Source organism: Tasmannia lanceolata, unplaced genomic scaffold (genome assembly GCF_043159265.1).
Source record: "Tasmannia lanceolata isolate RefF3 unplaced genomic scaffold, GAP_Taslan_0.1 ptg000018l, whole genome shotgun sequence".
Classification (NCBI taxonomy): domain Eukaryota; kingdom Viridiplantae; phylum Streptophyta; class Magnoliopsida; order Canellales; family Winteraceae; genus Tasmannia; species Tasmannia lanceolata.
The window spans coordinates 60,130,422-60,202,510 of NW_027518695.1; the positions used below are offsets into that span (position 1 = coordinate 60,130,422).

A 72,089-nucleotide genomic window follows, 5' to 3' on the forward strand; every position below is an offset into this window, starting at 1 on the left:
ATAGAACAATCAATGGACACGATACCTTGGGCCCTGTACCTAAAAAATAACTAAATACCACCTAGGGGAATATGGGGCCTATTTGCTGGGACTCAGATCCCTCTCCTTTTGAATGATGACTTAGCTCTCTCTTTCCTTCCATCTGTTTTTTTCAACTCTTTTGGTAGGATGAACTGCATCACATAGTGGTCCTCTTTCTCCATTTTGCTTAAAATCGGGCTAAATCTTTAAGTTGAATGGTGGAAAAAGTTAGGAGTGCAAATTTAAATGAAAGTTCCGTCATCAATATGTCAGGAGGAAGGATTATAATGAGGCGGAAGTGCTTGCACTCAAGAAAAGCATCCTTCTCATTGACTCTAATGCCCTGGACTCTCTAGTGGTTGAGGGTGACCCCCTTATGTTATTCGTTGCATCAAGCATGGAAATGGCTTTCTTGGTGATTAGCTACATTATCTTGAGGATTCTGATCACTTTGTGTGTGTGTCTGTTTTTTTTTTTTTTTTTTGGGGGGGGGGGGGGGGGGTGCAAGTTCTTTTCCGTACGCGCATTGGACTGCCAATTCGAGGGTGGATTCTCTTGATAGAAGTGGTGTCTCTTTGGATACTTTTGTTGTTAGTCCCCACTATCCTCTTGCAATTCTGAGTTAAGCGAGTTGTTGTTTCTTCTTTCTGGCTGATCATCTTAGTTAGAGGCCTTTATGTTCATTCGATATTTACTTTTTTGTCCTTTATTTTTGTGTAAACTATATGGGGCAATTTATCTAATCTGGCTAATGTTAATGATATAAAGGATATGGGAAAAATCGTGAGACCTGACTTCAATTCCTCCTTCCTTAAATTTTTTTGTTAGGCTTGCCTTAGGGTGTTCTAGTGTTCTTCATTATTATCTTTTCTATTTTTATTGAATCTAATCATCAAAAATAAATTTGACAAGATCTTGAAGACGTTATGATGAAGGATGATTAGAGTAAGGACTAACATTGGCTCTAATGCCAAATTTGATGCAGGATTTAAATTGGAAAAATATTTCTACTAGATTTATGGTAGGTTTCGAGGAGCGCAGCGCAGGCGTATATTGGGAAGTTGTAGACGTATGCTAGGAGGGTGTAAAATTCGTTTTGGGACAAAATAACAAGGGCGTATGAATGGATTTGAATGATGTTTCGAAGGTAGGGAATTTTTTTTATATTGGGCATTTTACGGTTTTTGTATATGGGGGTTGTTGTGGTTTATTTTCGCACTTCCGCTGTATCGGATTGCATTACCTCCTCTTTACTTAATGACAGAAACCCATTTCTCCATGAATGGATTTGAATGATGTTTCGAAGGTAGGGAATTTTTTTTATATTGGGCATTTTAGGGTTTTTGTATATGGGGGTTATTCTTGTGGTTTATTTTCGCACTTCCGCTGTATCGGATTGCATTACCTCCTCTTTACTTAATTTTTTTACTGTCGTGGATTAATATTAATTGGCGACAGGCTACATTGCCGTTACTAGTGTTATGTTATAGCGAAGGATAATTGGTGATGGATAAAATTTCGTTGCCATAGGCCGTTTTCCTTGTGCTGGATCCTTCCTGATAGGTGCAAGGACCATCAGTTCCTGCTATTTTGCTAACCCAATTTGAGCATAAAATTTCAGAAATTAAACACAAAGACCATCCAGAATCATTCCTATCACAAATAACACTTCCACACTATCAAGCAGCCTAAAGACACTACATCCCACCTGACTTCAGCTTCCAAATTGCATGCACTGAAACAGTATTGGATGCAAACTAAATTTAATGCCCACAATTATTAGAAACCAAGACGGCAGGAAAAAATGAAGAAAAGAAATGACACATTTCATCATAGCTTTAGGGTCAGGTCGATGCCCTTTTTGTCTGGCTCACCTTCGTGAGCAACATTTTTGCCTGGCTGATTCCCTGGCAACGTTCTCATCTCTCTCCCCTTCCTCGGCAACATCCTCCACTAGCCTAATTTCCCTTGGAACATTCTCCACTGGTGGGCGTCCCATATCCGAACCCTCTCCGACCTCTCTCTGAGGATTTTGGTCTTCAGTCCCTAGTCAGGGATCCCCAACAAGAAGTTTTTGATAGTCGACACATTGGGTCTGGCTAGTACCATCTCCAAAGCTAGGTGTAATGATACGTCCAAAGGGCGTCTTCACGAGCCTTACATCATTGGTTCTTAGAGGTGGTTGTTGCTCTAGTCGTGAAGTTCGGGTTCTTGGCTCTTCAGAATCGGGTCTTGACATTTCAAAGTGTCTTAGCCCTTCAAAACAAGTTGGACTAACTAGGAGTGGGACTTTGCCTTAAGGAGAGATGGTATTTAAAATCTCTCTTCAGATAGATGCTAGAGAGCCATTTCATTTGTATTTAAGGTGAAGCATGCAAGACTTTGAATGGAAGGTTCTATAATTAGTTTCCTTCCGAAAGAATAGTATAATACAGATACACAAAATATTGTTTGTTGAATACAATATATGAATACAATCCAGGAGATATGTTTAAATTAAATGTTCTAGATTGAAATCTTAACTTTTTTGGTTGGAATGGGCTCACTGCTTTAGGTTTCCTCTTTGGATTGGTTTCTATATACATATGATAGAGGAATATTTTTGCCATTGTTTCTGCTAATAATTACGCTACAAGTTAGAATGGCTAGCTCGTCTAGTAGATCCAATATTAGCAAGAACAGTCATGAGGAGTCTCTCGATTGATGCGCATTAGTCAAGTTCTGCATGTGGTCATAAGAAATCTTGCTCAACTGATTAATGCCAGGGTGTCAATGGACGTCCATTTGAATCCAAACTAAAAAACGGTTAGGGTCTAGAAACATTACTAGGATCCATGGTCACATTTTGGATCCCTGTCATAAGATCTGAGAGGATTTCTAATAAGATCTAGACATTAATACGAACATGTGGGATGGTCTTAAATCCAATTTTTTTTATACTATTTTATGAACAAATACTTTACAATTTTTTATAACTAAGTTTTATTTAAGGAGTATTTTAGTAATAACAAAAGGTACAACGGTAAGGTTGCTGGTTGTCATGGGTTCGAGTCATGGAAACAGCCTCCCTGCAATGAAGGGTAAGGCTGCGTACATCTAGCCCTCCCAAGACCCTGCAATGGTGGGGGCCACGTGCATTGGGCCGCCTTTTTGTTTTTTATTAATAACAAGCCGGAAGCATTTTTTTTTTTTAATCTCTCTTATTTTCAGTATTTTGTTATTCACCTCTCTCAAGTCTCAGACTCTCTTTATGTCCTTTCCCAATCATTGCCCCGATGTCCCTATCCCACTGTGCCACTGGCTCGCAGTGGTCGTTGTTGCTCGCCCTTGCCCACTTGAACTGTGTACAATGTAAGACCCACTAGGAGATTCTGATGGACGGTCCCATGTGAAATTGATCGTGACCGAGACACGGGAAGTAGGATATGACAAACACATTGGATCTGAAAAACACATTGGATCCAATCCGATCCGATCGATAAGGGATTTGATTGGATTGTGATTAGGACATATGTGGTTCCAAGGGGGAATTAGAATGGATCGTGATTAGGACAGATGTGGTTCCAAGGGAATTTGTATAGATCGTGATTAGGACATATGTGGATCCGATCCAGAGTGGGTCTTTTGGCAACCGTAGTCAACTTGTGATAGTAAGTTCCACCCGTGGTCTTAAGACAAAATGCGCAAGACAAAGTAGTTGATCCAATGATCTGAACCACCCAATTGATAATCCTTGTTTTGGCTCTCATATTGTGAAAATCATGCCATTTAACCAAGCCTAGCGGGGAGTAATTGTTACTGTAAGATGGGATTGCGTAATTGGTGTAATTTTTATCCAAATCAATTCCTATAAAATGAATGGTTCAGATCAATCCAAGGTGGTTCATTCTCTGCTCTATTGGGCATGTCTTGAAAAAAGAAGCTTGACTTGCACTCACATTATGTCTCTATCCACATCCTTTATCAAATAAATAAAACTTTCTGTTCATGGTGCCGGCTGATAAAATGAATTGTTTAGATTACATCACTAGGCTGATAAAATGAATGAAAGGTTTGACGACATCTCTAGGTTGATAAAAAGAATGGCTAGGATCGTCTAATGCCATGTGGGTTGGTACAAATATATTATGCTTCTCATGTTCTCTTCTTAAGGCTTCTAATGGAATATGAATTCAGGCATTTCCCAACTACTCCTCGTTCTTCCTCCAAAAAAGTTTGGAAGAGCTAAACCCTAACCCTAACTAGGGATACTTTAATTGAAATTCAGTACTTTTGGATGGGTGCTTGGGATTACATAATCAGATTCAGTTGTTTTGACTTCTAACTGAAGCAGAAACATGGTGAGGTTGGTTGGATTTGAACTGCATATCTAGTTTAGTTCATCCACTCTTTTTTCTACAATACTTTTGCTTATTAGTGTTTGAGAATTTCTGTATCCAGGGAGATAGGGTTCCTAAGATTTTGGTAGTCTAGCTAGAAGGATTTGATATCTCCACCCCCTTGTTTTTGCAACTGTCCAATTACTCCCATTATTTAGAAGCTCTCATCATCTAAGGAATGTAAACAGATGTTGAAGGTACCAAAACACAGAGGTTGATGAGAAATTGAGAGGCAAGAGTGGTAGTAGTTATATGCAAACTACGAAGAAGTGAGAGTAGTAATAGGAGAAGAAATACTTGTGCATTAAAAATGGGCAATAATATCCCCATTACCTTGTTTTCATATGGCAATCCTTTTATCTTTAGATAGAAAATACATGTTTAAGATCTACACATCCTATTCCAACTAAGCCATCCAAATATAAATCAAGAGAAGGCTGTGATTGAAAACATTGACAACTGCATCTCAAAAGGAATCCCCGGGAAACCTGATATAAGTCACACAGTAATCTATATTAGAGAGTCAATCCATTTATAGATGGATGTGGCGAGAGTGTTGTTGTAATGCATCATGTTCTTCATTTTTTTACACTAGAGAGGAAGCAACTTAAGGTTTCGTTGGCAAATTCAGAGAAAGTAGGCTACTTAAATTGGCGAAGTTCTTTTGTATATCTTCTTGGAAGAGGTTGATGCCCTTTTCCATATAATTCTGCTGCAGAAGTCTGGGTATAATGGAAGAACATTATAATTCTATTTCTGGGTATAATTTCGCAGCAGTAGTCTATGCAATCACTACAACTTATTGTTTTGATCTATTGGAATATATGAAAAATGACCATAATGGAAGAACATCTGGGCTTCATTTGGGTGTGTGGATTGGAGTGAAAAACTTAAAACAAAAAGGAGTCAGAGATTAGAGTAGAACTAAAGAAGTTAAAGAAAACGAAAATGGGGCAGGAGTAAAGACAGGTAATATAGGAGGAGATCAAATGCATACTGTGAATCAATTCGTAGCACAAAGGAGCCTGCATATCTATGTGTAGTAGACACCCCATTTTGTCAAGACAAGACTAATGATAGGTCGTTGCGATGACGAATCCTATGATGAGTCCGGAAGCTTCTTTGGTCTTTCTCTCGATATCTCTCTCGGTATCTCTCTAGGTTTTTCCAAGACGCGAAGTTACCCAAGCCACCCTAATACCCAAGACAACCTGCAACCAAGCTTTTACCATGAACCCTCCGAGTTCACCTTCCAGAAAAGCTCTGAAATGCTCAAACAAAGGTTCGAAGGATAAATTCTGCTACATCGGCTCCCGCTTTTACAGCGATCACAACATCCTGAAGATCCAAACAGCAAAACTCTGCAAAAGCACTCCTGAAGATATTTCTAGGAACTGGAACCACCTTTCGGTCACAAGAAACTACTTTTTGGGAACCAGAAATCACTTTGGCTACCAGGAACAACCTTCCTAGATCCAAAGATCACAACCCTCAAACCAAAGCCAAAATCCGGGAACCCGGTACCAATTCTATGGACCCGGGAAACACTTTTGGTCCCCTGAAACCACTTTTGGGTAACAAGAAACCAACCCGCATTTATTATTTATTAAAGCAACAGACATCTTCACTATAGAGGTGGGACCTGTCAGAGGGGTAGCTCGCATTTATTATTTATTATAGGATTTGCTAGAGACCATCGTAGAAGGAATTTTGCAGACCCACTGTTGCATAGCAGCCACCTGAGTTAAACTAAATGAATAAGGACAGGATCTGTTGTAAAAAGCCTCTTAGGATGCTCTCACATGCAACAGCAGGTCCATGAAATGCCTTTTACGATCTTCCTTAGCAATTCCCATTTATTATACCATCAAGGGCGAGAATGGAAAACCAAATGATATAAAAGGTGAGATTGCAAAGATTTTTGTTAATGTTCATCAATTTATGTTTTTTAAGGTGATAGGGTAAACTTAATAACCAAAGAGAAATTTGCTTTTGAACGGAGATATGTGGTTGAGCATTTTATTTTCCCCAAAAAAGCTTAAGAAATATCTGTGCGATCATTATCAAACTGTTTGAACTGATCACTTGCAACAAAAGTTATGTGCAAAGGATTTTTTTTGTTTGTTTGATGGGTATGTGCAAAGGATTACATAAGAGCATTCCTTTTACACATATTTATGTTTAGGGAATTGATATCAACACCACAATGTTTTTTTATGATGTGCGAAGCATCTTGGGATTTAGCCTTTAAAGGGCTGTTAGAAGAATATTACAGTTGTCAAAAAGCACTAACAAGCCATCTAAATGCTAAACGACAAGATGCTTCGCTCATCTTATAAAAACATTGTGGTGTTGATATCATTTCCCTATGTCTATTTATATAGAGTTTGCATACAAGATAAGGATGAGACATGGAGATAGTTGTTGCATTAGTCAGAACAACAATCACAACAACATTTACCTAACTGAGAGAGAATTTACAGCCGAGGAATTGTATGTGTAAATACCCGAAAATACCCCTTATTAAAATTTGTTTTCCCCTTATTAACGAGGGGCGTTTTTGTCATCAAGTGTTATAATTAGATTGGGGCTCTTTTAAGGAAGCCTATAAATACGACCTTTTGTGAAAAATTAGGGATCAAAAGCAACGATCAGACAAAGAAAGAGGAGATCGAGTTTTGGGATCGGAGAGTGAAGATCAAGGTAAGAACTATGTCCTTTATTAATTTATGTTCTTAGAAACCCTAAAGCAAGGATTTTGTGATCTTGAAAAGATGAAAGTGAAGGCTTTGATTTCGTTTAAGATGTGCCTTAGAACTGATCTCGGGTTCCTTAGGATTTGCTTTGTTGTGGAATCCCTAATGAGCTCAAGATCGGATCGTATTGGTTTTTAGAAAAGTTTGTCTTGAAGGGTCCAACCAAAATGTTTAGATTATTTTTACAATAATTATATGTGTCGATTCGAGCGTTAAATTAGATTAGTTGGTTTCCTCTCGTTGATACGAATCCAACGGATCCGACTATACTCGAATCGGAGCTAAAACGAGAAAGTTTGGTCCTAGAAGTTCTGGTAAAATTGGGGACGAATATGAAATTATCGTAAAGAAATTGTGAAACTTTAAAAATTCATAACTTCTTCGTTTCTTGTCCGTTTTCGACGCTCTTGTACTCTACGGATATGCCGAAAATGAGTACTTTCTGTTCAAAATAGTTTCAAAAATGTTTGGAGACTCTATATTGACGATAATTCCAAAATACTAAAAAGAAGCCTAGGACGGTTTGCCGATTCTTTTCCGAAGAGGCACCAAATGGTGTCTTGTGTCAGTATGAGTATGTATATGCCTAATACGAGTGGAATTAATGATGAAACTCCTGAAAAATATTGGAAGAGCTGGACATTAACCCTAACTAGTGATTTTTTAATTGAAAGTCAGTACTTTTGGATGGGTGCTTGGGATTACATAATCAGATTCAGTTGTTTTGACTTCTAACTGAAGCAGAAACATGGTGAGGTTGGTTGGATTTGAACTGCGTATCTAGTTTAGTTCATCCACTCTTTTTTCTACAATGCTTTTGCTTATCAGTGTTTGAGAATTTTAGTATCCAGGGAGATAGGGTTCCTAAGATTTTGGAAGTCTAATTAGAAGGATTTGATATCTGCACCCCCTTGTTTTTGCAACTGTCCAATTACTCCCTTTATTTAGAAGCTCTCATCATGTAAGAACTGTAAACAGATGTGGAAGGTACCACCAAAACACAGAGGTTGATGAGAAATTGAGAGCCAAGAGTAGTAGTTATATGCAAACTACGAAGAAGTGAGAGTAGTAATAGGAGAAGAAATACTTGTGCAAATTAAAAATGGGCAATAGTATCCCCATTCCCTTGTTTTGATATGGCAATCCTTTTATTAATCCTAGTAAGCTCTATTAGGATTGAGGAATACTTGGGCGAATTTATATAATCAGCAACCCCTTTGTTTTGATATGGCACTCCTTTATTAAGCACCCTTTTTTATTGGCTGTTAATAGGTTTTTATTAATTGGAACTGCCTTTAATAGCTGCTTAGAAAATAGAAGATTTTATGAGTCCATTTTCTCAAAAAGTAATGATCCAAACCGTTCATTTGTTGGGCCACATCGTAAATATGCTGCACCCCTAGGATACGCTAAACCGTTCATTTCTATGGGGTGCAGCATATTTAGGACATGGCCCAACAAATGAACGGTTTAGATCATCCTATGAAAATATTGGACTTCACGCGTGCAATACAAGATGGATTTTATCTTTGTTGACTTACCAATTGATAGACATTTTGCATTAAAAAAAACTGATAGACATTTTGCATTCAAAGCCAATCCACTATAGAGTTGGGACCTGTCACAGGCGTAGCTCGCATTTATTATTTATTATAGGATTTGCTAGAGAGAAGGAATTTTGCCGACCCGCCTGAGCTGAATTAAATGAATAAGGACAAGATGTGTTGAAAAGCTGTCACATGCAACAGCAGGTCCATGAAATGCCTTTTACGATCTTCCCTAGCAAATCCCATTTATTATATCATCAAGGGTGAGAATGGAAAACCAAATGATATAAAAGGTGAGATTACAAAGAAAATGATATAAATGGTGAGATTGCAAAGATTTTTTGTTAATGTTCATCAATTTATGTTTTTTTAAGGTGATAGGGTAAATTTAATAGCCAAAGAGAAATTTGCTTTTCAACGAAGATATGTGGTTGAGCATTTTATTTTCCCAAAAAAGCTTAAGAAATATCTGTGCGATGCTTAACAAACTGTTTAAACTGATCATTGCAACAAAAGTTAGGTGCAAAGGAATTTTTTTTTTTTAATGTGTATGTGCAAAGGATCACATAAGAGCATTCCTTTTACACATATTTATGTTTAGGGTGATATCTTGTAATATTCTTCTGACAGCCCTCTAAATGCTAAACGGCAAGATGCTTCACGCATCTTCTAAAAACATTGGGGTGTTGATATCTTTTCCCTATGTTTATTTATGTAGAGTTTGCATATAAGATGAGGATGAGACATGGAGATAATTGTTGCATTAGTCAGAACAACAATTACAACTACAATTAGCTAACTGATAGAGAATTTACAGCCGAGGAATTGTGTGTATTAGAATCAGATGCCAAAGTGGTAGTCGTGGATTTGGCTAATTCCATTCATGGATATAAGCACGGACCAGGCTCACAAGGTCCAAGCCTCATTACCTTCTGAGACCATGTTTTAAGGGAATTGGGTTTGCACTAAGACTCATCTTTATAGAAAGTAGAGTTTTGTTAAGAACATAGATTGATTGAAAGCCTTTCTCTTTGAAACTTTTTCAATTGGAAGAGAGATTGAGAGAGAGAGGAGTGAAAATGAATTTTCACAAGGGAGGGAAGAGGGGTGGATAAATTTTTGAGTATTTCTACTTCAAAATTTAGTTCAGCCCTCTCTCCTTTATAGAAAGTAGAGTTTTGGTTTGATAAATCCTTGTTTCTCTCTCCCAATTCCTATCCAATTGAGAAACCAACTTGAATTGAGACTCCTCGAGCCATTGGGACTCTCCCAAACGTCCAAGGCTCTGTGGGGATGCCCAAGATACATAGGAGAATGTGTATTGATGTCTCTCTCCAGCATTTGTGGCCTTATCTCATAAGAGTTGGTATTGGAAACAAATTGCTTGCTTTGTAGATCCTATAATTTAGCAATTCTTATCCAACAAGGAGTTTGAGTGCAACTCAAAGTCCTTGAGCAATTGGGAGACATTTTCCCCAGCTTTCCAACTGATTTGGGCATGTGGTGGGCCCCACCATGCTTATCCATCCTATCCCAATTCTCATTTTCGTTCCAATTCCGCAATTTTTGCAAAACCGGTTTGGAAATAACTATCCTCATTTGATTTACACATTATTATGCTTATTATTAATCAAATTAATAATACATAATAATATATAATAATTAAATAATTAATTAACAATTTGATTAATTAATAACTTACATCCAATGAAAGTTATTTCGGCTCCAATTTGTCTTCGAAAAATTATCTTACTGTATTTTGTTACTTACTTAACAAAGAATGTATATATATATATATATATATATATATATATATATACTTAATAAATATCTACATTAATCTAACGGATCATATTCGTCTGTGTAATCCTTTACTACTAAAAGGGAAAATCCATAAAAGTTCGTCTGCGTCTTTTGTTATTATTCCATGCCCTAGTTAGACAAAATCTTCCTATGATGTCCTATTTCTTTAGGCCATTTTCGCCATTTCACCCTCTATAATTTCTCTGCCACTTGTACTTTCGCAGGCCACGCGTTCTCATCTCAGTGTCATTCTTTTTCTTGCTTTGTTTGTTTTTCTAAAAGGTCAAAAAACAACAAAAGCCCGTCTGCATCTTTTCTTTAAATTCCCAATCTTTCAGTTTCTTTTTCTTTTTTTTGACCTTTTTTTCTAAACAGGTGCAAGTTGATGGCATGGTATCATCTCTTTATGTCGATGCCCAAGAATGGCCTTATTAGCACGGATGAATTTCCCATCAATTTTTTTGGGTATTGTTTTGTTAAAACCATCTTTCTTTTCTTTATTTTATTTTTCTAAGCTTTACATGTTCTGTAATTTTTAATTTTTCTGGGTTTTTTTTTTTTCGTTTTCCAGTCATTTTTTTTACATTTTCCTCTTTTTTCTTTCATGGGTTACTTTTCATGCTTCTCTGCATCTCTATTGTTTTCCCCTGTTTCTCTTATGGGGTCATAGGCTGTTTTGTCAATTTTATTTATCATGAAACTAAATTTCGATTTGCCTGCAATGCTTCTATGTGCATAAAAAAACGGTGGTACACTTGGTATTTTGTCCCACTTCTTTGCATTAGACAATCTAATCTACCTTAGATTGAATATTTTATACCATTTGTGAAACTTTACCCACTGATGGGCATGCGATTTCTTCCAACTTTGCTTGCAGAAAAGAGAAAGTTGAATAAGCTTTACAACCTATTGTGGTCATAGAGGCATTGGTATGTAACAGTAGGATAAAGTTGAACAACACTCCGTTCGACATGATTTCTCTCAATCCGTTTCAAAACTTACAATGTTACATTGTTTTTCCTCTCCAGCTTTAGTATTTGAATTGTTGTAGATTTTATTTTATATTTTATTTTCTTGCAGTACAGACTCCAACATCATTGCTTCATTAATGACAAACAAAAGAAAAGGTTATGCAGTTTGAGGATCTCATTTCTGAAATCTTGGTTGTTGAGCTTAATTAGCGTTAAAATAATAGTATCGTTTCAAGGTTTCTTTTGACTGAGATGATAGTACCAGCTCTTAAAAAATAGTGATCTTTAGGTATAAATCCTATCTTTTATCTATTAAAGTATATTCCTATTTGTCATCAAGGATTATGGTTTAGCCAGAAGGATTTTTCTTCTTCAAAGAGGTGATATCTAATGCAATTAAATCTATTAATGAGCAAAGATAGAAAACAAGATATGGCAATGGCCCTACTAACAGTAGATTATAGAAAAGAGGGTGTGAAAGCTCATGTTGTATAGCATGTAGCTTTCTCTGATTGTCCACTTTCATTTTTCATTGATTCCCTCTTAAGAGGAGGAGATGGACTTTGTACAGACAATGAGAATCCATGATGGGAGCTTGAAAAGCAGAGCTGATGTTTCTATCATCTTACTGAGAACTATTCTTTCAAGAATAATATTATTCATCTTTCAAACAATATTAAAACAAAGCTTAAAACCTTATTTTCTTTAACTTTTTTCTTGTATGGTGGGAGGGAGGCGTGTTTTGTTTTTTTTTTTCAAGGGAGAGCACATTCCATCATTCATTCCTTTGCACTTTTCCATCTAGCCATGGTACCTAGAGACAAAGGATAAATATACCCTTTGGGCACTCTAAAAAGATGATAAATTCTGCTTAAAATGATAACTTATGTCAATATCTAATGTCCTCCAGAATAGTTCACTCGAATCCACTGAACAAATTTAACTTCAGCATATGAACATCTGTTTAGGAGTGGGCAATTTCTTTCACTTTAAGTTGCTTGTATTGACATGTTTGGTAATGAGTACTTGTAATTGATGTGATTAAGTTCCATCACTTTTTAGAGTTAAATTCCTTCCGGTGTGGTTAAATCCTATCATTGGGTACCATTCAAAAGAAAAAATATTCCTATCTTTGGGAGCAAACAAAGATTTGAATTCTCTCCTTGTCACGGTTTGAAAATTAAGTTGCTTCCTCGATAAAGCTTAGGTTGCTAATCTATATATTTACCCTCTTCTGATGTTATTATAACATTTGCCAAATAGCTCTATCATGATCTTATTGTTTTCAAATTGCGGTTTTACATCATCCTATAATATATCTCCTGAGGTTGAAGTTGTAAGAATGAAATCAAGCTGGAAAGTTAAAAGCAAGCATACATTATGGGTTTTTTTGTCTGTATACTCCTGAGGTTGAAGTTGTAAGAATGAAATCAAGCTAGGAAGTTTGGATCCCAGTGTTTGGGTTGCTTGGATTGCATCTATTCTCATGTGGTTGAAGTTGTTAAAATGAAATCAAGCTCGAAAGTTCAGATCCAAGTGTTTAGGTTGCTTGAATTGCATGTATTTATTGATGCTCTTAAGAAGCTGGGCAGTTTGGTTTGTCTTGAAGTTTATGTTGGACTTATGACTATTGAAAATGATTGTCCACATAGAACACAAGAGATAAAGAATTATGTGCATTGTTCTCTTTGCTGAGAGGGAGGGGTTCTTTACAATTGTGGTTTCTCAAAGAGCACTAACCAAATTTAATATAAGCGTTGATTGGGTGGATCTTTGGCACACACTTGATATCTTGCGATGGTTTTCCTTCGATTTTCCATCAATGCTGCTTAAATATACAGCTATGTGGAAATATTTGGACTTTATATGGATCATATCAAACCTTGGTAATGACTGAATTGGAAATTTTGTACTTTCTTATCTTCTTTTGTGGGTTGTACTTTCATATCTTTTTTTCGGGGGGGGGGGGGATATTTGGAATGTTTGACATAAAAATGAGAAACAGACTGCGATATCTTAGATTTATTGTAATTAGTCTGACTACTACGACGAGCATATTATAACGGCACCCATCCTCTGATTTATTTCAGTTATTTTTCACATTCAGTATTCTTAAATCTAATCTTTGATGGCCACTTCCCTTGCCAGATTCTCATACTTCAAGATTTATCTGATGCACCTACCAAAAAAAATGATTTATCTGATGCAATATGCTTAGGTTTTGTTGTTGCTCATGCTACGATCAGTGTTTACATAATGTGCAGTTGGGCCCATTCTTGGAGTGGGAAGCCGGAATACAAATGGATAGTTGAGATTAAAGCCACTTAACAAGGCTATCTCAGTTACTGTCTGCGATGCCATGAATATTCTCACCACTTATCGAAATAGATGTAAAGTTGGTGTCTTTTGGAATACGCTTATTGATGTAATCCTTATTGTACTTTTTTTCTGTATGAACTCTGTTTCAAGGGACTATGCTAACTACTTCCAGTGCTTTATAATTATCTCTTTATTGGATATGTAGGATTTTTCTGTTCCTAATTTTCCCTTTTTTGTCGTGCATTTTTTGTTTTGCTTGAAGTTTCTCAAATTTGCAATTCGAGCACTGATGAGTTTTTCCAAAATTTCTGTTGGTTTTCACTGTGTCAATTTATTTCATGGTAGAGGACCCTCTTAGTAGTTTTTTCCTTCCTTTTTTATCTTTTTACTTTTTACTTTTTGGTTGGACTTCATGGTGCCTATGGTTTTCAAGAGAAAGTCCTTATAAATTGTATAGTATCCATTCTAATTTGATTTACATTTTATTTATTTACGTAGTTAAAATTATTATTAAGAGCAAGTCACTTCGATCTATTAGTAGCTTTGGGGAGAGTTCTGGAGATCATGTTCGGTGGAAGCCGGCAATTGGAGAATTGCATGTTGATAGGTTGCTAAATGATAGAATTAGGTTCTGCTTGAACTATCATTATGATTTTTTAACTCGAAACTTGATGTAGTTTTGCTTGGTTTCCCATATGTAATATGTATCTATACTTTGCAGTCTTATCTATCTCTCCCTCTCAAACATTCTCCTCCCTAAAAAAAAAATTTCCTTTGTTTCAAGAAAAATTCTAAATTGAAGGGAGCCCTTGCAAAAACTCAGTTGGGACACGTATCGGTATCTCAGTCTTCTTTCCCTGCCATCGGTAGTACTACCGATTAGTCTTTCCTTGTGTGGAAGGGACTGAATATTAACAGCTTGATCCTAACTCTCTATAGATTGGAGGGTTAGGATCAGCTTATGGAAATATTCTTTTGGGGCACAATCTATTTAGGCTGTGGCCCTTCTAATGGACGGCTTGGATCATCCTATGGTGCGATCATCAAAATACGGTAGTGATGATATCATTTCCCTAAACAAATTGTAAAATTACCTTAAGTGGCACGTGCGGTGCACGTGCATTTTTTACTAGTTACATAAAATGCAGAACCATAATCCTTTTGGATGTTACAGGGGCATTCGAGTTATGAATGGGTTCATCGTAGGGACCCGACGGTCGATCTTGCAGAACCCTATGGTGAGCCCCACTGCAATCTTGCTCTGTAGTTAAACTACACTCGCATTAGGTCAGTGGCCTCCACAAGACGTAACCCTGAAAATGACCGTCAGATCAACTTACCCCTAATCACATCTTGTATGTGCAAGTCCTTTCTTCTTGACTACATCTACTGAGTTGAGTCATACGGGGGTTGGACATCTTTCACCTCCTTGGACCACTCTTGGTATACCATTTTGGTCAAGCGATGTTCGGCCTCCAAATGCATTTGTAAAATCCTTTGAAAACCTTTTAATGTTTCATAAAACATTCCGATAAACCTTTAATCAAATCTGCCTAGCTAGGCTATTTAATAGGTCTCCCGCTCTGACAAAATTGTAGATGTCAATTCCTAAATTTTAGGGCGAAGAATCCCTTGTCGAGTATCACTATTGGTCTCGAGGGTTTGTTCTATGATATAGCTCTATCCAAATGTGACTCTAAACTAGAATCACTATGAGATAGACTAAGACCCTAGAACGGGTCGACAGACCAATAAGATCCCTCAGGTCTAAGGGCATGTGAACAACTTTATACTCTCTTGTCCACAAGTTGATCTTTATTTGATCAGGTTCAGTTGTGTGATACAATCTTCTTGCTTAGGGTCCACTACCCAGATGACCGAGATAAGTCACCTCACGACACGTGCATGTAGGCAAGGCTGATGCTAGTTGTATACGGAAAGAGATGTCCAGTCTTTTTCCCAACTAGGAACTATTAAGGTTTGTATAGAACTGAGATGACATATCTCCTATCTCCTTGCTCCCTTGGATCTGTGAATCCTTTGAGCATGTCATTTCTACTATGCTACTCGTGGAGTCTCAATTCAAGTTGGTTTCTCAATTGGATAGGAATTGGGAGAGAGAAACAAGTATTTATCAAACTAAATTCTACTTTCTATAAACGTAACAGTGCAGAACAAAATTTTCAAGAAGGTATATTCCAAAATTCGTCCCCTCTTCTCCCCCCTTTGGAAAATCGTTTTCCATCTCTCTCTCTCAATCTCTCTTCCAAATGAAAAAGTTTTAAAGAGAAAGGCTTCTAATCAATTTCTCTGTTCTCTACAACAAAGGTACTAATTAGATCAAACATTAAAGAGGTGAATAAGAGTTATTCACATCCACAATAGTTTGAGCAAAGAAAAAGAATCCATTGGTTCAACTTGCGGGGTTCGTGACGTTCAGAACGATCGTAACCGTTCAAGGAGTAGATCAAGCAGCATGGTTCATTGATTTCTTCTTCAAAGATTCTTTATGTTTAATTAACATAATTAACTAATCTAGACTCTAGGATCTTGGGTAATTGTAAGATCGAAAAGAAAATTTTAAAGTTCTATGCGATTTTTGTTCCGCTGTGCATAGCGATCTTGCCGGAAGGGGATAACCTTCCTTCAGGCACTACACTCCCACTGAGGTCACCATCCTTTAGAAATCTTGGTGAATTTAATCTTTACAATATATGTACTATTGGTCAAACAACAGAACCTAAAACCCTTAAATATTTTTAGATAACCTATGAAAAGCAATACATGGTCATAGGACTCATTTCCTCTCATTTGTGGGTTATAAACTCTTACTTTAGCTAAACGACTCGAAAGTACACGTTTCCCAGCTTAATCTTCCTTCTGAGCCATAAATCTTAAGGGGTCTTAGGCACAACCTTACTTGGATCACAATATACACGGGTGTTTTAGAGTTTTAACCAACAATCTTATGTAGCAAAGAGTTGCATAGATTATCATTATTGTTTTGATCTTTTAAGTCAAGTTAATTCTTGACTCTTACCTTATAGATCACAAACAAAGACAGGGCATTTTACCTCTGATTAGAGAGACACATATAACTATGACTAGAAAATTTAACCAAAATGGTAATACTTTCCACCACCAATTGTCAGAGTCAAAAGATTCAAGATGTCAGTGTTAATGACCTTTAGCGGACTGATACTCAAGCTGACACCCTAAATCGATTAATCTTTGTATATTTTCCTTCAATGTATCTCATACCATTACTAGAATCAATAAAATCAAGCAAATCTAGAAATTTTCTTTTACCAATCTATCCTTAGATATGTGGTTCAAAAACGTGAGCCATTGATTGGATGAATCCTTGTCCACTCGATTTCTTTTATTTCTAACATTACTGATTATCTCATTCTTATGCAAGGTGGGCTAAGTCTGACCTTGAGAGGAGTGCAATCCAAGTCAATAAGGATTGCCTTAAAGAGAACCAAACTCAGTAAATGGGAAATTAAAACTAAAGAGAATCCATTATATTTTCAAATCTGATTCATAGCCAAAGGAATTTTCGTTTTCTAGAATAAGGTTTCTAGTCCATAAGAAACCAATATTCAGAAAGGAGTGGAGAGTAACAATGGATTCATCAACCACCTTTATTCTATTTTTGGATATAATGGTCCACTCTCCTCTACTAAGCCCCTGAGGCGCAAGAATACCTCACATAAAATTCTAAATGTGAATAACAATGCCTTAATCTACCCACCAATCTTTTACGGAGTACTTACTAAGTAGGAATCATAATATACAAAGATATGGTATTACCTTACCTTTCCAAGCCATATTGAACTTAAGGCATCCATACTTTATGTGTCATCTATCACTCAAGATAAAGGCATTTGATACCAAGTTCACTCTCTTTAATTTACCCTGCTAAGCCACTATATCTTCGGGACTCTAATGTTGCCTTTACCAGAACCCTTTTGACCACTTTACTTAATATTGCCGTTTAGAATAACCAACAGGTGTGAAGCACGTAAAACAAAAGTTCTGAATCTTAAACCTTTCAGAATGTGCTCACAACTACTACTTTGGTCAATATACTTTGAGGTTATCAAAACACATCATAAGGGTACTTGCAAGTTCTTTGAATGATCCTAAAAAAATGTTCTTTACTTATACTTATTAGCTTCTTTGTATTTCTGAGTTTGTAAAGCATCTCAGATTACAACAAAAGGAACCTCCTTCATGATCATTATACTAATACTGACATTACACTCCCACTATTCATAAGCATCTTACAAATGTGAGTTTAGTGGGCTTGTCATATAATGCACACTCTAGATTCATGTAATCTAGACCTATGCGGATCTATTCTATCACTTGCTCAGGTTCTGACCCACTAAAGTACTCAACATAATCGACATCTAGAAAAGACACCAAGATACCAACAATTTTTATGCCACAGACACAGAGTTGCAGTTCCAAGTGTGCTCACTTCTTATAACACCTATTCAGTCCAAAAATGAAGTTTACTTAAGTCAATCCATGATTTCAATCAATCCAACTTAAAAGAATGACCAAAATGTACAAAACCATGGTAACAGATAAGTGTGCTTTTAATTGGATACTAGACATGCCACTGTGGGCCGTCTGTTGGGCCGTGCCACGATGTACAATGGGTTTCCACTCTAGAAAATACAATACCATGATTTTTGAAGAGACATCAGATGTGTCAACATGTGTCGTCCGTTGGGACGTGCCACGATACACAATTTATTCTCAAATACAACAATCAGTCAATCTATCTTTAGGGAAAACTAGTTGGATTGCCCAGAACCACAGAAACACAAAAATGTGACCTCGACGAAACATCAGACGCGCCACTGTGGGCCGTCCGTTGGGCCGTGCCACAACACACAAACGATTTCAATTCAGGCAATCACAATACTGTGATTCTAGTGTGAGACCAGGCGTGTCACCGTGGGCCGTCGGTTGGGCCGTGCCACGATACACAATTGGCTCTCACCCATGAGACCGACTAGGGCCAGATAACCCAATACTTGAGACCCACATCACCGTTGGGCAGAAGCACAACCCCAAATCAAGTTTCCCAGGCCTAACCTTCTCACATAATCTATTTGTGCAAAGCAACAGTCATCCGTTGGGCTGAGTATTGCTCTTGGACAAACAGATGCAACTGAAAGTGGTTAACCATTCAAAATAATGTCACTATATGCGACATGATTCTCAATTCTAACCACTTACCCCAAGCGATTCTGGTTCCCAAGAAGAATTAAAGTTCTTTGTTCATTTGTTCATTCAAGAAACGATTAACCATAACAAGATATAATCCAATATACACTAAAATTTGATGAACAAAACAAATGAACATGTGTATATAAAACCAACTGTCAAGTTTTATGATATAACAAAATCAATGTATTAGGATTTTGAAAGATATACACAAACAAGTTACAATAGCCAAAAGCCAAAGATTTTGGGTATGTTTGATACAAAACAAAGTGTTTTCAAATCAAAAGTTTAACACCACAAAGAATTCAACTAATCAATTAAAATTCTTATGTTATATGCAAAGCATAAGGCATGTAAATAACATTAAGGCTTCTTAGATTTGAAAATTAGAATAAAGATAGATTAAAAGATCAAACTGGTCACTCAAAATCAGAACTTGAAATGTTAGGGACTTGTATCCCATGGCAATGGGTATGAGGCTTAGGAATTTGGAAACAATAACATATTAAAAATCCAACTTAATTAAGCTCAAAGCATGAAAATACACTGAAAGTGTATAAACCGGACCTCAAAAGCCAAAATAGATGACAAAATTGGGGTCAGAGGTTCAGGAAACCCCTAGGAGCAGTCCCACACAGCCGAAAATCTTTTAAAAATTGACTCAAAATCTAACATATAAACCCAAAAGACAATCAAATATACTGGAACACGATTTTACTAAGGTAAAAGGCCAAAATTAACCCCAAATACGGACTAGGGAGGGTGAAACCTCCATAATCGATCTTAAACATGGCACAAATCCCCAAAATTTTGACTAAAAATCAAACTTGAAGTCAAATTGTTTTAAAATTACACTGTAGATATGAAACCGAGTCTCAAAACCCAACACGCGCCTTAGAATTGGGTTCAAGAGGGTCCCAAACCACTAGAACTGGTCCCACTTTTGTCCAAAACCCCAAACAAATGGTCGAAACGACCCAAAAACCGTGGCTGGACCGGTCGGACATGTTCGGGTCGAGTCTGGTGAGTCTGGTGGGCCCATTGGGCTTGATGGGCCTTTTTTTAAATAAAAATTGGGCGCGGTTCCAACTTGGATCCTTGTTTGGCAGGCGCGGCCCGGTTCAACCCGCGAAGTCCGGCGCTGTTCATCTTCCTCAAAAAACAACAAAAAAATTCTGAAAAATTCTAGAAAAATCACCAAAATTCGATTTAACATAGTGATCTCTAGAGACCTCGGATTGAGGCTCCGTTTGCGCCGTTGGACTCGTCTCTCGATGAACTATGCTTTCACGTCAGAATCCCACCGGTTAGAGCAACCGTTCACTGGCGACAAGCCGTTTTCCAGCGAGCTCCAAAACTCCCCAAAAAGTGATTTTCAATCTTTAAATTTGCCGCCAAACACAATTCAGGTAAAAACTAAAAAGCCATGGATACTCTCCTCAATTGATTTCAGAATATTAGATTGGTTTTTGACTTTTTTGCAGATATGTGGGTGTTGTTCATTGCTTATATTGTATTTGATCTATTTCTGGGTGTCGTATTTGATATATTTCTAATTTTTTTGAATGGTATTGATCTATTTCTCATTGCTCATTTGTTCATTGCCATTAAATCATAGGTTCATATATAGCATGGTTTATTACTTGTCTGAGCCCATTAATAGTCGGTGGCTAACCAATCATTGTTGAATGTCAAACAATCTATATTTACATTATGTTTGAATTCATTCTTTTGCACATCTAATACATTTTTTATTCTGGAAATGCTCCAATAGATTCTTGTCTAACTGTTTCAACAAGGGATGCCTCATTGGATCTATGTCACCCAACGGCATTTATAATTACTTTAATTTTGCACTTTTCTGTGTCTCTATAAATGCGGTTGGATGACGTGGATTTAATGGGCCCTTGGGGCTTGGTTTTTGCTACGGCACCCTTCAGCTTAGCATTCTTCTCAAGGAGGAACCCCTTCATCAAATAGACCCATGATACAAATCCCTATTGTGGTTCTTTTCCAAACCCACTTATAGTTAGCCAAACACTTTTTGAGCCCTAATTGGAAAACTCTTGATATACAAAGTAAAATGGGAGTAAGAGACAAATATATTAGAGGGTTAAGCTCAATTAAATCATGCTGAATAATCATGTGCTAAATGACAGAGCTTGCATCATGATATGAATCATTAGATTATGCTATAAATAGAGTATGCCAATACTTTATGAAAAGCTTAACTGAGTAATGAAACAATCATGTAAATGAATTTTAAGAAATAAAATAGGGTTGTTGTTGTATCCATCCATCAGAATCGATGAAAGATACGTTAGTAAATTGCTCTAGCTCCGCATTAGTGAGATGCTTTTCCCACTTCACTCTCCCTGAAAGGTTGGAACCTGCTCCAGTGCACCCATTCTCTACAAATGTTAAAGTATCCCTGACAGAAACCAATGCATAATTTCTCACTTGAGATCGTTAGTTTAATCGCACAACCGATAAAGAACATAAGGAGAGAGATCTTACACATGTGCATCAGCGTCATGAGGATCCCATCCAGCGGGAATGATAACATCATACATGACTGTTTTGTAAAATATAACTCTTGCAAAACCTACCCATGGTCTTCCAAGGTACACCTTACCAGTACCATTTATCATACAGTACTTGAACACAAAACCATTTGGATCAGTTGCCTTCATCCTGCCTTGAGCTGTTATATAATCGTACTTTAATGACGGTGTCGGAACCAAATTTACATTTAGTTCACACAACTGCATCACAAACACGATATTAAAGTTCACTAATAGCAGGCATGATTACTATCTTTTTGTTTTAGTTTGTAAAGTAGAAGACTATCAGGTGTGAGCTGCTATGATATGCTCTACTAATATAGCTCTTTTATTTGAGATTTGTTTCTATTTTTAGTTATAATTGTATCCTAAATGTGGAGATGTCCACATCAACAAATAGCCCACCTTTATAGCACCTTAACGAGTGCCCTTAGGGCACTTAGAAAAACCCTAATTTTTATCTTATATGTGGAGACGTCCACATCAACATATATCCACGTTAACATATAGCCCACCTACAATAGTTATCCGAGACTTGCTATTTATAGTAATCACATCCCACCTTTAGATCAATCCAACTATAAATATCTTAGTGTACCTCATAAATAGATTGGCCAAAGCCAAAGATAAAGTCGATGGAGCCTTCGATATATCAATTCCTGAAATAATGGCGGCCCAACATATCGCCCAGTGTATCTTGAAAGCCGATAAAACTACAGTTGTAGAAAGACGATTTGTCGCCTACATCAGTGCGGCTACAGCTTGCTTTGCAACATTTTTAGTCAGCCAATTATCATTGTATGTGTTCTGTTAAGGCCAGAAGTTGATAGTAATTAGTAAAAAGCATAATCATGCTACAAAAGAAAATCATACGATGCTAGTAGATGTGTGCATATTTGGAACTCTAATCTCGGCCATAGCGAGTGTTTGCTCTAAGTTTTTCATTGGCAGTCTGACCACCAGTACGTTAATAATTTTAACTGGCGGTCATTAAATAAATGCCGGTAAATAAAGATACAATGGGATTAATGATCACCTGTGATTCACTATGGCGGAAAAAGGGATTAATTTATTATTTTTTTGGTGGGGTCTCTTTTTGTCAAATGAAAAAAACATACTTACCGTCAGTCTATTTACTACTGCCAGCAATTGTATATCTTTAGGAGCGGTTTACATGACCGCGGGTAAAAGTTTGCCGGTAAATCTCCAATGTCTTGTAGTGAGATTTCTAAATAAATGTGGGCTAAAAGGGTTTTTTCTTTCCTTTCTTCTTATATCTTTCTGAGTTAGAGGCAAGGTTCTATGTTCTCATCATGTAACTATTTTTTCATATTATAAAAGATTTAGGTGAGAAAAAAAAAGTTGTTTCACCTTGAAGGTTATAGATCTAGCAACGAAATTATCTGCATTAACACGGAAGATGGCACTCTCCGCATGTCCTTCGAGCAGAATGAATGGTTTATCCGTAGAGATTGTAACCTTCTCCCTATATACACACACATATTAACATAAATATATAAAAGCAATACATTGGACTCAAAATCTTGTGCAAGTAAAGAAATGATAACAAATAGTAATTAAGTTAGGTGATTACTGATAAAGCCCAGGATTAACATTTATACGAATCCACTGATTATTATTTGCCGGAACTGAATTGATGGCTGCCTGAATTGATCTGAACTTTCCTTGGCCGTTGATATCTACAACAATGGTATTCGCAACGATTGGGGCACCTTCTACATGGGTCCAACTTCCAAAACAGAACAAAGTAGAGAGCAAAAGGATAAAACAGGGTAGCACAACAACCCCCATTTTAGTCAATGATAGAAGTATGCAACTTTGTCCTTCAAGAAATTTGTCCAATAACTCATAGAAAGAAGAAAATAAGGAATATACACTCGACTACCATTCACTAACTTCTACATCACATGTTCTTGTACTTGATTATTGGTATTTATATAAGTAAAACAGAGAAGCATCATGATACCAAGTAATGACATTTTGTATTTTTATTTCAAAATAAGGAATATAGCTATAATATTTTATGTTTAGAAAGTATACTCAAGCTAACCACGTATTCCAATTATATACAAATTTATTGGTAAATATTTACGTTCCTAAGGTTATAAGATATTTAATTACTATATCCAAATTTTAAAATGATTTCCTTCCTTTCTAAATCTTATTTGATTTCCTTCCTTTCAAAATCTTATTTAGAAGCTACGTGACAAAATAACAAAAAACGCCATTACCATAGTTCCGACACTCAGGTTAACGTTTTGGAAGATTTTGTCCTACTCAATTAATTTATCTGAGGTGGCTATTCTCACTTGCCAAAGCCAGCCATGAAATAGCTTTCCATGAAATTTGCTAGCAAGTCCCATTTAAAGTATAAGATTTTAAATAACGTGCGTGGGGTAAGTCGTGGGAGTGCCACATTTCCACTAATTTATAGCATGGATAGATTTTTAATAATATGCATTATCTCGTATTATCCTTTAATTTTAATACGGTGGCAGGGGTCCACCTAACCCCAACTTACCTATCTATCTATCTATCTATATGTGTGTGCATTCACTTAATTCAATTATTTGTACATACAATATTTAATGACAATATACAATCATTTAAATATCAACTCCATATGTCTGATACGAGTTTATGTATGGTGTCCAAGCAATCAAGGTGCCATCCTTGATATTTGATCTAAAAACAACTGAGTTTTTAAGAGGCGGCTGTTGAACCAATTATCAATTATGGTACTTCTGTGATTTTTTCGTACCCCCATCACATCCATGTACAATTTAGCCTCGTAAATTTTGAGGTCTTAAATAAAGTTAGGGGTTTACATGCATGACATCCCACACACTTACATTAAGATAGCTAAATCCTTACACTTGCAGGGATTCCAAATAAATTTATGAAGTAAACATTTGACTCTCTTTAGAGAAATATGCAACAATTAGGCCATGTTTGGATTGAAAGAAAATATTTATGTATTTGATGAAAACATGGTCTTACATGACGAAGATCCGAAAGACTGAAGATTAAAGCCGCAAAAGAGAGCTAGTGTGGTCGTTTTTGCATTGTTGAGGGCAGAGCTATAAATAGTTTGTGGTAGGATTGTAATACAGACAAATAGCTACTGCTCATTGCATTTGGCATTGACATGTGACATGCCATGTCATCAGTCCAACTGGACTTGAGCCGTCCTCGATTCTAAGCTTTTGGTCTTAGTTGTGTCCCAGCAAATCAACTAGATAATGAATTAGACAACATAGGCACTTCTACTGTCTTTCTTTCCAAGTGCTTAAAACACACACAGAGATACGCTGCTTCAATTGTTGAGAGTTGAGTTTCTACACTAAATTTTGAAACTATGTGAATGAATTAGATTCCTATGGTGAGAATTTCTTCTTTTTGTGTCCGAACTACCTAATCCATAGTATAGTTTTAAAGATATTGTTAATTTTGATTCATTTATGCTTTAGCAACAGACCAAGAGTCCATTGAATGCTCCAAGGTGAAAAAAATATCTATCGCTATGCGGCAGGAGACTAGGTTACTAGTTATTTGGGATTTTTTTTTTTCTTTTTGGAAAGCCGGTGATGGGTTTCTTAATTTATTAGGATTTTGCTTCCTAAGTATAGTAGGATTAGTATCTTTCTTCTTTTCTTTCCACTTGGAATAGTATCTCATTTTTTCATCTTAAGTCCATGGGAAGTTTTGCTTTTTTATAGCATTAGTTTTCTATTGTTGTTAGTCTCTTAAGTAGGCAATAGTTATAACACGGCTATAGCTAGTTGATTTTGTATGATTTAGTTTCTTTCTTTTTTTCCTATAACTATAAAAGTGTGTACGTACGTGAAAAGGAATGAATATTGAAGAAAGCATGAAATTCTGTGTATGTGTGCGCGCGCGCCGGCACACGCGTGTGCGTGTGCGTGTGTGGATCTAGGGTTCTTCCTATTGGATTCAAGGGCGTACTTTCAGATCGTATGCTTCGGCTATGATTTTTTTTTTATACGTTGCGTCATGCTATTCATGCCCTTATTCTTAGCTGTATTTTTAAGTTTATCATCTACCTAAAGACTTAAGTCTCTATAACATGGTGATCAGATGAAAATTTATGATGTTTGGACTTGAAAACCGATATGACTATGATGGTAGCTGATTATTTTAGTAACGGGTTAAGAAAAAAATAGACTGACTAGATCTAAATAGTCATCTTTTATTGGTCTTTGGTGTGTTCAGCATAAGTTAACAGTTTGCATGGGATCTATAAGATCTCATACTCTTGAAATTGCAACTCACTTGGGCCTTGAACGTATATGAGGTGCACTGTGATCTTAACTTACATGTTATTTTTACTTGCTACCTGTTTCCAATAAATGTTCATGTTAACATTTAGGCCATGTTTGGCGACAATGAAATTTTTTTCATGGAATACTAGTTTATCAAGTTGTGAGAGAGGGGTGGAGGAAGAGAATAGAGGCGGCATGTATTAGGAAGTTTGTATCTTTAGGAAAGTTTGTGTGTCTTTATTTAGAAGTCCTAGAGAATATTAAGGTGGAATTGATCTCTTGGGTGAGGAGTAAAAGGAAACTTCCATATGGTGTGGGGGATTTAATACGGAATAGTCGAATCTTTGCGGATCAAGAAAGGTCGATGGGGAGAATTACTACGGACATTAAGGTGGAATTGATCTCTTGGGTGAGGAATAAAAGGAAACTTCCATATGCTGTGGGGGATTTAATACGGAATTGGTAGGCAATAATTTGGGAAAGAACAATTCGAACTAAACACAAACCAAAATGGATGGCGCCGCCGGTGGGATGGCTTAAACTGAACTTTGACGGAAGCTCTGTGGGTAATCCGGGTATGAGAGGGATCAGAGGCCTAATTAGAGATAACAATAAAACGGTCATTATGTCTTATTCTGGACCAGCAGGTCAGTGCGATGCAAATGAGGCCGAAATCAAGGCCCTACTATTCGGACTGCGGTGGACTTATGAGAAAATTTTGAGGTCTCTAATAGAGGGGGGCTCAACGAATGCTGTTGGATGGCGCCAGGTAGTTCGCCGGGACCGTGGCACCTTCAGAATATATTAGCCGAAGTGCTTGATCTCATTAAGGTCTTACAACCTCGTATTGAGCACCGGTGAAGTACAGCTAATGAGGATGTTCTTGCCAAATCAGGGGTGCAAAAGGACAAGATCATAGTTACCACAAGTCTAGTTGATACATCTCGTTGTAATTTGTATTAGAGTCTTTTCTCAAATTACCATCTATGATGTACTCGGATTTATCCACTTTTGTATATTGGCGGGGACAACTTGTCCCAACCATTACTTAAAAAAATTATCATCTTTCATAAAATAAAATAAAATAAAATAAAAAATCCTTGAGGATATCTACATGATGCGATCCAATTAGTAAGGGTGGCCGAAAATTTCAATGGACAGATATTGATTCTTAAATTGGAAAGACACAAATACACTTGTAATGTTTGTATACTGTAATCTCAATGGTTTCTTTATTAGAAAAATAGCAGGTTGTATATAGAAACAAACTCCAAGGTAGGGGATTCTATATTTAGCAATCCCATTGAAATGGGATCTATTATTATACTTATTTTTAGATCTTCTTGCATCAATGAATATCTTTTACATGGAATAAGAGCAATTGCCCTGGGTTCAAAACTCTACATGCAATGGCCAACCCAAAAGAGGGGCCACACGTGAGGGGGAGTGTAAAAGTAAAAAAGATTTAATAACCCCTTCTCCAACAGCTTAAGCTTTTGGAGTAATTGGTTGTTTCATAGCATGAGTGAAGAGAGGGTTACAAAAGGCTGAAAAGCAAGGAAAAGAACTTTAATCAAAATACAAATTTATCCCTTGTTTTTTACTCACTTCTTATCCTCTCCTCAGTCATGTCATCAATCGTGCACCACACTACAGAATTTGAAGGATTAAAGTAAAGAACAAAACTGATTACTAGGCTTGAGAAGCTTTTGATGTCTATCACGACCTCCAAACCTTCTTCTTGATAGACTGTTTCTACCTCCTTCCAGATGACAACTAAGAGTGCTAATAACAAAATCACTATCATTCAATTCAACCTCTGCTTCTCATCTTTTCAATTGGCCCATTATTAGTAAAACTTATTCTTATAAGGCTATGTATGCCCAGCTTAACCAAAATCTAGGAAAAATGGCTACGTATGTACGTGCTTCTATTTATCTTCATATTATAAAGCCAAAATCTAGGAAACAAATCTTTAAGGACATGTTCTTGATTTTGTTGCTTAATATGCTCTACATATCTTGCAAACGAAGGATATTTTTAAGCAGTGGACATTTCTAAATTCAATTTATTTCCTTATGTTGGTTTGAGGGAGATTTTTACATATCATGTCTTGCAATTGTGAGCTCCACTCAGAAAAGCAAATGAGCTTATTTTAGCATTTAAATGGAATCATATTTTGTCATACTAAAGAAAGAGTCCAAAACTGGATAAAAAATAGTTTGCCTTACTATTCTTCCAGACGGGATTTGCTTGGCAAGTTCACGGAAATCCCTTTCGGGGCTAGCCTTTGCACGTGAGAACATTAACATGTTGATTTTTGTCAGATTTTGTCTTACTCGTCTAAGGTGGTTGTGCTTACGAACGGAAGTCCCCTTTCCTTCACATGACACACTAACTCACAAGCTTCTAGGGTAAACGAGTTCACCATACTGTCCCATACAAGCACAGCTAGTTCATACGCCATACCGAAAGCTCCAAATCCTTATGAATGACTATGCTATCTCATATAAGTGCAACTACAGCACATGTTGAACGAAGCATCTCTGGTACATATGAACTCGTCATACTGTCCCAATCTGACATGACTAACTCGCAGACTAAACTAGGCATCCCTGGTGCTCACAAGTTCAACGTGCTATCCTTCTAGTTATTTGTCATTGATGTCTAATATCCGCACTTTAAATTATAAGGGTATCAAAATCTTCAACTTATACCAAAACTGTCTCCAAAATTCTGACATGTTGCTAGTTAATTCATTCGTGTTCAAATAAATATTTCTCATCCTCAATTCAATTGTATCTGTTTCAAAATTCAAATCTTTTACTTTTCTATCAAGACAATCCGCACATTCATATTGGGTAGCAATTCAATCCATTCGAAGTCCAATACAAATTTCTCATTTTCACATCGATAGATCTGTGGTTATCTCCTTATCTCCTATTCTAACGAAGGAAGATTTGCACACAACCAAGGTTTTAAATTTCGACTGAAATCCAAAATTTCAGGTTTCGGTCGAGACGGAAATCGAAATGCTAATTAATCGAAACGATAATTTATTTCGATCGCTTATCCCGAAATTTTGTCCGAAATTTAAGGGATTTCACCCAAAAATCTGGATTCTAGCTAATTATTTAATATTATCCCAAAATTTCAGCCGGAATTACCAAAATTACAGCCGAAATTTTGGAAATTTCGATCGAATTCACATACGAGATAAAATAGGTGTTGAAAGATGTTAGATTTCATCCAAAATTTTGAAATTTCGGCTGATATTTCGGTTCGATGAGTACCGAAACACATTCTGAAACTGAAATTTAAAACCTTGCACACAACTGATCTGTCTTCACGTGGTCTTACCATACATTGTATTTCTCAAATCTAATTCTAATAAATCAATAATAATAAGTGATTCCTAAGCTTCTTCGAACCCACTTCAGAACTCCATATTTTCCCAAAGATTAAGATTCGAGATCAAATCGTCTATAACATCCTTTCATTTCGACTCTGATGGCATAGAGGATCACATCTTACACGTTGGTTTAACTAAATTCATCCACTACCTTGTGTAGCATTCGCCAAATCATTCTCTAACATTTATAGACGAGTCATATTTTTATTGCTAAGCAATCCATCAAGGGTAATCCAAATCTCACTCGCCAATTTACACCCAATGATGTGCTCAAACAAGTCATGAGAAATAGACCATTTCAAGATAAATTCGGCCTTAGCATTCGCCATCCTCCATGTCTTTAATATGTCGAAATTTTCTTGTGTATCTTCCGGAGCTATAATGGAATTACCACAAACAACCTCCCATAAATCTTCTCCCACTTGATAAGACTACACGCATGTTCTCCATATCTTGTAATTTGATTGATTTAGTAACTCAATGTCAAGTCCACTAACCCTTCCACTCATATCCATCTTCCAAGCACCGATTGAACTTATTCAGCAAGGAAATCTTGACAAGCACCAACTACCACCCTTGTGGCTCTGATACCATATAGAGAAAGACGGATTTCGCAACACCTGAATATCCTCTTCTCAAATAGTGAAACCGAAGTTTACACTAGCCTAAGATCAACAACTAAAGTAGAAGAAGAACAATGCCAAAACAAGATGTGCTTCATTATATATGAGAGAAAAACAAAACTACGAGTAGACAAGGCTTCAAGAAGAAAGCTTGGAGAGGAAAGCTTCAAGAAGAAAGCTTCAAGACAGAGACACAATATGGGACAAGTTGGCCTTTGCTACAAACACTACCTTGCACACAATAAAGCTTCAATGAAGGTCTACACAAAAGAAGTTCAATGGAGGGCTACACAAGAGAGCTTCAATGGAGGACTAGCTAGATAGTGGAGAATATCTACAAAATGGAGTTATGAGAATAGGCTTAGTCAAAAGGAAAGTAGAGAAGCAATGACATTGGTAAGTGATAATGGGTATGGGAAAGTGGAGACTTAAATGCTTAGAGAAGTGGTGGGTTTAGAGTTTCAAGTGGAGTTTGAATTTGAAATAGGGTAGTGGGAAAAGATGGAGCAAACATGTGTGGCTCACACGTGCAAGCTAGGGGAAAATGACCAACATGCCCATGGATACAAAAATAAAATTTTGTCCTCACTACATCTCTCAAAATAAAAATAAAATAAAAGCTCCCCAAAAAATATGCTTTAAAATTTAACATATAGATCAGAAATCAAATAACTAAAGTAAAGGAGAACATTCTTTCCATTAAGATTTCAAGGTAAGTACACTTGAACTCAAAGATGAAATGCTTTCCAAACACTGGCTTCTTACTGCATGGTAAACATACGCTACTTTGTATCACTGTAATGATGGAATAAATGTCAGGTACCACGCAGTGCAATAATAGATTAAATGTGGGATGGCTATTTTTCCATGTGTAATAAACATGTCATCTTTTAAAAGCCAGATGTCATGTCATTTGTAACAAATATGTCATTTTGCACAAAATGGAACCAAAAAAGATGTCACAGACCCATGTTCTTTAGAAGGCAGATTAAAATTTATTTGTTGAGTTTCATTTTTTTATTTCCGTAATTACCTCAAACATTGATGTAACTAAGAGTGTTAGGATAGGATTCACACACATGCATCTATTTTATGATTGTGTTCTTGTCTTTTTTAATATGTGAGTGGTAGGTATTCGTGCATCTGGTAGGTAGATATGGTAGCTAGTCTTTTTTATCCATTTTTCTATCATTGAGGAATGCTAGTATAGCTTTGATATTAATTATCATTTTATATTAATTACATTATCTGATTTCATGTGAACTCAGTTATAAAAGTAGTTTTTGTGTAGCTAGATTTCTTGCTTGCAATTTTTGTCCAAAGCCCATCATCAAACTAAGGTGTATTTTCAAGAAGAAAGTCTTAAGAGTATGTCAAGAAGAAACTCAGGTGTATTTTCCTTGGGTGTGTTCAGTTGACCAATTTCTTGGAGAAAGGAAATGGAACATAAGTCAATTTTCACATTTTGGAAAAAATCCGTGTGTTATGTTGCACAAATTCGGAGTGTCGAAAACAAACGATAAAAAAGTCACAACTCTCCTCTTTCTTGAAAAACCCTAGCTCCTCTTCTTCCTCCCAACGACAACCCCCATCACCAAGCCAATCTATATCATAAAGGGTATAAGAAGCCCCGAAATATATTTGTTATAACGGAGAAAAAGAAATAACATTTTAAAAGAAATGAAGCGAAAAGAGCACCATTATTTTTTGTATAAAGATGACATTTAGGGAGCTTTCAGTTTAACTTCCTTAAGCACACGCGAAATATATACATATTTAGAACTACAGAGTTTGCTCTGCTTAGATAATTCTAATTGCCCAGCTGTTTAGAATAAATAAACCAAATAAGAGAAACCCAGGTGAAAATTTATTATCAAATTTTCATGAATGCTCCCTTTCTTTCGAGGTAGTTTATCCCAGTTTTGATTGATCTGAACTGCCCACTTAATCCTTGTGTAGGCTCTCGTATGGCCTTGACATCTTGCTAATTATTCCATCCTAATAAGAAATAAATGTTACTTTAAAGAGAAAACGGTTTCTACACACAAGTGTAGATAAGTTTATCTACACACTAGCTTAAAATACAGTGGAGGGCATATTGTTTGGGTGATCCAAACCATTCATTTGATTGGCCCTCACATAGAACTGTTTTCTCTATTTTAAATTAGGATTCCAGTTTTTTGTTTTGGTTTTTGGGTTATATGATATCCAAAGCAAATAATGGTGCCGATCAATCCAAGGTAGACCCACTATGCTCTATTGGGAGCGTCCTTGTATTAACCACTTGATTTCAGCATCCAAATCCTTCACCAGATATATTAAATTTTCTGTTCACGGGGAGGTTGACAAAATGAAAGGCTTAGATTTCATCACTAGGGTGATAAAAATGAATGGTCTAAATCATATTAATGTAACGTGGGCGGTGCCAAATTATGCTTCTCAGTTTCTCCTCATATTAAGGTTTCTCATGGAATATGAATTAGGGCATTTTCCAACGGGAAATGATATCACCACTACGATATTTTGATGATCGCACACCTCACTTTATTAAAAAGTACGGTATGGCCCGCACCATAGTAGGGGTGTCAATGGATCCAAACGGTCCGATGGATCACCGAATCCGAACGTTAATGAACAGGATCTAAACATATCAATAGGATCCAGGGGCCTATTTTGGATCATCAAATGTCGGATCCGAAAATTTTTGGTTTGGATATGGGCTTGAAACATATATCCATTGGATAGTCACGATCCGAACTGTTTTACCAAAATGCCCTCCAAATTTTCATAATGTTTATAATTCTTTGAAGGGTATTTTCATCAAAACCTCTAATTAATGAAGTAGAGTGCGAATTCACAACTCAAAAGCAACTTCTCGCCGCTCGTGTTTTAGGGTTTTTTTTCCTTTTGATGTGAGATTTCAAGAAGAGAGAGGAGATGAGAAGAAGAAATTTCAAGCTCCTCCTCCGGCCACCATCTCCCCCGATAAGCTACGTCCACCACCTCTTCTAAGTCCCGGCCGCCGCTCCATAATCACCTCAAAATCGCAACAACACCATTATGCTTTCATTAAGCTAGTCTATTGAACATATATGATGTCATGACTATACTATTACTTCATCATTTTGTTGTTACTGAATGTTATTGTTATACATCATATTCTTTGATAATAGTTATACATCATATTCTTTGGTAGTAGTTATACATTATATTAGTGTATGTAATATAGATTAATTTTATTGTTTACAAGCATTATTTTACTCATAGATTAAACATAAATAAAATTTTAATTTATTTGAAGAAAATGCATATAGACACACTAAGAGTGAATTGCATAACTCTTTTAAAAAAAAATTAATTGTGTACTTCGAGGTGGCGGGGATGAGACCCCGCCACCTCGATCTCCACAGTACTTAGCTTAGTGGGGCATAATAGGACACTCCTACGGACGGTCCGAATTAAAATGGATCGTGATCGTGATGTGGAAAGTAGGATCTAAAGAACAATCCGAATCCGATCCGACCGATAATGAATTTGAATGGAGCGTGAGATTGTGACATGGGTGGATCCGATCCGAAGTGGATCCATTGACACCCCTACACCATAGGATGATCCAAACCGTCTATTAGATGGACCACAGCCTAAATAAGTTCTGCCCCAAAAATCATTTCCATAGGTTGATCCAAACCCTCTGATCTATAGAGGGACTAAATATTAGAGGGTTGATCCTAACCCTCTATAGATCGGAGGGTTAGGATCAATCTATGGAAATGATTTTTGGGGCACAACCTATTTAGGTTGTGGCCCATCATCTACTGGACGGTTTGGATTATCCTATGGTGCGGGCCTTACCGTATTTTTCCCCGCCACCTCGATCTCCACAGTACTTAGCTTAGTGGGGCATAATAGGACACTCCTACGGACGGTCCGAATTAAAATGGATCGTGATCGTGATGTGGAAAGTAGGATCTAAAGAACAATCCGAATCCGATCCGACCGATAATGAATTTGAATGGAGCGTGAGATTGTGACATGGGTGGATCCGATCCGAAGTGGATCCATTGACACCCCTACACCATAGGATGATCCAAACCGTCTATTAGATGGACCACAACCTAAATAAGTTCTGCCCCAAAAATCATTTCCATAGGTTGATCCAAACCCTCTGATCTATAGAGGGACTAAATATTAGAGGGTTGATCCTAACCCTCTATAGATCGGAGGGTTAGGATCAATCTATGGAAATGATTTTTGGGGCACAACCTATTTAGGTTGTGGCCCATCATCTACTGGACGGTTTGGATTATCCTATGGTGCGGGCCTTACCGTATTTTTTAATAAAGTGAGGAGTGCGATCATCAAAATACAGTAGTGGTGATATCATTTCCCTTTCCAAGATTTTGGTAATGTTTTTTTTTCTTCAACACTTTTGCTTAAGGTTCCAAAGATTTTGGTAATATTGCTAGTCATTTGATATTTCTATCACATCATTCAAAAAGATTTTGATATTTCCGCCCCAGCCCTTGTCTTTGGAACCGTCCAATTCCTCAATTTATTTATAATTTTAAATCAGCTAAAGTTTATGAACAAAGGTAGAAGGTATCAAAATAAGGGGGGTTGATAAAAATTGAGAGGCATGAGTAGTTATATGGAATCTGGTGTATCAAAATGCATAATGCGGGTCATAATGCGGCCAAAGGAAATGCTAGTTGATTTGGCACGACACGGTTGAGTACTTAGTTGACGCAGTTGAGTTCTCTGGTGAGTCATAACTCGGGAGAATCAAAGGAGTTTTGATTGGCGTTGTAGGAGAAAATGCAGACTTGGACAAGAACATGGGCAAGATAAAAGAGACTCAACTCAGGCTATCCATTATAATGTGAAGGAGTTTTGAAATTGAGAAGCAAACTATTAAGGAAGTGAGAATTCAGAATAGTATTAGGATAAGGATTACCTTTGAAAATTAAAAATGGAAACTAATACCCACACTCCCTTGTTTTGACATGGCATTCCTTTATCAAGCAGTATTCTTATTGGCTGTTAATATGTTTTGTGAATTGGAACTGCCTTTAATAGCAAGTTAGAAAATAGGAGATTTTATATGGTGAGGGCCCGTGAAGTCCATTATTATTCAAAATGTACAGCAGGATCTACTTCATAGGATGATCTAAACCGTTCATTTGTTGGGCCACAATGTCAATAGGCTATACCTCATAGATCATCTCCATTGGATGACCCTAACCCTCCCATCTATAAATGTTTCTATAATGTACAATCTTTCTATAGACCGAAGGGTTCAGGTCATCCAATGGAGATGATCTATGAGCTGCAGTGTATTTATATTGGGGTCCAACAAATGAACGGTTTAGATCATCCTATGAAGTGGGCCTCACTGTACATTTGAAGAAATACAGGATTTCACGTCCACACAACATATAAATACTCTATAAAATGGACCTGACGGGTAGTCGTTGTCATGATCAATGGTAACAATAGTTTTTTGGGTCCCAAGATGGGATTTATCATTGTTGATAATTTGCATTCAAGGCCAATCCAACGGTTAGGATTACTTGATGAATTCAAGCAACGGACAAATTCGCTGTAGAGGAGGTGGGACCTGTCACTAGGGTAGCCCGTATTTATTATTTATTATATATGTTACACGCAATTTCAGGAAAAAAAAGTTGTATTAAGTCATAACCTTCTCATCTAACTTATTTTGCTTATCAGATGACAGATTTCGATGGCAAAGGTTATTACAAATCCCAGAAAGGTCTCAGAAGACACTTAATAATGAAAAGATAAGTTGAGTTTTTGCAATTAGCAAAACATTGTAGTGCCGATATCATTGACCATTCTATTCTCTTTTGAAAGTTTATAAATAGCATTAGATTCATTCAATTGCTAGTTTTTGCTTGCTCTCTTCTTGGAATAACTGCGGTTTAAGAAATACATATTCCTTCAACCTTCAAGTAAGCTTCTTTCCTTTCTTCTCCCTTCATCTCTCAAACCTCCTTTCATTTCTTAATCTCTTTCCTTTGCTTTTTCTTTTTTTGTGGATTATGCAGAAACAGGAGAGTGGCAGAGAACAGATTCAAATTTGATTAATCTAAAATTCCAATGACTTTTGAAGAAGGTAAGTTTATTTTGATGAAAAAATAATCGATTCTATTTGATGGGTTTCTATCATTGAAGTGACAAAAACTGAATCATTTATGCAGAAACAGGGAAACCCCAGAAAAACCCAGAAACAGAATCAAAAAATATTTCAATTTCAGATGATATCTCGCCACGAAGTGTTTTAGAAATACCAATTTTAGGTGTTGATTCTTATAACAGTAGCAGTAACAGAAGCAATTCTTCGGGTGATAAATCATCAGTTGTCAACGAATCTTTGAATCTGGAGGGTCATGGTATGCAATGGAAGAATCTGATTAGTGTTTTTAAGAAGAAATCTATGAGAACGGGAAGGAATTTAAATAGAAAATTGGCTCGAATTCGCTGCGCCGAGGAAGAAAGGGAGTTTGGTGAGGATTTACATATGACTAAGCCGTCTTGGAGGAGTTTTGATTATGAGGAGCTTGCTGTTGCTACTGATAATTTCAGCTCTGGTAAGTGAAATTTTGTAGCTTTCTCTGCTTCTCTTTTCTTTGTTCTTTCTTTTGTTTTCCCTTCTTTCCAAAAAAAAAAATTCAAACAGTCTAGGGGTGGAGGGTACAAAAACTGTGGGAGGGTTAGGGCTCTTCTTTAAGTGTGAAGTTACTATAATGCCCTTAAATTATTGAAAATTATCTAAGCCTTCCAACTCATATGCTATTCCAAGATGGATTAAGGACACAAAAGTAAGCTAAATTAGTAAAGACTAAAGAGGCAGTCTTAGATTAATAGCTAATAAACTTTATGGTTTAAGTGGACTTCATTTATGTAGAAACTTAGTTCCAACTTAGTTGTATGATCGAGTGATCATATATGGTGGTCCCTAATATGGATGTGCCAGGATACAAAAATCACATTAATTGGATGGCTAGGATTTTGCACTCGGCGAGTTTGTTGTATTACTGTAACATAAGGGGTGCAACTTCAGCAGGGCTCAACTCAAACTCAATGGATTTAACCTTATTTTGGCTAGGGTTGGATTTGCATTTTCCCGGATTGTGTTGTGTTAGGGTTGGGAAAAGCCAACCCAATTTAATTTCGGGTCGGGCAAGGGTTGGGGCCTTAGGCAACCCTACTTGCCCGAACCCGTCTCCTTATGCCTTGTTTGTTTTTTACTACGACAACCGATTGTGAATCCAATACCAAATATTGGACTCAAATTTCCAATAATTGGCTTTGGACTCACAATAGGTCATCATAATCTTAAATGAACGGGGCCTTGATTTGGAATATCACGTTTGACGGGTTAGGGTAAGGTTGAGAGATTTAAAGGCGGCTTGGGTTAGGGTTGACCCTCCTCGACCTAAGGCTAAGTTTAGGTTGTTTTAGGGTTGAACACTTTGAACCCGATCCAATTTACGGCTCTTTGTTCCTCAAACTTTTTTGGTGTCATTTCGGAAGAAGATTAAAGTAGATGGGCCATGTAAATGACCTTCAAATAGGCATTTAGAAAGGAAAAACGAGACCAATACTGGCCTATATTCGTTAATTGGATTGTTAGGATTGTCTAATCAATATGTTTTGGCAGTGATAAATTCAACCCCTCTTAGGATGAATTCACCCCGTATTTTTCAAAATGGACTGTACAGCGGTACAGCCCACAACATAGGATGATCCAAACTGCCCCTTTCATGGGCCACAATGTAAATAGCTGTGCCCCAAAAATCATTTCCAGAGGATGATTCTAACCCTCTGATCTAAAGAGGGAATCACATTATGGAAACTTCTATAGATCGGTTAGTTGGGATCATCCGATGGAAATGATTTTTGGGGCACAGCCTGTTTATGTTGCGGCCAATCAAATGGGCAGTTCGGATCATCCTATGGTGTGGGCATTACAGTCCATTTTGAAAAATATGGGGTGAATTCATCCTAGAAGGGGGTGAATTTATGACTGCCCATTTAATATTACGGTTAACATCAACGGCTCTACATTCCTTTGGTTTTTAGTTATTTCACTGAAGTTCTGGGGTAATTTTTGAAGAAGATAATATTAATGTAGTGGGCCGACAATTGTGGACCCCTTCAGAAAATCGTGTTCACCTATCAAAGTTAGCGGCTCAAACACCGTGAATTGAGGACTGCAAGAAGTTAGTTTGAAGATGGCATTTTGCAGTTACTTTGTACACACTGTTCGAACACCATGGATCTTGTGATCAACGGTGGTCAAAGTAGGGGTGCAATTCGGGTCGGGTTCAACCCGAAAAAGAAAAAAAAAGTTGGGTCGGGTTGAGTTTGGGCCGGGGTCGGGGTCGGGTTGAGTTTTCCCAACCCGGGTTGAGCTCGGATCGGGTTCAGGTTGAGGTGTTCGACAACCTGATCTGAGTTCAGCCGACATTTTTTATGAATTTTTTTTCTAAGCTTAAATATTTGGATTCGGTTGAACTCGGTTTGGGTTGAACTCGGGTCAGGTTCGGGTTGGAAAAAAGGGTTCCTCGGGTTGGGTTGAACCTTGTCGGGTAGGAAATCAGGTCGGGTCGGGTTGGCCTCAGCCAGACGCAACCCGACCCGTGTTGCACCCTTAGGTCAGAGAAACAGAATTTTCTTGTGTTCTTTTCGACAGGAACCTTATAGTTTGGAGGATTTTATGAGAACTACGTGAAATTCTGAAATTTTTCTTCATGCATTCCCATTGGTGGAGGTGGTGGGACCCATCTCTTGGGTTTAGATGTACTATTATGAGTACATGAAGATTGAGGAAAAACCTTACCCATCGTGGGCAGTGGTGTTTTGTATTTAATAATACAGTAAACCCGATAGGGTGATTACAAATGGAATTTACAGATTAATTACAACAGATAATTAAATATAACATACTTATCCTTTCCAACTATTGTTGGTTGAGGATGGGTGATGTGTATACGGATAACCCTCACAGGAGTGGTGAATCCGGAGAATCCTCACAAGAGTGGAATCTTATCATCTCTTATCATCCCCCGCAAGGTTATCGGGACCTCTAGAAGCGGGCACGAGAAGCTTGGAACGTAGCCAATGAAAACGTTGATTTGGCAGTCCCTTAGTGAATATGTCGGCCAGTTGGTGCTCTGTAGGAGTATAACGAACAATGAGAGAGCCATCAGTAACAAGATCCCGTACGAAATGATAGTCAATGTCGATGTGCTTTGTCCGGGTGCGAAGCATTGGATTGATAGTGAGATGCGTGGCACTGATATTATCACAAAGAAGTAAGGAAGGTGACAAAGGTGGCACTCCAAGATCACGTAGGAGATATTTCAACCAAGTTATTTCAGCCGAACAAACTGCAAGAGCAGGGTATTCAGCCTCTGTACTTGAGCGAAAAACTGTTGGTTGTTTCTTGGAGCACCAAGATACCAAATACGGAACAAGAAATATACAACCACCAGTCGTGGATCGGCGATCATCTCGATTACCTGCCCAATCGGCATCAGAGTATGCTCGTATACGAAGATCGGAAGAACGAGGAAGGCATATCCCATAGCCAAGTGTTCCTTTTAAGTAACGAAGAATTTGCTTAACTGCTATCAAGTGAGTGGTGGTAGGTGCATGCATAAATTGACAGGCTTGATTTACAGCATAGGTAATATCAGGCCTTGTAAGAGTTAGATATTGTAGTGCCCCAACAATACTACGATAAAGTGTAACTTCAGAAATAGAAGTACCATCATGAGCTGAAAGCTTGGAAGCAGAAGAGACAGGCGTGGAGATAGGTTTTGAACCAAGCATGGATGCACGATTAAGCAGATCAAGTGTGTACTTGGTCTGAGTCATGATTAGTTGAGATGGAGAGCGTTGAATCTCAACTCCAAGGAAGAAATGCAAAGGACCGAGATCCTTCATATCAAAGTGATGATGAAGGCATCTGAGAAAGTTTGATACCCAGAGGACGAGCCGGTGACGATGATGTCATCCACATAGAGGAGAAGGATAATAATTCCATGAGATGAGTGATGCACAAACATAGAGCAATCAGCTTTACTTTGGGTAAATCCTTGTCAAAGCAGTGCTATGGTAATGGTAAAGCGGTGAAATCAGGCTCGTGGAAGTCGACAGACATGATTAGGTCGAGATGGGTCGGTGAATCCAGGTGGTTGTTTCATATATACAACTTCATTAAGATATCCATGCAGGAACACATTTTGACGTCCAATTGACGAATAGACCAACCGTGATTGACAGCCAATGCAAGGACGGTGCGGATAGTAGTGGGCTTGACGACGAGACTAAAAGTTTCACCAAAGTCGACCCCAGCTTGCTGATTGAACCCTTTTGCAACAAGCCTGGCTTTATGGAGTTCAATGGACCTATCAGACCTACGCTTGAGACGAAAAACCCATTTGCATCCGACCACAGGATGGATGATTCGGTACAAGTGCCCATGTATTGTTCTTGCAGAGTGCATTGCGTTCATCGGTACAGCACGCCATTGGGTTAGTTTGACAGCTTGAGTATAACAAGTTGGTTCTAAGGTAGTAGTGAGAGCCATGTAACATGAAGGAATGGGATGATGAGTTGCCATTAAGACCTTAGGACGCCTGGTTCCATCTTGAAGCCTAGTCACCATATGGTGTCGTCTTAGTGGAGTCGAAGGGGGTAGGGGAGTGGAGGGTACTGGGTCTAATGTGGTCGAGATAGTGGGCTCCATGGGAGTGTCGGGTTGTTGTGGATCTGGTTCAGAACTAATTTCAGGTTGAGTAGCCATAGGTAGAGAATCTGATTCTTGAGTAGCTACTTCTGGAGAAGTGTTTGAAGTGTTTGGTTGAGAAGAATTAGGGACATGAATTGATATGGAAGGTGATGATGAGGGTACATGATGTTCAAGATATATCCATTGTTGGATATCAGTAGATGAGGTCGGCATCACAGGGCCAGATTGCATTCCTGCAAAGGGAAATAAAGTCTCATAAAAAACTACGTGACGAGAAACATATGTTCCACCAGTGGATGGATCCAAGCATTTGTAGCCCTTGTGGTGTTCAGCATAGCCAATGAATACACATGGCTTAGTTGTAGTCTCAAGTTTATTGTCATTGAATGGCCGTAAATGTGGAAAGCATCTACTACCAAAAGCCTTCAAAAGTGAATAGTTAAGAGGCTTTCCATACATGATTTCATATGGGGATTTCTTTCCCAAGATAGGAGAAGGTAGGCGATTTATCAAATACACACTTGTTTGAAAGGCATCCAACCAAAAGGATTTCTTTATCCCAGCCTGATCCAACAGGGCTATTCCCATTTCAGTGATATGTCTATGTTTGCGTTCTGCAACACCATTTTGTTCTGGTGTTGCAGGGAATGAAAAACGTTGATAAATACCACAATGATCTAAGTAAGCAGAGAAGGACCCAGTAAATTCAACACCATGGTCTGCTTGAAATGCTTTAATAGTTCTTCCAAAATAGTTTTCAACCAAACGTTTAAAAGAGACAAAAGCATCCAAAGCATCATTTTTCTTAGTAGGAGGCATGATCCAACTAAACCTTGAATAATCATCAACAATTAAGAAATAATAACGATGTCCATGACGTGATAAAGTAGGGGATGGACCCCACAAATCAGAATGCAACAAATCTAATGGTCCATTAGAAAAGGATTCAGAAGCACTAAATGAAAGCCGTCTACTCTTCCCAGTTTGACAACTAGGGCAAATATTTATTTGCTTCCTAAAACCAGAAATATAAATGCTACCATTTTTTATGAGAGATCCCATGACACCATTATTCGGATGACCAAGTCTCATGCGCCAAACCTCACGTGATGCTGTTGGTGTAGTTACTCCCGTAGCCAATCCTGAAATCTGTGCTCGATCTTCGTGCAGTGGTACGATCGGATATAGCCCATTTTTACTTGTTCCTTCGAGTAAGATTCTCCCAGTCTTCCGGTCCTTCACATAGAATCCATTTCCATAAAAGATGAAGAAGCAATCATTATCTTGAGTATATTGTCCAACTGATAATAATTTTTTACAAAGTTGAGGGACATGTAGAACATTTTTAAGATGAAGATGACCAGACTTAGTGTTGAGAGAGAGATTACCAGTTTCATTGATTGGGAGATTCATACCATTACCAACAAATACTTGATCATTCCCATTAAACTTCATGCGATTGGTGAGGCCAGAGTTCTCCATTGTCATGTGATTTGAAGCTCTTGTATCAGGATACCAAATTTCATCAAGAGGCGAGTTCATGTGGAGACCAGCAAATGAGTGTGCCATATGACCTGGTTGGTAACGTTTCCAACAGGTTGTTGCTTCATGCCCTTGTAGGCCACAGATTTGGCAGGGGATATTGGTTGAGAGTTTTGTATCCATAGAAGGAGATCCACGATATATGTTACGATTTTGGTCATTCCTGTTATCACTTCCAAATCTATTGTTAAAGTGGAATTTTTGTCAGTTATGACCATTAGTATTGGAACAACCAAAATTTTGGTTGCCTCTTTTTGGATTAAATTTGCCACGACCCTTGCAGAGAGAAAGGCAGTGCGCTCAATATGTTGGTTGGCATGATATTCTTCAAGACGACATTCTTGAGCATATAGCATTTCAATTAATTTCAAAAAAGAGGGTAAACCATCTGACCTGGTGAATAGAGAAGTGGAAAATGATTCATAGTCGCCCGGAAGACCGTGAAGAGTGCAAGATACAAGTTCTTTTTGAGGCATTGGACTTTGTACTGCAGCTAGTTGATCAGCGATTCCTTTGATTTGGTTTACGTATTCCGCAATGGAGCTACTCCCCTTTTTGATATTTTGGAGCTTTGTTCGCAGTTAATCAATGCGAGCTTCGGATTGAGACGCATACATCTGTGCGAGAGAATTCCAAACTTCTTGTGAAGTGGTGAGATCACCCACTTGAGCCAGCATTGGCTCTATCATTGTTGCAAAAAGCCAACTTATAAGAAGCTGATCTGTGAGTACCCAATCATCATAATCTGGATTATCGACCATGGTAACGGTGGATGTTTTCTCATCCGTAACTTCTAGAAATGGCGGAGGTGCCGGATAAGAACCATCTACTTATTTGTAGAGCTTCTGTGATTTGAGTATGGGTATCATTTGATGGTGCCATAATAGGTAATTTTCTGAAGTGAGTTTGATGGAAACGAGGTGGGAAAGAAGTTGGAAATTAGGAAGAGAGTAGCTGGATTTAGAACTGGAGGAGGTGGTGTCAATCGATTTTGACATGGTGAAGAAGAAAGAGGACTTTGGAGAGAGATTTGGCAAATGAACTAGAGGAGGTTTGACCAAAAGGAGGAAGGATTGAGTCTACTGGAGCAGAAAGGAGGAAGGATTGAGGCTATCGGGGCAAATCCCGTAGGCTTTGATACCATGAAGATTGAGGAAAAACCTTACCCATCGTGGGCAGTGGTGTTTTGTATTTAATAATAGAGTAAACCCAATAGGGTGATTACAAATGGAATTTACAGATTAATTACAACAGATAATTAAATATAACATATTTATCCTTTCCAACTATTGTTCGTTAAGGATGGGTGATGTGTATACGGATAACCCTCACAGGAGTGGTGAATCTGGAGAATCCTCACAAGAGTGGTATATATCTTATCATTTCTTATCAGTACTAAACCTTTTATTCATAATTAGGGATTTGCTAGGCCATTTCATGACTGACTTTTGCATGAGAGAACAGCTACCTCAGCTGAATTAAATGAATAAGATAAAATCTCCTGAAAAGAGAGCCCCTGTGGCTATTCTCTCATGCAAAAGTCAGCCGTGAAATGGCTTTTCCGCAGAATTGCATAGCAAATACCTCATAATTATTTAAGATTAATGATATAGGCACCCTTTTTATGATAATATTTTTCACTTTTTTAATTACTTTTCTGAATGGGTGTTATTTGCTTTTTGACCATTGTGAGAGCATTTAGCTGCTTATTAAAAAAAGTTAAAAATTTAAAGAAGAATGCTATTTGGCGCATGCATCATTTTCTCATTTAAAACGAAAACCCAAAAGGTAATCTATCTATATCTAATAGAATAAAGAGAAAGGGAGGTTTACTGTTCACCGCATACGCGACAGCCCTCCCCTTCCTCCACAATCCGACTTGGCAGCCACCTCAGCATTCCGCAGACCAATAAAGAGGAAGGGAGGTTTACTGTTCACTGCATACGTGGCAGCCCTCCCCGTCCTCCACAATCCGACTTGGCAGCCACCTCAGCATTCCACAGACCCTGATTTTTTTGCGATTATTTCTATCCGACCTGATTTTCCTCCATATCCTTAATAAAGGGAACACTCTCTCTTCTGAAATCTCTTCAATATTGATTCAATCCCATCCGTTTAAAAGAAAGCGATTAATTCTATCCTACCTGATTTTCCTCCATATCCTTGAAAAAGGGAACGGTTACGATCTCTTCTTAAATCTCTTCAGATGATGAACTTCTAACCGTTTTGCTGATGTGGACAGACCCATCTTCCGCCAACGTGGCAATCAATCCTACGTGTCACCCTAATACTAAAGATCTCTCGATATGCTAGGTTGGACGGAGAGTTAGTATACGAAAGGCATCGCGGAAAACTCTGCAAACAGTTGCAACCCTTTGCTTCCCGCACTAACAAGGCGTCTCTTCCCACGCGCAGGAAAATGGCCATTTGCCATCCATAAAAAGCCCAATTTCCCAATCGATTCATTATCAATTATTTTTTTTATTAAAGGCAACGTTACTCATGTCATTACTCAATCTGAAACTCCTCTGTCCTTTCCGTTTATCACATCTTCAACAATGCTAAGTCTAGAATGTCATTTTCCCTTTTTCTCATCGCGTCCTGTGACATTTTCACCCCCTAACCGTCTTGATATTCATACCCAAACCCCTTCAACCGCCATGGAGATCAACATTTAACCCCGCTCTCTCTCTCTCTCTCTCTCTCTCTGAACAGAGTAGAAGAGAACGAGAATATATGAGCCATTACGCATCTTTCCTGTAGCCCCGTCCATACTGTGCCCAGCGTAGTTTCACGTATGGCAGCTCTATTCATGGAGGGCGTATCTAGAGGTTGGTTCTGTATCTCTGACGCCTCGGATAGAGTCATGATCACCCTTTTCTGGTTATTTTTTTATTTGGGTACTGGTCAATTCTATTTTGAATTTTTGGAATTTGGACTGATAGACACAGCCTTCATGTTCTCGTTTTCTTTTATGGGGAACAATCAATGGAATTTATGCTGGTAACTATTAACATGTTCCGAGTTGTGTTTTTTGTGATTTTCTGTTCCGAGTTACATGTATTACTCTGAACATGTTGCAGAGAAACAGAGTCTTCCTCAAAAGGCAAACAAAAAATTCCAAATTACAGGACAAGATTTCGATTATAATCAATTAGAATTAGAATACCTTGCTTAGAAAGGTTAATTGAATATTTTAATCCTAATCAACAAGAATACCATGCTTTGAAAGGTTAATTTTTATGGGTACCACTTTGCTTCGTGGGAGGAAAATCACAGGTTTGACTTTCTCTCATTTGTTTGGGTGCACTACATGCCCCTTATTTTAATTTATTTTATTTTATTTGTTTTTCTTCATTGATTTGAATCTATCATCATGTCATGATTTCTGTTGCATATGGGTGCATAATTTGGCATTTATCCATACAAGTAAACACAGCTATCTATATTTCCTGTTGGCCATGAGATCTTTCATCATGTTGTGTGGGTGGTGGTCGGTATGAGTTTTGAGGGAGGAGGATTTGAGCTTTGGCTCTTTCCATGTTATTGAGAGAAATAGAGTTTTTATTTGCTCTTAGATGTCTTCATCACCGAATGTTGTTAATACTTAGAAGTAGTACATCAAGATGGCACTGAAGGTTGATGCCCATAAATTTTTTAATGTGGTGGAACTGACTGTGTTAATATTTTCTGGCCCATGTTGTTGAGTATAATCTGACCATTCACATTCTCTGGCCCAACTGCATTAAATTCCTTCATGTATCTTTTGAATAGTTCATCATTTTTGCAACCACTTCAGTACCTGTGTTTTGTATGCAACCTGATAATGTGCAATAGCTATTGTTCAGTACCTATGTTGGATGCCACCTTTGATAGGGTTTCAAGGTGGTGCCCGATACATTACCTTCTTCAGAGTTATGATGGTACATTTTAAAGCATATTTTCTTTGTAGCTCTGTGCATCGCACAGGGTGTGTCCCACTAGTATATAATAAAGAGGAAGGGAGGTTTACTGTTCACCACTGAGGTGGCAGCCCTCCCCTTCCTCCCTCACGCCTTCGTGGAGATTTATTTCCTACGTGTCATAGAGAATTAAATATTCTAAAAACAAACAAATTCCAATATGCATAAAACTCTTTCCTGTTATTTGCAAGTCCTTCCGTTATCTACACGTCGCCACATTCCGATTAATTGCTAAAATATATGCGCATTGAAAACGACAGACTCCTAAACGGTTAGGTTTCCCATCCTATAAAAAAGCCTAATACCGGCTCTATATTCGTTTTTTATTTTTATCCAACCCAATCATCTCTCTCTCACCTCTTCCTTTAACGATTAGGTTTCCGATCCAAATAAAAATCCTAATATCCCTCCTCTACGTGAATTTGCTGTAAATAATATTTTAAAAAACTATAGAAATTGCAAGAATCACTTTGGTATGTTGAAAAGTAGGAATTCCAAAAGTGGAAACCAACGATGATGGTGAGTGCTTACATTCTAGCATGATATATATGCTATGCAATCTCTGAAATCCACAGCCTTTGATTTAATATCTTTCTTTAGATTTTTCTTCTGGTAACCCTCTTGGGTTTTGATTTTTCTTTACTATTTAGTGTTTCATTTTCCCCCTTTCCAAACACCACTATAGTTTTATTCCCCAAATCTCTTTCTTAAAGATACCCTTTCTTTGTTTCTTTTGCAGGATTTGTTGCTGCACGTCATGAGTTAGATAAAAGGAAAAAGGTAAGATTTTTATTATTTATTCAAACTTTCAGCCAAAAAGTTATCTCCATTTTATTTTTTTTAATCGCTGAGCTTTGTTAGTTTCTTTGATGGAGTGAACAACCCAACTTCCAATTTTGTGAGAAATTTTATTTTTTAATTTAAGTTTTTGCAAAAAATCCAACACCAACTTTTTTATGGATTTTGGAGTTTTGTTGTCCTTTAAGTAATTATAAATTGAAGGACCTGTTTGGATTGCAAGGTGAACATTTTTTATGGAATTTTTTTATGATTCTTTTCCTTTCCATGATTTAGAGGATTAACTTAAAGTGATGGTATTATAAATTGAAGGTCCCTTATGAATAGGATTGTTTGAATTTGTGTCTTTTTATATCAAAAAACGTACCAAATTTTACTAATATTTTCCTCTCCAAACTTTTGCAGAAATTGCCCCCATTCAAACATAGCCTTGATAGAGTTATTCATGCCTTCTTAGGTATCGACACCAAAACCAAGATGAATGTGGGCTAACCATCAATGGCTTTGTTTTGGGATTAGTACTTACCTGTTATTTTGTAGGCACTGTAGTGCCTACCACGAGTGATGAACAAATGGAAAATGGCCATTATGGTGAAATTGGGTCTTCTATTTTGGAATGATACCACATTGCCATTTATTTATTGGATAAAATGAAATGCTATAATTCTTTTTTTAAGAAAAAATTATAATTCTATGGCAGATGGGCACATAATTTCTTTTGCAAGTTTATTTCCTTCCGATTGTGGATATCAGCTGGATTATGAAGATGATATCGGCCAATGGGGAGGGATTTGAAAGCAAATAGTCTTTTTTAGTTATTCATTTTGCCATGGGGTAAGTATTTTAGTTTCTATCATGTTGAATAGATTTATATATTATTTTTGTCTCCTATATTTTGAACTTTTTTTGGCCATTTTCTTAAATTATTATTTTCTTCTACTCTATGTTTTGTATTTGGGTATGGTTATGTGGTTCTTATAAATTTAATTTAGTTGTTGTGTTCAGAATGATGAGATTGTGTAAAGGAAAATCAAATATCATAGGCCATGAAAGCGTCCTAAAATCATGCCATTTAAGGAGATATTGTACTCTGCTTAGATTTGACTTTACTTTTGATGAACTTACTATTTTCTTTAGATGTACATACTTTATCAAATCCTTAAAAAGCACGATCTTAGCTAAGATCTAGGATTGTGGAATTGAAGTGGGATTAAAATCTAGGATTGTTATGCCATTGTTTATCCTAGCTTGGCACTTTACAATGTTATATGGATCAATTCCATCGAGTTTTATCGCATTGAACCAAGTAAAATGAAGAGTTATTGTTGATGTATCTCTCAAGATGCATTATTATATGGATCTTACTATACAAGCAGTTTAGTGAAGAATGCGAGTAATTTTGCTCCTTTTGTTTCATTTGACGGTAACTTCTCGTTTTCTTAGATGAGTATATTTTCTTTCTTTTCTTTTTTAACAATGGAATAGTGGTTTATTGTATTTTTTTTTTCCAATTTTTTCATTTTATACCAAAGTTTGTGATTTGTTATTTAATGACATCCTTATTTCAAGGTTTTTTAATTTTTAGTATAGTTTCAATGCAACTTCTTCATTGTTAATTTTTCTATAACCCACAAGGAACTATTGTTTTGCTAAATCGATTTCCTAGCATTTATTCCGTACCTTTCTTTCTCCATTTTATTCATCCCGTTCATTGTGCATGGCACGATTGGTCCCACTAGCCTTATATATTATATAAGTAAAGCGGAATCCTCTAAGCCGTGATGGTACCACGTGTCATCCCTTCTCTGTCCCGTATATTACAAAGGTTTCTAAAATGGCAATTAGGGGCGTCTTTTCTATTACAAACCGGTTCTTTCCATTATCCTATCCTATATATATAATGAGGAGGAACCCCTATTTTACTGTTCATTGAAGCTTACGTGTCAGCCTCCCCTTTCGTCTTACCTTATATATTCTACGTTTTTAAAAGACTTTGCATACATGTCAAGCCCCTATTTTTCTCACCCTGAGAGAAAAAACCTCCGCCCGGTATTTTATAGATTTTCTCTCGATATTATCTCTCTCTCTTTCTCTCTCTATATTTCCGTCTTACCTAGAGAGAGATAACCTCCACCCGATATTTTCGAGATTTTCTCTCGATATTTTATTTCTCTTTCTCTCTCGATCCAGCGTTGCAAATCGTTTTTCTCCCCAAAAAAAGTTTATAATAGAAACAAATCTCCTTTACCTATATTTATTGCTATTAAATCTCTCTCTACATTGAACGTTTCCATGTTTCACTCTTCTTATTAATTAATCTCTCTCTCTTGAGAAATTTTGGCAACTTTCTGTAGCATATGCGATTATTTTACCCTTTATTTAAAGAATTTTACGGCTCAGATTATTATATTCCCATGCCCCATTTTTAGAGTTTTTATACGGTGTGTAAGCGTCCATTGTATTTTCCAAAAAGTACTCTACATCACACCATAGGATGATCCAAACCTTCCATTTCATGGGCTACAATGTAAAAAGGTTGTGCCCCAAAATCATTTCCACAAGACGATCCTAGCCTTATGATATATCGAGGAACTGCATGTTATGGAAAATTGGAAACGTCTATAGATCGGAAGGTTAGGATCATCATGTGAAAATAATTTTTTTGGCACAACCTATTTGGGGCCATAGGATGATCCAAACCGTCCATTTGATGGGCCACAATGTTTCGGATAACTACACAACTAATTTGGCTTATTAATTTGTGTTTGCGACCTACTAAATTGAATTGAATTCATTCCTTTTTTTGCTATTGTCTTCAATCATGCTATGTTCTTTCTTTTCTTTTCTTTTTTGGTTCTTCAATTTCTTTTTTGTACTTCTAAATTATAGCCCACCCATTCTGTCCCTCTACTTCGTCCCAATTATTTTGGATATACTATCGCTTCGGCCCTGTTTGTTTTGGTTTTACGGAACCGATTGTATTTCCAACACTAATTATTGGATTCCAAATTTCCTTCAATTTTGACCCCATTAATCAGTTTTGGTCTCTCAATAGGTTCTCAAATCAAAACAAAGGAGCCTAATTGTAATTCGAGTCAAATAATCACTTTTGGGCTCAAATTCTATCCTCAAAAGCTAAATCAAACAACCGTGTCTAAAATACAATGGAAATTTCGGGACTGCTTCTCTCTCTAAATCATGCGCCTAAAATTTATTCAATTGTGGACCCAGTGCTTCTATACACTATGCCCGAGTATGTGCGGATACCAACACAGTAGCTATCCAAATATATGATTTTAGTTATCTGATCTCCTTTGCAAGTAAATAGGGCAAATGATGAAAAAAATGCAAAGTTTATTCGAAATTATGAATAAAGAGTAGTAATTTGAAAATTATTAAAAAAGGGGTGTGAGGTGAGAGAAAATGCGTATGAAGACAAATATGCCCTTTTTTAACTTTTTTTTTCTTACTTTCGTTTTTTACCTTTCACACTTTTTTTTTTACCTTTCTCTTTTCCGACGAGAGTTCTCACCGTCGGTGGAGAAACGACCTTTGTCACCGTCGTACGTCGGCGTGAATCTCGGTGACGCACGACCTACTCGCCGGAAAGCATCCCCTCTTGCCGGCAGAAATCAGTTTCGTCCACTATTCCAAGGTAATTTTTAAACATTTCATCTAGGGTTTTCTTAATTTTGGGTTTTTTTCGTCATGGGTTGGATCTCACACACCACGAACTATGTTTGTTGGTATCTGAAGCTGTTTTAAGTACCTCTTTGGTAGTTTGTGAGAGGGATTTGCATGAGTATGTAGTTTTGAAGCCTTTGAAATGCTTTGCAAGGGGTTTCATTTGTATGGATTTAGAAATTTTTGGGTTTTAATGGGCTGGAACCATTAATTGTTAGAAACAAAATATTTTGATATAGGGTTTATAGGTTTTCAATGGTTGGGCTTTGATTTTGTGTTTGAAAGGGTTTCGTTGAGGGCTTTAAATGGGAATAATGAGAGGAAAATCAGAGAAGATCTAAATCCCAAGGGTAGGAGAGAAGAGTATGGGCATGGAATAGTCCTGACCAGTTTCCAATCATGTCTTTTTATAAAGTCCCCTCTCCTCTTGGGCAATCTATCACCTGGTGCCAAAGTGTGGCATGTCTGTATCCCTCAAAGAGGAGAAGCTTTCAGTTGCTGGGAGCAACAAATAACATTCTAACTTGCAATCATAACCAAAATAGGAAGATCCATCTGGGAAATTGGTGAACTCTTGTACGAAGGCAGCATAGGTGATGAACCAGTTCTTCATTCATTGTTCAATCGTAAGAGTTGTTCAATTTAAGAGATTAGTTTTTTTTATCAATCTTTCTGCATGAGATGATATTTCATCAGTAGGATGGTTGAGAGGGCCACTAACCGTATAACAAGGCGCATCTTTAGGAAACTATATCATATGCTATTATGTCATTCTGTTCAAAAACTTGAAAAGAGAATGGAAGATCGTTTAGCGATAAAGGCACATCCTTACTGGAGATGAAGATGTTAGTAATTCATAGGAAATTGTGAGGAAAGGGATTAGAGACATCAACATAGAAGACTTGGAACAGAAATAGATGATGCAGCAGAAAGTGATAAGTCCTTGAAACAAGAAATTGGAGAAGGAAAGAAAAGCTCTCCATGGTGAAGGTCATGATAAACCACGGCCCCAATTCCTCAATAGTGAAAAAAGATGAACAAGAAGAATTTAAATACCAACAGAAGGAAGGGGTCACTGATAAAATAAAAAATGTCGCAGAACTTTTGGGCACACACGTCTTGGTTAGGACCAAAAAAGTAGAGGGTGATGTTGTTTGATATATTTGGATTTATTGATTTTGCTTGAAATTGGATGAGTCTACGTTTGCATTTGGCGAGCCTTACCCAGAAAAACAAGAATAGCGGTGATAGGGTTGTTTGCTTTTACTTTTGAATTAGTGGTTAAAGTGTTATACAAAAGTTGTCTTAGGAAACGATTGAAGTCCAGACAGAGGAAGTTGTGTTTTTGGAGTTGAAAAAGGGTTTATTAGGTTGAATTTAACTATCTAAGTTAGAAAATAACATGCTTCCCAAGAGTGAATGGGACTGATATTAGAAAGCCATTGACGTCTAGGTAGGAGTTAAAATTTGTGGCAAGATAGTAGAAAGGAAAAATAGAAAGGTGTTTGCGATTGCCTTAAGTTATTATAAGCATATAAAAAGGTGTCATATTATTGATATAGACACTCAAGGTTTGAATCTGGAAACCTCTTCAATAGATCATGGTAGCGCTCCCAGGTTGCATCTTCAACTTCAGCTCCTTGCCATTTCAGTAGCACTTCAGTCATGGTTCGATTCCCATGCTTCAGAACTCGACGATCTAAGATGATTCCAGGTTGAGGTTGGATTAATCCCTCATCAGTAACTGGTGGCAGCGAGGTCTGGGTTGGAATGCTCTCTCCCAACTTCTTCTTGAGCAAAGAGACATGAAAAGAAAATACTGGGTTGACTGAAGAATGGCAATGGCCTCCCTTCTTGCATGAGGACACCACCGACCCCTTTTCATGAAGCATCACACTCAATGGTGAAAGGTTTGGAGAAGTTGGATAGATGCAACAGTGGGGGTTCAGCCATTGCCTTTTTGAGGTCTTCAAAAGCTTCCCTTGCTACATCGGACCATTTGAAAGAATCCTTCTTTAGCATAGCCGTCAAAGGTGCAGCGATTTTACCATAATCCCTTATAAATTTTTGATAATACCCACTTAACCCCAAAAACCCGCGTAATGCTTTAGTTGAAGTAGGTAAAGGCCAACTAAGTATGCAAGAAATCTTGTTTGGGTCAGCAGGTACTCCTTCTCTTGATATTACATGACGAAGGTACTCCACTTTGTGACAACCGAACCTACATTTAGACTCCTTTGCATAGAGCTTGTGAGATCTTAATAACTCCAAGGTGGTACGAAGATGTAGAAGGTGTGCATCCCATGATTGGCTTTACAGAAGTATGTCGTCAAAGAAAACAAGAATAAACTTGCGTAGGTAGGGTTTGAATACCTCGTTCATCAAACCTTGAAAAGTTGATGGTGCATTGGTGAGCCGAAAGGGCATTACAAGGAACTCGTAGTGGCCTTCATGAGTCCTGAAGGCTGTCTTAGAAATGTCGTTCTGATGCAGTCGAATCTGATGGTAGCCTGAACGAAGGTCAAGGTTGGAGAAGATTGTGGCACCATGCAACTCATCCAATAATTCTTCGACTACAGGGATTGGGAACTTGTCTTTCACAGTAGCCTGATTGAGAGAACGACAATCCACGCACATACGCTAGCTTCCGTCACTATTTCTCACTAGCAAGACAGGTGAGGAAAAGGGGCTTTCGCTTGATCGAACTATACCATGCTGTATCATCTCTCTTTCTAACTTCTCAATTTCTAATTTTTGACAATGACGGTATCTATATGGCCTAACACTGATTGGCTGAGTTCCATTAAGCAAAGGAAATCTGTGGTCATTTGGCGTTGAGGTGGTAGTCCTTTTGGTTCTCGAAAGACATCTTGAAATTCAGCCAGCAATGTCATGAGATATGAGTTGGGATTTACTTGCGGCAGACTCCCCTCCACACTAAATAATTGGAGAAGTACTCCTCTTGTTTCAGTTTTAGAAGCCTTCTTGATGCCATCCCCACTAGTGACAGTTACCTCTTTTGTCACCTCACCCTTAAATTGGTGAGTCTTACCATCAATTGTAAATTGCATAGAGAGATTAGCAAAATCCCACAAGATTGGGCCAAGGGTCCTCAACCAATGGGCTCCAAGAAGCACATCACAACCTCGTAATTGTAATAAATAAAAATCAGTGGTTATGGGAAAACCTTGTATGATTATAGTAACTCCCAAACAACAGCCTTCACTTGCAAGCTTTTCTCCATTCCCCACCATCACCCTTAAGGCCACCAATGAAGCAAGTTATGATAAATGACTCGTTCAAACCTTCGGTGCGGTTCACGAGCGCTTCAAATTCTGTTTTGTACTCAGATACGCAGATACGTTTGTGGTCTGAAGCAATTTAGCAAGCGCTGTTGTAGGATCTTCAAACTCTGTCGGCCCAATTCGAACCTAAAGAGCTTTGGAGAAAGAGTCACAATCTGTAAGAGCTCCACTTTTTTCCATCCATCGGAACCATTGTAGCCCCTTTCCTTCTAAATGGGAAGAAGGTAGTTGCAACTTTTGATTGGGAGGTGTTTGATTATAACGGAAGAACTGTTCCGCATGATAAACCCACCCTCATGGATCCGCGCCTTCGAACCGACGAAAGTCCAGGCTGGTAGACCGCGTTTCGATCCCCCCCACTCCCATCAGTTGGTGAACTCGCGGGTTGCCTATTCACGGATTGGCGATTTGAATCCTCCGCTCTATCTTGAAAAGGCTGTCATGTAAGCTGTTCGTAGTTGGAGTCTAGTGTGGAAAATCTTTGAAGGAAATCATTCATCAGTTGAAGCTGTAGAGTCCCCACTGTATTCTCATGGTGGTCTCCTTCAATTCTGTGACTGGCTCATCCAATTTCGTTAAGCGGGTTCCGTCCGCCAGACCAGAACCGTTTAGCTCTGATACCAAATCTGTTACGTTCTTTCTGTTGGATTATCCTATCCTCAAATATGGCTGCTTCGAGGGAGCCAACCTGCAGGAAAGAGTATACTTTTTAGGAGAAGAAAGTTGTCTGCCTTTCATTCATGAGAAAAGAGTTTAAGTACAATACAATTCTCCAAATGACAACTACTATAACTCCACAACTGACTCCACGTACTAGTAACAGGACTCCATAACTGACACCACAATCACTCAAAACCAACTCCATTACATACATGGGAGTGACCCTACATACACTTAACATAAAAGAAAATAACTAAATAACTGCTATAGATTCTGCACGTAACAAGGATCCTCTATTTCAGCATTTTTCAATAGGTTCATCTTTGGTTTCTTTTTTGTATATAGTTGGAACCAATTTTGGTTCCAAAGGGTTTCAATAGTTTAATTTTTGGTTTAAAAGGGTTTCAATGGTTTAGGCTCACATTTATGGTTTCAATGGTTTGGCTGGTTTCATTTAGGGTTTCAATGGTTGCATATAGGTTTTCAATGGTTTGAAGGGTTTCATTTGGGGTTTCCATGGTTTTCAATGCTTTTCAATGGTTGCAATGTTTTGAATTTGTTTGAAGGGTTTCAATTAGGGGTTTGAAAGTTAGAACCGTTATTCCATGGAAGTTGGATCCATGAAACCACATATTTTGCCCAAGTTGGAACCAGTATTCCATGGACCCTGTATCCAGTATTACTGGTTCAAACTGTGTAATTTGTGGTTCCGTAGTTCCTCTATCCAGTTATTGTGGTTTGAACTTTCTAATATGTGGTTCCACTAATCGTATTTGTGAACTTTCTAATATGTGGTTCCGTAGTTCCTCCATCCTAACATTGGTTTCAAGTGGTTCGAGGTCTCTAAATAGTGGGTTTTGTACGAACTATCTGAAACATGGTTTTCTTCGAAGTATCTTTATTTTCAACTTTTCAACTATCTTCTACTTGAAGTATCTTCCCCTCCAAGTTTATTCTCCTGCTTTCTGCAGATAAGGACCGGAAGCGGCTCCCTTTTTACTTTGTGAACCCCACTAACCACCTAACCCAAAACCCCTATAGTCATGCAGCTCGCGAAGCAAAGAAAGAAGAATGTGAATGTAGATGAAGGGTCTTCCACTCTCAAACAGCGTGGGAAGGCTATCCGTGAGCCCTCCCCTAGTCCTCCTGCCTCTGACGAGGATATGGGCAATGAGGATGCAGATGTAAAGGTTGGGTCCCTCGGTCGTATAGAAACGAAGGGCATACTCCGAGGTAGGAAAGTCATTTTTAAAGATGTCGAAGTTTTTAATGTGAAACCCTTATTTCTGGCCTTTGGATGGGTCAATTTTCTCGAAATTCACTGTGACTCATACCCAACTCTCGTCAAGCAATTCTATGCCAATTACAGATTCAACAGAGATTTGAAGGTGTTCCAATCCAGAGTAAACAATAAAACCATCCATATTACAGTTGAAAAGTTTTGTGAAGTTGTCTTTCTTCCCACCACAGGCGACGAAATCTACTTTTGGCCCGGTAATATGGATGACATTAGTGCCTGTATACATGATCCGGTCGCCGCCTATGGGGAGCTTGGTTGCGAAGGCCCACCTACTGACGGGTCACCCAACGTATCGTACAATTCCCTCAGCCCTATGTGCAAAGTCCTACACAAGATTCTGACGAGCAATATCACACCTCGCGGAGGCAATGCTGATATGGTCCGGCCTTTTGAGGCTTTTATTATGCACCGACTTCTTCGCGGCACGCCCCTTCACCTTGGCTATATCCTCCTTAGGTTCATGGAGGACACGAGGACGAAGGCCTTGGCTAGTCTACCATTCAGGATGCTTCTCACGCATGTCTTCAACCATGAGAAGTTAATACAAGGTGGTGAAGAACGCCTTAGTCCCTCTACTATGTTCAATGCTAAAACTATAAAGGCCATGCAGCTTGATATACAGGGCCCTGCTCCCCCTCCTCATCAGCCGGCTCAGCGTTTTGCATCACAGGAGTTTGTTGCGCAGGAGCTTCGTGCACATCGTCAGTACCTTGACGGGCAGTTTACCGCGGTTCATCAGCTTCTAGAATCCCATCATTAGGACCAATTGGCAACTCAGCAATCTTTGACTGGGCTACGCACCGAGGTCTCCACCCTCCGCCAGGACTACGCCACGGCAGTGACCTCCCTCCGCGAGGACTACGGCACAGCGGTCACCTCACTCACGGAGCAGGTTTCTTCACTCACCAACTTGGTCCGCCGTCTGTTGCCCCCAGATCATTAGACCGTTGTTGTGCAATTTTTTTTTCCTTTACTGTTTTTGGCATGTATATGGATCGTATGTTATTATGGTTGTTGTGGTTGATTTATGGATTGATGGATGTTATGTTATATACGGGTTTCATATGTTATTATGGATGGATGGATGAAATGTTAGTATGGTTCTATTTCTGTGTCTTGCTTGCATGGTATGTTTATGATGGTTCTTATGAATTTGATTCAAGTATCTATATAGCTATGGTTGTTTTAAGTGATTTTTGGTGGTTTAAGTTTGAATGGTTTAGCTTGAGTCTCGTACGGTTTGTTATGGTTGCTATTAGTTGGGGAGCCATATGTTGTTTGAAGCGATGTTTGATTGTTTAAATTTGAAGGGATTAGCTACGGTTGTCATATTTGGTGTTGATGATCTTTACGTATGGTTGGAAATAGACTAATATTCTGTTTGAAGTGATTGTTGCTGGTTTCGACAGATACAGACGAAGTGAAGAAAATTGTTGATCTTTCCCATCAATTATTTCCATCTTCGTCATGGTGAGTAACTGTTCTATTTTCCGTCTGCATCTCCTCGTGTTTCTACCTCAACTGTTTAATAGTGCCATTTTTTGCAGGCAAAATATGTCTTATCTAGATGCTGTCTGTCATGCTTTCACGAGTCCCTACAAAATATTCGGTTACGGGATGTGCATAGGGATTTCATAAAGGAGACCCCATTTACAGATTTGATTCTGCATGAGGGCCTCGAAGATGTGGAGTTGCGGAAGAAGATTTTGACGACAATGGTAAATAAATGGGATCCCAAACGGAAAGCATTTTGTTTGGGCGGCATCGTACTCCCATTTCTAGTTAGTGATGTAGTGAAAATATTAGGTTTAAGTATGATTGGGGAAAGGCCGCAATTTGATTGGTCTAGCAGGGATACTGTGGATGGTTGGAGGTTTGGGGCTCCAACCGCCACCTTTGACGAGGTGGTGAAGGTTATTCATGCCGATATGGATTCAGACGAAGAAGACTTCGTGAAGTCGACTGTGAAGCATTTGATATTGTTATTCTGCAGCACTGTCTTGTTTGCGTAGAGGGACCAGAAGGCTTGTTCTTGCCTCTTCCCGTATATTGATTTGCAGACTATAGGAAATGTTGCATGGGCTTATCCCGTTCATGAGTTCTTGGTCAGATCATTAGATTCACATGCTGCACTCCGTGGAAAGGGACATATATTGGGTTGCTCTATCCTTTTACAAGTAATTTTCCATTCATTGCATATAGTTTTTTTCTTTCTATCTTATGCGGATCTAATCTAGTTTCATATCAGGTATGGCTTTTTGAGCATACCACGTTATGGGCACCTAATTCTCCTCATGCGTATCCGCGTCTATTTAAGTGGACCGCTCAGATGAATACGAAGAAGATGGAGCATCAACAGTTGATTAACTGTATTCTTCATGGGACGGTGAAAGCCTCAGAGGTGAGAGTATAATGCATGTTGGTCGTTGTATATCTTTCGTATTATTTTTACAATCATATTTGTAATTAATAATATGGAATGTATTCCATGTGGTTAGGAGGGTCGAAGCTATGGCAAGGGAAGAATCTCTACTTCGAGTCGATGATCAACACGACGATGCTAGTATTCCTTGCGATTCAGTCGATTCAATTGTGGTTGCAGTGGGGGATTGCATGGGTCCAATTGTGCCTGTACTGAGGGATCCAACGAGGCCAATTGCGACATATCAGAGGAGGGAACGAAGGAGGAGAAGTAGCAGAGGAAGAGGGGAACATGGGAAGTCTGAGGTACATGAGTCCGTTACAAAGAGGTCAGTGGGGGATGGCATGGGTCCAATTGTGGCTGTAGTGGGGGATTCAATGGCGCCAACAGCAGCAGAGCAGGGGATGGAAAGAAGGAGGAGGAGTAGGAGAGGAAGTGGGGCACATGAGAAGTCCGAAGTAGATGAATCTGTTACAAAGAGTTCATTGTTGGAGAGGATAACCAAAGTTGAACATGAAATGAGGGAGATAAAAACTCATTTGTTCGGGAGAGATTCCAGAAAGAGGGAAGGTTTGTAGTCAGGGAATAATATCCCAACGAAGATAACGAGAAAGAGGGAATGAGAGGCCAACAATATGGATGGGGAAGCCGAGATAGTGACTACGAAGGGGGAAGTAGGGGATGGTGTTTTTGTAGATGATATGGGGAAAAATTTAGTTGATGATAGCGTAGAACATATCTCTATTGATAGCCTAATTACTCGGGATGTCAGGGATGCTGCAGCTAATATGGTTATCTTGCTTGACAGTCCTGATTTGAACCTCAGTCAGAGTAAGAAATCAAATAAGAAAGAAGATGAAATCTGATTGGGAGCATTGAAAAAAATGTGAAGCAACGTCGAAGGAAGTTACAACCTAGTAGAGCACTCAGTTCGCCTTATGTCATAAGCAACCGGAAAAGCATTTATGCTCTTTGCAATGTCACCGGGCCTGCAGCGATGAAGGTGGATGCATTGGCAGCGCTAGAACCTAGGTAAATTTTCGTACAACCTACATTGTTTTTGAATTCTAATTTCTCCGATTAATTTCATAGATAGGTTGTTTCAGTACAATTATATGACCAAAGGTCCATAGAGGTAGGTGACTTTTTACTGGATTTGCAGTGAAAAAGTCATTCACAGTGATGGGACCACATCTGTAAAGAAGACTTGCTTATACTAACCGATCGTAGAGGGTGGTTATCATCTCCGGTAAGATATTATATGGTTCAGTTAGTAACGTAAAGAGTGAATAATGCGTTGCTACACATATCTTCTTAAATTCCTTCTCGTTGACCTATGGTCTGTTCTGTAGATTGTTAATGTATATACTGATTACTTGTACTTGCGGGACGAATGTTTGCGAACAACAGAAAAGGGATCATGCATTTGCCTTACTACCCATCTAGCTGTGAGATTAAATTCACTTATAAGTAATAGTTTTTGTTTTTGAAGCTGCGGGCAATTCTAATATTTCTTTTTCTGGTTGCAGCAACTTATTCTTGACGAAAGATGTGAACGTCCTGATGCATGTTCCAAATTCGTAAATCGTCTACAGAACATCCCTCTTCAAGAGATACGAAAAGTACTCATTCCAATTAACATAGATATGGTTCATTGGGTTCTTCTAGTGTGGGATATGGGGCATCGTACCTTCCTTCTTTACGATTCTCTTTACAGTCGCACGGATTCTAGGAGGGTGCAACCCCTTGTGAGTACTACTCTTAACTTGATTCGTAGGCCAATTATTAATTAATTTTATTCTGACTACTGCCCTAACGTACGGAAATTTTGATTTGTAGGTCGATTACCTTGTTAAATGGTTCAGAAGGGTCAAAGACATTGATATAAGTGCATTCCCCATTGATGTAGTGGTCGATCGGCCCATACAAGGTAATAGGTACGTTACGTGCAATTACTTCAGTTTACGAAACCTCCGTAAACGATTAATTCTTCTTGTTGCATATATTCTTCATTTTTTGCAGCCACAACTGTGGGCTGTTCGTTTTGAAAGAGATGGAATACATTACCCGTGACGCTAGCCTCGATTTCACCCAGAAAGATATTACGGCTATGCGAGCTTCTCGCTACTTTCGGAAATGTTGAATGGGGTCTATGGGACAGTATCCGTATAAGTTGTTGACATTCTTACCTGGGAGACATTGTTGTTGGTTGTACATGTATTAGACTTCAATTGCTTGGCAGCTGATCCGATACTTGCTCTCTTCGTTCCAGAAGTAGGTGGAGGAAATCAACCTGCTAGGGTGAGTGGACATTTTTCAAACAATTGGGAAACATGAAAATGTTGTAGTTATTCATTATGATAATTGTGCTTGTTTGCAGGTAAGCCTTGTTCCAAATCTTGGCTCTCTTCAGCGTTAGTGGCAACTTGAAGTAGTGGATGAGGAATGGCTTCAACATCTGCTCCTTCAATAGCAAGCTTCTGAGTGACCAGGATCGGGAGAAGCGGAAGAAGTTGCAGGAAGAATGGGAGAGATGGGAGAAGCACTGGAGACAGTTGCATGAGATGCCGAAGCTAGTGATGAAGAGGAAGAATATGAAGCCAAAGAAGTGGAAGTTGAAGAAGTCGTGGATGTTACAGAACAGATTGTCTCATATGATTTTTTTAGTAGTAGTACTCATTGTTCACACTGAAATTTTTTATTTGTTTTAACTTCTAAATGTTGATTGTATCTTTATTTTCAACCCATAACTGACACAGCTGGGACTTTCTGTTTCAGTCCCTATGTTGAATGAAACCAAGAGGCAGGTGTTAATTTTTCTTTCCGCCATTGGTCTCTCACTATTTATAAATGTAATCTGCAATTTATTATTTTCGCTGATATTGGCACTACAATGTTTTGATATTAGGGCGAACTCCTCTTAAAGGTTTCATTTTGTATAAGGTAGCCCCCTCTTTCAAACACAAGCAATGGTAATGAAGACCCCATACACCCCTCCGAACCCCATTCCCATTTCGAAACACTGGGATTTGAATTGGTGTTAGATCGGAATGAAGTCCACTGAAATGGAAGAAATGGCCTTTCCATTGTACTGGTCTCCAGTCGGAAGTCCGAAACTATGTTCGGACGTCCGAAACGGACATCCGAATAACCTTTCGGATTTCCGAATGAAGTCCAGTGGAATGGCAACTCTACTGGACTTCCTTCGGATGTCCGGATGTTTTATCGGAATTCCGAAACGGAAGTCCGAACCCAGCGTCGGACTTCCGAATGAGTTCCAGTAGAAGCGCAATTCCACTGGAACTCATTCGGAAGTCCGATTCTGCTTTCGGACTTCCGACTCGGAATTCCGACAAAACGTCAGGACATCTGAAGGAAGTCCAGTAGATTTTCCATTCCACTGGACTTCATTCGGAAATCCGAACCGAACAGTTGTTCGGAATGCCGAGTCGGAATTCCGACCAATTTATCGGACTTCCGACGGTTGTCCAGTGGAATTGCACTTCTGCTGGAACTCATTCGGAAGTCCGACGATGGTTTCGAAATTCCGACCAATTTATCGGACTTCCGAACGAAGTCCAGTAGAGTTGCCATTCCACTGGACTTAATTCGGAAGTCCGAACAGTAATTCGGAAGTCCGAACAGTTGTTCGGAATTCCGCGTCGGAATTTCGACCAATTTATCGGACTTCCGAACGAAGTCCAGTAGAGTTGCCATTCCACTGGACTTCATTCGGAATTCCGAACAACTCCGAGTCGGAATTCCGACCATTTAATCGGGCTTCCGACGGAAGTCTAGTGGAATTGCGCTTCTACTGGAATTCATTCGGAAGTCCGACGCGGGGTTCGAACTTTCGAGTAATCGTACGTACACTTTGTTCATCCACAGATGGAAGGATTACGATGATCCGATGGACCTGATTATTTGAGCACACCCTATATATGTGACGGCCCATCAAATGAACGCTTTGGATGATCCAAACAATGTGGGGCGACTGACTCGGGAATGTTTCGAACCAATGATATTTCCAATACCAATGATACATTAATGATCACTTTTACAACAGTCACGATCAGCTGTACAACCAATGTAATACTATAAGTCTATAATAACGTTTAATTTATACAAATTCTGTGTGAGTAAATATCATGTGCAGTATGAAGTGTCCCAAAATCAATGCCACTTTGTACAAACAAACCAACAACTCCATCCCTAAGCAAAGAAAGGAGGTGCGAATGAGACACCGGACCTACAAGAAAAACTTGCAACAATCAATAAAATGATGGGTTTGATAGAGAAATCGTATCGAGTGAGTAATAATGGAACATACCTATTTTTTGTAGGTGCGGATGGACCGATGGGCGTCATATTTAACTGACGATTTACAAGGGGGGGATTTTTGCACGTTCTTTTGTTGTGTCCAGGTTCCCCACATGATTTGCAGTTGTGATGTCGTCCAAATTGCAGCCCTCTTTCCATTCGTACTTTTTTGGGTCGTCCAGGCTGTCTTCTTACTCGTGGTGGCAACACTACTTCTAAAACATGGGATGGCTCAGGCCATTGTGTGCGATCTAAAGTAGGGTGAATCACGTCGTCATATGTAGTCCGATAAGTTGAAGCCAAAAACCAATCCTAGCAGGACCTATATTTGTCCAGCTTGTTTACTCCCATGGCTGCTATGGCATGCCCACACGGCAATCCCATAATTTGGAAAAGACCACACGTACATGTTCTCTTCTCTAAGTCCACACGATCCGTATTAGTTGACGATATCACTTCATATTCATTCCAACTACACGGCCGGGGTGTAAACTTACTGCCATACAGACATGATCTGGCTAACCATTTTTCTGCATTATGGGTCAAATGCGTTTTCCATTCAGAAGCAGCCTTGCGGCGAAGGTGGAAGTACTCTTGTACTTTCCATCTAGTGTGATCGACTAGAGCCGCGATCGGTAACTCCCGTGCGCCCTTTAATACGTTGTTGAAGGACTCCGCGGCATTAGTTGTCAACATATTCCACCTGGACCCTTTAAAGTATACATTAGCCCACTTTTCTTTAGGAATCTCAGATATCCATTTCTCTGCTTTTGCATTTTTCGCTTTAATACATTCCATCGTCTCCTTATAGTCTCTCTCCCTTAAAGCATATGCGGCTCTCGAAAAAAGTTTGCAAAGTATTTGGCTCTTAAAGGTCTTCAGGAAATTGGCATTGAGGTGACGAATACAGTAGCTATGGTATGATCCCGGCAATGCTTCGTCTATAGCTCTAGGCAAACCCTTCATCCTACCAGAGGAAATAGTGAATTCGTTGTTGTTTTTTTCTGCTGGTATCACCCTTAGGCGGAGTAAACGAAGAAACCATAGACAGCTCTCATACATCTCATTCTCAACCACTGCATATGCTAACGGAAATAATCCACCGTCACCATCTACTGCAGTGGCAGCCAATAAAATTCCTTTATACTTGCCTCGCAAATGTGTCCCATCAATTAGTATCAGTGGTCTAATTGTTCGACTGAAGGCGCGTATGCTAGGGCCGAATGACCAAAATAAACGACAAAATGTATTATCTCCACCCGTCCATAGCTCCCGACTTCGATATACACACATAATGGTGCCAGGATTGCATCTCTCCATCTCTTCAGCATATGCAGGAAGGATGCGGTAAGACGCTTTGGCATTTCCACACATTTTTTCCTGTATAATGACCTTCGCATTGAAAGCCTTCACATAGCTTATGGTTATACCCCACTTATCCTTGATGTATGCTCTTATCAAAGTAGGCCTCACGTCTCCTGGGCAGGGAAATAACCCAAGGCAGGTGTCTGCTGCCCAAGCTGCTGTGACAAGGGGATGGTCATTACCCCTCAAAGTACATGAGCATGTATGCTCTGGCACAAACCTTTTTACCATAACATGATCCAAAGAAATTCTCCCACTGATTCTGAAGGGGCAACTTTTATCCTTGCATCTAACATCATACTTTGTAGGCTTTGAATCTACTCGGACGAATACAAACTTCCGTTCAATTGCGTACTCTTTCACTTTGTTCTTAAATACTTTCAAATTCGGGAAGATTCCCCCCACCTTGATCTCCTCAAGACCTATACGTCCCTCATTTAATTCATCTACAACCATCTCATCTACTTCCAACCGCTCCCTTCTATACGTATTACACAACGGGTCGCCCACAACGTTCTGTAGACCAACGAGGGGGCATACAGCTTCGCATTGCCATTCCTTACCAAAGTCACCTTCGCGCACACTGTCCTCAACAAAGTCATCATCACCAAATGAATCATCACCCTTTATACTGTTACCATCCTCGCATTCAATGCCATCACTAACATGCATATCACTATGGAAATCCCTGCTGAACTCTGCATCGTGCCTGCACAGTAGGGAGTACGTTAGAATGAATATTGTATGAGAGAAACATAGAACTGGCGAAGTAAATGTAATTAGTAATTAGAAGATTACATGGCAGTGCTCATATGTTGAGTTGTATTTTCCTCAGTCTCATTAAAAATAGGGTCCTCATAGTCTTGGTTCAAGTCCACTGAATATCTTTTCGGATTCCGAGGAATATTGGTATCTTCTCGGATTCTGCCTAATATTTGTATGTTTTTCAGACCACCAACGTCATTTCGATTAGGTGTTGCTGACGCTGCACGGATGGATTTATTTATGAGGTTCAATGGCGGTTCAAGAGGACGAGAAGAAGGTTCACAAATATTTCCATATAAAATAGGATCTTCATAATGTTGAATTCCATCCCTCATATTCCTGAGTAATGACAAATTTCACATCACCTAATAGTGTAATCGAATGAGAGTTCAAAGAATGAAAATTTCCACCTGACTGAATATTTTACCTCCGGATGGGGATGGGTGCAGAACTAATTCCTCCTACTCTGTACTCTTTGGTTATGTACAGGCTCATACAATTGAAGAGGCTATTCTCAAAAAGCATCATCACCATAGCTAGCTCATCATCATTTCGAATCTCGTACAACACGATTTGATATGGATCCACGACATATCGACATTTTATAGATTGTGAGATACCGGTTGCTGTGGTCTGAATTTTTTTGTGAACTAGAGACTCAAATTCTGAAAATTTTATATGCCGATTCACAATTAAAGACATCTTCGTCCCGCCAATATACACAAATGATACTTTATCCTTCAAGTACCCATCAACGTGTAACATAAAAGAAGCCCTTCTTTCCACCATTTTCGCAAACCTTATTAGGATAAGAACCATTATTAAACCCTCATAAAATTTGAATACAAACTAATATATGAACAACCATTTACAATGATACAACCACTTTAGAATGTTAGAACCACAATTGGAACAATAAGTTAGACTCTTCGAACCACATTTTATTCCTTCGAACCACTGCGGATCCACATTTATACCTCGAAACCACTAGGGAACCACATTTTATACCTCGGAACCACTACGGAACCACATTTTATACCCCGGAACCATTACGGAACCACATTTTATACCTCCGAACCACTAACGAACCACATTTTGTACTCCGGAAGCACTAGGGAACCAGATTTTCTACTCCAGGACCACTAGGGGACCACATTTTCTATCCCGGAACCACTAATGAACCACATTTTATACACCGGAACCACTAGGGAACCACATCTTATATGCCGGAACGACTTGAAAACCACATTTTATACGCCGGAACCACTAGGGAAGAACATTTCATACCCCGGAACCACTAGAGAGCGATATTTTATACCCCAGGACCCCTACGAAACCACATTTTATACCCGGGAACCACTACGGAACCACATTTTATACCCCAGAACCATTACGAAACCACATTTTATACCTCCTAACCACTAGGGAAACACATTTTATACCTCGGAACCACTAGGGAACCACATTTTATACACCGGAACCACTAGGGAACAACATCTTATACCCCGGAACAACTTGAAAACCACATTTTATACGCCGGAACCCCTACGGCACCACATTTCATACCACGTAACCACTAGGGAACCATATTTTATACTCCTGAACCACTACAGAACCACATTTTATACATCGGAACCACTAAGGAACCACATTTTATACCCCAGAACCACTACGGAACCACATTTTATACCCCGCAACCACTATGGAACCACATTTTATACATCGTAACCACTACGGACCCACATTTTCTACCCCGCAACCAGTCTGGAACCACATTTTATACCTCCGAACCACGAGGGAACCACATTTTCTACCCCGGAACCACAAGGGAAGCACACTTCATACCCCGAAACCACTAGGGAACCACATTTTCTACCCCGTGACCACTCCGGAACCACATTTTCTACCCCGGAACCACTAGGGAACTACATTTTCTATCCCGGAACCACTAGGGAACCACATTTATTACCCCGGGACCACTCGGGAACCACATTTCATACCCCGGATCCACTAGGGAACCGCATTTTATACCCCGGGACCACTACGGAACCACATTTTATACCTCAGAACCACTGCGGAACCACATTTTGTACACCGGAACCACTAGGGAACCATATTTTCTACCCCGGAACCACTACGGAACAACACTTTGTACACCGGAACCACTAGGGAACAACATCTTATAACCCAAAACCACTTGAAAACCACATTTTATACGCCGGAACTCCTACGGCACGACATTTCATACCCCGTAACCACTAGGGAACCATATTTTATACCTCTGAACCACTACGGAACCACATTTTATACATAGGAACCACTAGGGAACCAAATTTTATACCTCAGAACCACTACGGAACCACATTTTATACCCCGCAACCACTATGGAACCACATTTTATACCTCGTAACCACTATGGAACCACATTTTCTACCCCGCAACCAGTCCGGAACCACATTTTATACCTCGGAACCACTCGGGAACCACATTTTCTACCCCGGAACCAGTGGGGAAGCACACTTCATACCCCGGAACAACTAGGGAACCACATTTTTACCCCGAAACCACTAGGGAAGCACACTTCTTACCCCGGAACCACTAAGGAACCACATTTTATACCCCGCAACCACTATGGAACCACATTTTATACCTCGGAACCACTAGGGAACCACATTTTCTACCCCGGAACCACTAGGGAACCACATTTTTTACCCCGGGACCACTCGGGAACCACATTTCATACCCCGGAACCACTAGGGAACCGCATTTTATACCCCGGGACCACTACGGAACCGCATTTTATACCTCAGAACCATTAGGTAACCACATTTTCTACCCCAGAACCACTAGGGAACTACATTTTATACCCTGTGACCACTCGGGAACCATATTTTCTACCCCATAACCACTAGGGAACCATATTTTCTACCCCGAAACCACTAGGGAACCACATTTATTACCCCGGGACCACTCGGGAACCATATTTCATACCCCGGAACCACTAGGGAACCGCATTTTATACCCCGGGACCACTACAGAACCACATTTTATACCTCAGAATCATTAGGGAATCACATTTTCTACCCCGGAACCACTAGGGAACCACATTTTATACACCGGAACCACTAGGGAACAACATCTTATACCCCGGAACCACTTGAAACCACATTTTATACGTCGGAACCCCTACGGCACCACATTTCATACCACGTAACCACTAGGGAACCATATTTTATACCTCTGAACCACTACGGAACCACATTTTATACATCGGAACCACTAGGGAACCACATTTTATACCCCAGAACCACTACGGAACCACATTTTATACCCCGCAACCACTATGGAACCACATTTTATACATCGTAACCACTACGGAACAACATTTTCTACCCCGCAACCAGTCCGGAACCACATTTTATACCTCGGAACCACTAGGGAAGCACATTTTCTACCCCGGAACCAGTAGGGAAGCACACTTCATACCCCGGAACCACTAGGGAACCACATTTTCTACCCCGGAACCACTAGGGAAGCACACTTCATACCCCAGAACCACTAGGGAACCACATTTTATACCCCGCAACCACTAGGGAACCGCATCTTATACCCCGGGACCACTACGAAACCACATTTTATACCTCAGAACCATTAGGGAACCACATTTTCTACCCCGGAACCACTACGGAACCACATTTTGTACACCGGAACCACTAGGGAACAACATCTTATACCCCGGAACCACTTGAAAACCACATTTTATACGCCGGAACCATTACGGCACGACATTTCATACCCCGTAACCACTAGGGAACCATATTTTATACCCCTGAACCACTACGGAACCACATTTTATACATCGGAACCACTAGGGAACCACATTTTATACCCCAGAACCACTACGGAACCACATTTTATACCCCGCAACCACTATGGAACCACATTTTATACCTCGTAACCACTACGGAACCACATTTTCTACCCCGCAACCAGTCCGGAACCACATTTTATACCTCAGAACCACTAGGGAAGCACATTTTCTACCCCGGAACCAGTAGGGAAGCACACTTCATACCCCGGAACCACTAAGGAACCACATTTTCTACCCCGGAACCACTAGGGAAGCACACTTCATACCCCGGAACCACTAGGGAACCACATTTTATACCCCGCAACCACTACGGAACCACATTTTACACCTCGGAACCACTAGGGAACCACATTTTCTACCCCGGAACCACTAGGGAACCACATTTATTACCCCGGGACGACTCGGGAACCACATTTCATACCCCGGACCCACTAGGGAACCGCATTTTATACCCCGGGACCACTACAAAACCACATTTTATACCTCAGAACTATTAGGGAACCACATTTTCTACCCCGGAACCACTAGGGAACCACATTTTATACCCCATGACCACTCGGGAACCACATTTTCTACCCCGGAACCACTAGGGAACCACATTTTCGGAACCACTTTTATTACCCCGGGACCACTCGGGAACCACATTTCATACCCTGGAACCACTAAAGAACTGCATTTTATACCTCGGGACCACTACGGAACCACATTTTATAGCTCAGAACCATTAGGGAACCACATTTTCTACCCCGGAACCACTAGGGAACCACATTTTATACCCCGTGACCACTCGGGAACCACATTTTATACCCCGGAACCACTAGGGAAACACATTTTATACCTCGGAACCAGTGGGGAAACATATTTTCTAGCCTAGAACCACTAGGGAACCACATTTTATACACCGGAACCACTAGGTGTAGACACCCCATTTTGACCGAACCCTAATAAGCGTCGGTAGGATGAAAACCCTATCAAACTAGTGTTTTAGTGTCCCAAATTTGTTCCCAAGCTAGGTTAGGGTCCCACTAGAAGCCCCATAAAATTTCATCAAAATCCGCCGTGATCTGCCTAGCAAGCGAATGACATTTGTAGAGCAGTGTAGTGTAGGAATAAGGGTGGCGATTCATCCAGAAGCGGGGGTGCGCAAGAATCTAGAAAACCAGTTCAAATTTTCCATAATTGGTTGTCCAGGGAGAAACACGGGGTATGCGAATTAGTGTGCAACAGAATTAGTTATGGGAGAATCTTATGAAGCTTCCTAGGTGGTTAGAGAGCTCCAAATCCCCACCATTGAATAAAAAGGTGATTTGGATGGTTGAGATCATTTTTCAAAAGAAGATATTTTTGCAAATTTTTTCCCCCTGTTTTCTACTTGGGCCGCCTCTTAAATAATAATAGTTGACCTAAATTTGCCAAATGGGCTGTCCTAGAAGGTTTGGGGGTATCAAATATATCATTTCTCGTTTTCTTCATGGGCACCCCCCCTGTGTGTTAAAACATATTAAAAATGCGCTAAAGGTGGTTGTCTCAGAGGAAAAAAGGGGGGTCGAATTTTTGGTAGTTTCACCTAATAAAACCCTAACCGATTAGGGTTTTAAAAAAAAATCATTTTTGCAAAGGAGATACAGAGAGGGAGAGAGATACAGAGAGATTTTCTCCCCCACCTCCGACCACCTTCTTTCCCAGCATCACCTCCGGCCGAAAACCCGATCGGCCCGCACCACCACCACAATCCGCCACCATCTCCGGCCAGCTCCCCCCACCACCTTCTTCTTCTACTCTTCCTCCACCTCCATACCCATTTCCCCTAATATCCAAACCCACCTCTACCCACCACCATTAAATCCGACCACCCCCTATCGGAATCCGACAACCCCCATCCCTCTACCTCCGATCATCTTCTCCGACCCCACCCTTTTCTCTATCTTCATCTTCATCTCCCATCATCCATACCCCCATCTCCATTAATTCCGGCCGGCCGCCATTAAATCCGGCAAGCCCCATCCAACCTCTCCTTTCTCCCACCATCTCAGCCATTTTCTCCAAACCCCATCCCCATCAAATCCACTCCAATAACCACCTCCATCACCCCAAACCCATTTCACCATCAACACCTCCACCTCCCAAACCCATTTCAAGTCTCATCAAACCCTCTTCAGCTTTATTTTTTTTTTAGCAAAAATCTGCAGAAAAAAAGGAGAAACACAGAGAGAAATAGAGAGAGAGGGATTTTGGCCGGCCATCTTCTCCGACATCATCTTCGGCCGGATCCATCTTTCAACCGCCACTCTACACCACCTTCTTTTTCTTCTTCCACTTCCTCAGCCACCAACACCACCATAACCCATCCACATCCTCCATCTCTCTTACCATCAAACCCATTTTCCTAACCCCAACCCAGCCACCAAGACCATCTTCCACCTCCATAGAAACCCATTTCGATCTCTTAAACCCATCTCCACCCCATTCCGGCCACGATCTTCAACTCCGGCCAATACTCCATCCCCGACCACCGCCACCAAGATCCAACATCTACCACCGACCCCATCTCCTGCTGCATCTTCCCCGATTATTTCTTCTTCTCCGGCCATCTCATCGGCAAATTCAAGATCGGATTTAGCTATTCCCAGCCCTCAAATCTCAGATTTCTGCTTTCGAACCCTTCTTAAATCCGAACCTCATCTTCTCATTTGGATCTTACTGGAATTCTAGAAATCTAACACAAGTTTCTTTGGCGAGGCCGGTTTCAGAGATCGAGTTTTTCCTTATAATTTGGGCTCTGATTCGACCTTTGGTCCTTTGACATTTCTATTCTCAAATTGCTGAAGGAGGCAGAGAATAAGTCATCAAGTGGTTTGATTTGCTGTCTTTGGGCATCATCATCACCTCCCAGGTAATTTTATTTGATATGTTTCGGTAGTTTATAGTATAAATGAATTCTTAATCACCAAAGTAACATTAAGCCTGTGATTTATAGTTTTGATATCATTGATGTGATTTTCTGTGAGTTAAAAGGTAAATTTGCAAAGCTCTGGAAACAAAAGTTTATGTAATGCTTTTATTTCTGTGATTTTTACATTTATATGGATCATGTTCACATTCTTTTATTTACCTGATTAATTGCATTGATTTATTTATTTATTGTTATTTATTTGTTTTTCTCTTTAGCTAAGATTTGAGTTCACAAGTGGATGCATGATTAATAAATAAACATGTTGGGCATTTTGGGAGTTAAGGTGAGAGAGTCCTATATCTGTTTTAGTGTATGTGCTACCATAAATCATGAGATTAAATGCTTTTGTTGGATTGAGTATCGGCATTGTAATAGTAGTAGGTCAGCTGTTTGAGTATGTGCGTATATGTAAC

At 38.9% G+C, this 72,089-nt stretch overlaps 2 protein-coding genes, 1 long non-coding RNA gene and 1 pseudogene across 4 annotated transcripts; 3 read left to right on the plus strand and 1 right to left on the minus strand.

The window, feature by feature from the left end:
* The first annotated feature begins 10,952 nt into the window (after positions 1-10,952).
* On the plus strand, positions 10,953-13,964 carry LOC143851633 (uncharacterized). The gene is made up of 3 exons (XR_013236430.1): positions 10,953-10,971; positions 11,384-11,435; positions 13,742-13,964. It is a non-coding gene; the product is annotated as an uncharacterized LOC143851633 (long non-coding RNA).
* A 7,550-nt stretch (positions 13,965-21,514) lies between these two features.
* On the minus strand, positions 21,515-23,419 carry LOC143850559 (putative pectinesterase 29 pseudogene; annotated as a pseudogene).
* Positions 23,420-35,851: 12,432 nt separating this feature from the next.
* LOC143851997 (receptor-like cytosolic serine/threonine-protein kinase RBK1) lies at positions 35,852-47,994 on the plus strand. 2 transcript variants are annotated; one of them, XM_077361509.1, is made up of 5 exons: positions 35,852-35,918; positions 36,015-36,082; positions 36,168-36,557; positions 46,973-47,013; positions 47,732-47,994. In XM_077361509.1, exons 2-5 carry the CDS (start codon positions 36,067-36,069, stop codon positions 47,741-47,743), a joined length of 459 nt encoding a protein of 152 aa, XP_077217624.1. In that variant the 5' UTR covers positions 35,852-35,918; positions 36,015-36,066; the 3' UTR covers positions 47,744-47,994. The 2 variants fall into 2 exon arrangements, with proteins under 2 accessions (XP_077217624.1, XP_077217622.1); XM_077361507.1 differs by lacking the exon at positions 47,732-47,994 and adding an exon at positions 47,437-47,724.
* An 11,405-nt stretch (positions 47,995-59,399) lies between these two features.
* LOC143850560 (uncharacterized) lies at positions 59,400-60,821 on the plus strand. Its single transcript, XM_077359798.1, has 8 exons — positions 59,400-59,434; positions 59,565-59,598; positions 59,755-59,850; positions 59,932-60,150; positions 60,242-60,339; positions 60,425-60,540; positions 60,627-60,703; positions 60,783-60,821. The coding sequence occupies exons 1-8, from the start codon at positions 59,400-59,402 to the stop codon at positions 60,819-60,821; spliced, it is 714 nt and encodes a 237-aa protein (XP_077215913.1).
* Positions 60,822-72,089: the final 11,268 nt, after the last annotated feature.

Excerpts from the sequence above, each read along its gene's own strand:
- LOC143851997 (XM_077361507.1), top strand. Across the intron at positions 36,558-46,972 it reads TACTGATAATTTCAGCTCTG|GATTTGTTGCTGCACGTCAT; the intron begins GTAAGTGAAATT and ends TTTCTTTTGCAG. Across the intron at positions 47,014-47,436 it reads AGTTAGATAAAAGGAAAAAG|AAATTGCCCCCATTCAAACA; the intron begins GTAAGATTTTTA and ends AAACTTTTGCAG.
- LOC143850560 (XM_077359798.1), top strand. The coding sequence starts at position 59,400 with ATGAAGGTGGATGCATTGGCAGCGCTAGAACCTAG. Across the intron at positions 59,851-59,931 it reads GCCTTACTACCCATCTAGCT|CAACTTATTCTTGACGAAAG; the intron begins GTGAGATTAAAT and ends TTCTGGTTGCAG. Across the intron at positions 60,704-60,782 it reads GAGGAAATCAACCTGCTAGG|GTAAGCCTTGTTCCAAATCT; the intron begins GTGAGTGGACAT and ends GCTTGTTTGCAG.